Raw genomic sequence first — 69,621 nt, forward strand, 5'->3', positions numbered from 1 at the left:
TCTGCTCAGCACCCAAAAGCCAGTGATAGAAGAGAGCAAGCCAAAGGTTAAGATGTTGTTCTCCAAAATGTTAGGGAGGTGCTTAGATGCCACAGAGGGGTTGAAAAGTAGGTAGGAGCCTCTCAGACTTTCTCCCCGCAGTCTACAGCCCAGATATCAGACAGAATCCTGCAAGCCAAGGCTTTAACACCTTGAGAAACTACAGAAACAGCCAGTGGAAAAAAGAAAAAAATCAAGAGCTAAAGCAGCCCCAAGATTATTCCACCTAGAGATAGCAATAGTGAAGCACAGCTCTCCATAGCAGCACACAGGTTAAAACCACCTGAAACCATTTTTCACCACAGCTCTTGATACAGGAATTAAGTTTCTGTGGTGATCTCACAGCAGGGCTGCCTACAGATCTGCAAGCTTTTCTTCACTCATAAGCCTTTTGCTTGGAGAAGTCTCCCCCTTACTAAGATAAAGCAACCCTAGGTGGGTTTGAGTAGAAAAGCAGCTTGCAGATAAATGAACTGATATAGATACGAAGCTGTTTCTGGAGAAGGAGACAAATCAGGGTTTCCTCTGCCATTCAGGCAGTACGATCACTAGCACTTCCTCAATCCATTGCACAGAAGAACAGAGAAGCAGAAAAGAGCTTAGCACTGCATTCAAAACAAGTTTTCCTGTTTCTAAGATCCAGAAATCTCTACAGGCTTCACAACGCTAGCTTAAATAAAGTATCCTACTCATAACTGAGCCCTACACCAGCAACTCTTTCAAAGGATCCTCCCGCATCAGAAAAGAGCAAAGGTTTAAGGGGAGACAGTTGTATTTAGTGTGTGCCTGGATCATTGGCTAAGGAGCATGGGGCAGCTGAGAGTGATCTGTCTGAAAAGACATAAAGGGGCCATGGGCTGGGGTTTGTGTGTTGTATATAGGGGGGGAGGGGGGGGTGTTGGAGCAGCATTGTTTGTTAGCGTTGGATTTATGTCTTGAGGGTTTTTTCTTTTATTGTAATATAAATCTCCTAATGTAGGTCTTTGGCTGTTGAAGTGAGAGTTGTGATCTGGCTTTAGTAGTTTATTGAGCACACTGGATGTTATTGTAATAGATCCTTTTAAATCTCTTACGTGCTGGGTTTGGGGAGAGCTCTGTTGCTGGTTTCTCTCTAGCACAGCAACCTGTTCACAACTCCTATTGCTTCAGAAGCAGTTTGCAAACCTTAATATGTGGCTCTTTTCTATTCAAATCTTCTAGAAAATCAGAGCATCCTAGAAGCTGTCTGAGTTAACAACAGGCTTTGGAGGGTTTTTGTTGGTTTTTTTTTTTCCTGTGGTGATGATGTGCTAAAAAAGGTGGGGGTTTTGGGACAGGGTTAATATACTTTGAAAGATGCTTGTTGGTTTTGCTAGCTTTGGGAGAAATGGCAAAAGGTGGCTGAGAATAGCTTTTGAGGAAAGCCTCTTCATGTGTTTATGCAATTCTTTTAAATTCCTAATCACTCTAGCAGATGTGGGAGCTTCTTAACTGTGGGATTGGAGAAGCTCTCCTGTCTGAGAAAAGTGACATCAAGCTCTTCAAAGCAAAGAGCATCAGCTAGATGGTCGTAGAGCACCATCCTGTGGCAGTGCAGGTGCTGAGCTGGAGGAATGTGTTCCCTCCTGACTCACCACCCCTCGTTCCCGGTAGAGCTGCAGGTGCTTGCTGTAATTAGCTGATGTGTAAACAGAACTCGGCTGATCCCCAGCCCAGATACTGCTGTGGATGCAAACTGGTGAGGAGTGAGACAGGCAGATGAGGTATTTGCACAACACTTGTGGAAGGTCTGGTGTTCTCCAGGCACATCTGTAGGGCTCAGCCCCTGACTTGTGCTGGGAAAAAAGGCGATGTTTCACCTGCAGCTTTGTCGGGCTTTGTTCTTTGCTTTGAAGGGGGAATCCGAGGTGGTGTGTAGGGTGATTTTGGCAGTTAAAGAATGAACGTGGGTGTGGGAAGACAAAGCAGCACAGGAATGGCGTGCTGTGCTGTTGAAATTGCAAGTTGCTGCACTGATGACACACTTTGGGCTGTAAAGTCAGTGATAAAGTGATGCAACACAGGCCAGCAGTGGGGATCTAGAAGAACAGGTATATGATGCTAGAGACTCCTGTGTGGTGGTACTGGCTTGCCCATGACTAAGTGAAGTGGTGCAGAAATGGGCCAGCTTTGAAAGGAAGGAAGAGGTAAACCTGACAAATGTTAATATCACATTACTGTGAGAAACAAAGGGTTTCAGCTGCAAAGGCCAAATTCTAAATCTTCCTTGGCTGTGGAGGTCACAGACCTCACAAGATCCCTGGTGCAAACGTGCCAACTCCTTTCCACTCCTGAGGGACTTGCTATTTGACTCGAGTTTCTGGGAGTTTATATGTGGCTGTCCACACCATCAGCTCCTGCATGGGCCCATCATATCATGGCCCTGCTCGTATCCTGTGGGGATGCTACAAGCAGCTGGAGGCTTTGAAGGGAGAAAATCTGGTTCCATTGCTGCCCTTGGTTGTGTATAGCAAGTCTTTTCACTGCAGGAAGAAACAAGGTTTACTGCAGTCTGAAGAGGCTGCCTTTCTCCCTTCCACCCCAAGTCCCTTCAGCTTTCTCTGGGTGGTGCTGATGGGATGAGGGTGCAGGGGACTGACCTGCATTGCCATACAGCTGTGCTGTACATGTAACTCTAGGAGGAAAATCTGGGGGGACTCTTCCCCCTGGAATGTGTGTCATAGAGACCTTCTTCAGGTGTCCCTGCCCCATGCAGAACATAGTGTTTCTGATGTGCCCTACTCTGTCCTATAAAACAGATCTTGGTTTTGCTGTCCTCGACTGGCATCCCCATGTAAGTAACTAGGAATCCACTGTTGAAGGGGAATTTCCTAATTATACTTAAAAACCATGATGCCCTGGAGCCATGAGGCTTCCCCCTGCTCCGAAGTTATCAACTTAAAACCAGTGTTGGTTCTGGTGGACCCTGTGGCCTAATTCAAGGTAGCTATGTGGTGCCATGAGCTGGGGTCATTGGAAGGGGTCCCCTGTGTTGGTGGCATTTCTTACTCCAGCTGTCCTCACGTTACTCTCGGGCAAGCTGATCCTGATTTAGTCTAGAAGCCTCTCTTGTGAAGCCTATGGGGAGTTCCCAGGCAAATAAATTAACTGTCGGATATGACCACTGATGATAATGAATGGAGCAATTATGACTTTCCATTTGAGGACTGTAATTTTAATGGGCTGGTGCAAACCAGCTGAATAATATGGGAAGGAAGCTGCATCAGTGTCATAGGTAAAAACTGGGCAGATGACCCACTAAACAGCTGGGTGGATCATAAAAATAGGAAGCTATGCAGTTAAACTTGCCAGGTGATGAGCAGCTCCGTCTTCCCAAGGAGTGTGTCCTGCACACAGCCATTGTCACCATGGATCCATAGTGGACAGTAAAATGAGGTTGGACATGACTCATTTTGAGTGCTGCTGATGCTCAGGTGACAAATGAAGTGTTCTTCAAGCAAGCTCTCCTGGCATCCCAGAAATGCTCCTAATCCCTATCGGAGAGGGGAGAATGAAAAAATGCCTGCTGCTGAGGAGATTCTCCTAGGGAATGAGGTGCTAAGGCAGTGGCCATCACCTCATCACCACTCCAATCTCCTCTGTAACCCAGTCCCATGGGGTATTGTGCATGGGCTCTGCAAAACTCCTGCATGTGAAGATAAAATGCTTGGTGCAAAGCAGGATAAAATAGACTTACCCCAATATTTAGTGCTGCAGGTGGTGAAATAAGACAGCCGTGTAGGTTTATTGCCCCCCTTTGCCATGAATGCTGTTCTCTTTTGGAAGAGCTTGAAATCCTGAGTTAGGGAGGGCATGACCTGCCTGCTTGGGCTTACTGGGAGACAGCAGAACTGCCTTCCCTGAGGAGAGCCTGCTGCATAAATAAGCTGTGAATTTATTTATATATATATATATATATATATAAAAAAAAAAAAAAATGAAAGGCCTGGCTCTTCTCATGCTGCTGTAACCCCGGAACAGCTTCATCAAAGCCAAAGGACTTTAAAATATTCCTTGCACCTGATGCCAGTGGGTTGGACAGTGGGCAGATGCCAGATGCTTCCCATGAGCATCCTGTCACATGTCCCATTTCCAAAAACATGGATGTGTCTCAGCCACAGCCCTGAGCTGAACGCATCAGTAATCTTCAGCCTGAACACCCCATAGCTGGCTGGCAAACAACATTTTCCTTTATCAGGGCAGGAAGTCTGGCTCAGGAGGTGATGCGTCTTTGTTCAGCCACCCTGCAGGACCCTGGGGTGGGTGCGGTGCTGGTGGTCCCTTCTGTATCTCTTCCCCATCTGAGAATGAAATGCCCTTTTGCCACCTAATGAGGTGGCCATGGTCGTGGAGCTTGCTCTCTGGTCACCATCTAAGATGTGGGAAATCTAATACCAGAGGTAATGGGCTTATTTGATTGGAACTGGAATTACATAAACAATATGGACCAAAGATTTACTTTTGAAGGAAGGTAGTAGCTTATTACTGTGGGATTTGCATTGCTTTATGCCTGGGCTTTTCTGGGTGCTCTGTGTGTGCAAGAAAACCAGGAAGGAGCTTTCAGAAACCAGCCACTTCCCGTGATGTGGCTCTCGCACAGGATGCGCTGTTGCTTTCCTCATCACACTCATGATGCTCGTGCCTGGGTCTGTCTGGCCCCATGGCTGCCAACACCAGAGCTGTGGAGGGGAAGGGCAACTGTGGTGTCGGAGGGCACCATGCCTGCAGCACCGCGGTGCCTTTCATCATGTTACCCTTCGTGCTTCAGTCTTTGCTGTCATTACAAAATGTCTCAGCGATGAGACTGTGGGTGTGATAAGAGATCTGCATATCTAATGTAGCGGGGCTATTGCTCAATTTTGACTTATCTTCCTTTTTGCTTTATCTGCCTGTTACTATCTTACTTGGTAAGGCTTGTCTCTAGGTTGAGGTATGCCAGAGGAAACAGTAAAGACCCACGTATAATTTTTTTCGTAATATTCTACTTTTTTCAGTAGACATTTCAGTTATTTAATAGTAATCATTTCTGTTTGCCAGCGCTGCTGTCTCTTATCACATTCAGCAAACATTGGTTGAAAAAAGTGAAATAACAGGAAAAATAATTGCCTTCTGTTGTTTGGTAGAACATTTATGTAATGATCTAAGTCTGATATCAGCAAAGTATATCACTTCCACACATAACCTAGTGAGCTAAAAACCATTTGAGGTGACCAGCTCTTTGGTATCTAGCAGACTCCAGGTGCGGTATAGCATCCAAGCACACCCGCCACCAAATTTTGTCAGATATTGAGCAGAGCAGTTGGAAACCCTTTGATCTCAAGGACGTTTCTTTGATGTTGCCTCTGTGATTTAAAGCCAGACAAACTTGTGTTAGTGTGAGCTTTGCTTCATGCCATGGCAAAGCTGAAGTACTGGACAAGTGTTACCTCCACCAATAGGATGGGCCCAAGTCATCCTGTTTCATATCTCCCAACTTTCCATCGTAACACGGATAATCTCCCAATGAGCTTCGGAAGAATGAGGAACTAAGATGGGGGAAAGAAGAAAACCAAAAACAGGGTGTGCCCATGGCTTTAATCTATGTGGTAAACTGCAGGGACCAGATAAAAGTGAAACCACGAAAGGAAGCCACAGCCGGACAACTGACTGTTCAACTGCCAAAGCCACGGTCTAGTAATAATCAGGGAAAGTTGGTCCTCTTGGGGTACACAAACCTTGTCATCACCATGTCCATGTTCCTTGGCAGAGAGATACAAATCATGTTGAAATTAGGAGAAATACTCACAGAAAGCACCCTACCCAAGACCACAGATGGTTAAGTATTGCAATAAGGGCCAAAGGGCAATTTCTCAATGGGCAGACCTGGGGGGAAGAGCTGGTACTGAGGAGGGGGAAGGATTGAAAGCTTCAATCCCAAAAATAGAAGCAGAACCCAAGGGGTGGAGGCAGAAACAGTTCCAGATTAGAAATAATCCTTCCTGCACCCATCTGACACCAAGGATTAAGTGGGCAGGGAGGCAGGCTGTGCCTCGTCTGAAGAGATGGGAAGTGAGGGGACAGGTGTGAAGAAGAAGTGATGCTGTGGGGAGGAGAAAAGCTATTCCTGCTCAGTTGAGGTGGATCCACGTCCGCAGGACAAGGGTGCTGACTGCAACAGGGCAGGGGCTACCACCACAAACAAAGAATGGCATCAATCCTGGCCAGGGACTGTCAGCCATTGCCAACACATGTTGCACCTGCTGTCTGGGTGCCTGGTGTACCCAGCAGCGAGTCTTGCATCACCGAGTTGTCTGGCAGTAAGGGCAGGCTGCCTGTCGGGTGAGAGTGGGTAGGTCTTGCTTTGGTGGCAGTGAGCTGATGAAGAGATAAAGCTGTTCTGAATATTCTTCATGAACAACTGCCTTTTGTGAGGACCACTGAGCCCAGTCCCTAAAGGCTCAGAGCAGATTGGGGTGCAAGGGAGACATCACGCTCCAGTTGCCCAATGTGTGCCCTGTGTCCACCTCGCTGGCGCAAGTGTCCCACAGTGCCCCAATGTGCATCATATGGAGATGCTGAACATCGCAGGTATTTGGTGCATTAGGCCATTTTATTAAATGTTTTGCCATATTCGTCTACTGAGGGAGAAACTGGAATCTTAGGGAGAGATGGTTTACATCAAGGAACAGAAGAGAATCCTCCATCCCACCACCACATTGTCTTTGCCTCCCCATCCTTACCCACCAGCCTGTGATGTGCAAAAAGCTGGAATAAAGAATTCAGCAGAAAATAATCTAAGGGCTTCAGAAACTGGAGTTTATGAAACTTCAGACCTCCAGTGTGCCTTGGTCACCCCAACATCCATCCCAGCTGCTACTCGTCATCCGGCAGAAGCGTGGCCCTCTCTTGCAGTCTGGACGGATGTGAGGATCATACCTCTTTCATAACCCACGCAGAGGATATAATCAGGAGGTATCGAGCAAACGCATCATGAGAACACGTATGCCTCTGTGGCAATTATACTCCACCCTCCAAGCTGTGCTTCGTAGTGCACAAAAATATTCAGTGCACACAGTGTTCTTTGGGGGTCTCTGCATCAAGCCACTTAAAGAGAGCTCTGCCCCCCAGATGCTGGGGAGTTCTGCCTCTGCAATGTGATTTTCCTTCAATTAAGGAGGGTTTTATCTGGAGATGAGGCATTATACTGGGAATTTAAAGTTCTGGTTAAAGCCCCAGCCTTGAGACTTTCCCAAATCATGCTCCCCTGTGTGTAAAACAGGGACATAATTCTGCTTTCTCTGATTTCTAGTCTTTGGTACTGAAACTCCCATTTATATACCTAGGAAAAGGGGCCTTCAGTAGTGAGGAGCGGCTGGTTGGAAGCAAAGCACTTTTATAATTAACAGATGAATGACCTCAGTTAGCTCAGCCAGGACTGAGACTAGCTGTAAAGCTGATATCAGTTAAGGTGAGCATTCAAATTTGCTGTTGAAATGCAGGAATATGGTCTCAGATTCTGATTTTCTTTCTGTCTCTTAACAGTGTGGAAATACTACTGTTTTGCTGCTTGCAATGAGTCCTTTTAACAAAATGCCAGCACCTCTGTGCTGCTCTGACCTGCCCAACCAAGCTAACAAGCCTCATTTAGAGCAACCAAGTCAAGCTTTGTTATGCCCCACTCCCCAGCACACGTACCTAAAATCCCAGGACTCATCTTTTATGTGCCAGAACATGCTAAACCTCTTACCACTGCATCCTGACTGCCCTTGATCTTAAGAGCAGAGATAAACAAGCTGTTCTAGATATGCTAAGTATATGCTACAACCACAGCCCTTAATTTGGTTTTCAGACAAACAATGATTCCCTTAACATCTATCTTCCCTGCCCTACTTACCTCCTCAGTCCTGGCGCATCACAGAGGGGCTTTGTTATTACCTGTGATTGTGTCTCCATCATGTTAAGAGCTGTATAGTCTCAGCTGGGTGTTTCTAGATATAAAAATAGCAGTTGTATTGTAGAAAGTACTGTACTAAACCTTAGGGAAAGACAAGGTGGTAAGGGGAAGTGATTTTTATTTTATTTATTTGGCTCTACCTGCCTGCATACTCATCCACATACTCTCAAGAAGCTGGAGGTGTATGAGAACCTGGTGTCGCATCACTTGCAAGCCACACAAGGATCACCAGGTACTGCATCTGCTGGGTTCCTCTTAACTGGCAGCAATGAACTGTGTTTTGTGGCAAGCCTTTCATAAAAATCAGTAATTATAGTGGAATATTTTGCCCCAGTCACTCTCCTTAGTTCCTGGGCGAGGTTGCAGCCTGCTGTCCAATTTCATTATTTTACACATTATACAGTTACCATCTGTCTCCTTGCTGGCATAAAAGAAAACCCACTAGTGGTATGAATATTTTTCTACCCAGAATATGGCTTTGCATGTTTTTACAGGTGTTTGAAAACTGAGGGTGGCTGATAGACTTCCAAAGGTTTTTCTAACAGACAATGGAAATATATTCTGGGGCCTCTTACAGGTAAAACCCTGCAGCTGTCCCACAAAACCCCTTTCAGGCGAGAGCCTTCAGCAGAGCACTGTTCTTGAGAGAGGGTCTCTTGTCCTCTGCCACCAATGGTGATACCTATTTCCTCCCAGGAGGGTGGCCATGTGGTGGTGGTGGTGGTGGGGGGGGGGGCGGTCAACAAAGCTGTCAGGCACCGCTGACAGAGCAAAGCATCATCGGAGAGTGCAAAGATGAGATAAGGCTGAGCAGGTTTCATGCTCCAGGGCAGGAAACGCACACGGGCAAAGCAAGGAAGGAGGCACCAGCAGAGACTACAGGTGGCACAGCCTAGGGCTCTCTGTCACAAAGCGTGGCTCTGAAATAATAAAGCAAGCTACGGCTGCCTCAGTCAGCTCCATCTGAGTGAAAGATCCTTCCAGCACTGCCACTTAAGAGCTTGCCTGCAGCTGGAGGGTTTTATTGGAGGAACTTGCTGCTGCTGTTGGTAATAATTCCAGTTTGGCAGAAGAAAAGACATAAAAAGTGTGAGTAAACTGTATATCCAGACTAAATCCCCCTGCGGCCCTTACAGTTAAGGGATGAGGTGCTACAAGAGGAGAATGACAAAGATGACCCTTTTTATCTCTTAACCCATGAGTAAATGTACCAAAATACTGTGTGCAGCCTGCAATAAACAATACTCTTTCAGCAAGAGGGCCTTTCACTATTCTTATATCCTCCTGGGAGGTTTAAAAAGAGCTTGTTATATATTTATCTGCCCACTGGATATAAAACTCCCAGTATTGTCCTGATTATTTTTTTTCAAAACTGCTCCTTTTCTGTTATGTTCACTCTGCTTATGACAACGTAGTCAATGCCCAGAGCATCCGAGAATTTCTCACTGCTATTGTGTATATAACTACCAGTGAATGTGTCAATGAAATAGCTTTTGGACTTTCTTTAAAGCTCAAATTATGTAAACTGGCCATGTCCCCTGGCTATGTCAGGCACAGTTTAAGCAAAAACACCAGGAAGTACCAATGAAGCTATGAGTCCACCACCCTGAGGGCAAAGACACCTCTTCCAGTGCCTGCGCGGCTATAGGTGACTCCCATGATGGGAAGGGATGTGGTCACCATGCTCTCCATGCTCTTGCAGTGCCACTAGCTCGCTGCCATTACTATTAGAGAGGACAACCGTCCCCTCTGTTCTTGTGCTGAGGTCTCTGCAGGCTAGCAGGGGTAAAACCAAAACGGTCAGAGTCCTAAACCAGCTGCTCTTACACCACTGCAAGTCTACGTGAAGACCACTTCACTGCTTCTTTGGCTGTTTGGGCTTCCTTCCTCCATTTTTCTGTAGGTCAAATCTTCCAAGGCTATAAATCACCTGGAGCCTCCCAGATTTGCATCACTTCAGGCTCTGGCTGTATAGGCATGTGTTGTCTTTGGGGAAACTTAAACTCATTGGACCAATGTGTGTCCCTACAGCCCCTGGCAATAACGTGGGTGTCATTAGAAACATATAATACACTCCTACCGGTCTGCCAGTTGCAACACAATATAATGACATGCCAGAGCCATGTCTGGGTGTTCAGAAACATTTTCTAGAATGAGAGATAAATTATCTATGTCTATAAAGACAAAAGTTTCTCTTTGTCACCTCCTGTTTCCTTTCTGGAAGGTTGGACCCCTCTGTGTAGGGCAGATGTGAAAATAAACCACTTGTTTTTCTGAAAATCCAAGAGCATGTCTGCTTTCCTCCATTTCTTCACTTTACTTGTAGTAGGTGGAGCCATCCAATAACTTTAATATAGGCGAAAACAAAAGAGGTGGTGGAAGGAAGATACCAATCAGAAATGACAAGCCCAAGATTATGCCAAGTAAGTGGGTAGTTGTGGTTGGGTTTGGCTGGTAAATAAATCAATCATTGTTTCTTTCCAAGAGGAGGACTAGATACTATATAAAAGTTCTCACACACCAGGTTTGTTCACTCCATTTGACTTCTTTCCACTGGTTCGTGCCGTGGGACACGGTAAGATATCTCATGCTACTGATGAAAACTAACTTGGCTGATTAGCCTTGGAATGCTAAACTGGAAAAGGTGGGAGTAAATATGGGGTTTGGGTCTTTAGTCAAAAAATTCTTCCTTATTTACAGTCAGGTTTTTACTTCCTAATGATTCAGTCTGTGGAATTACTTAATCCCACAAAAAAGGGGGAGAGCTGGGACATAGAGAACATGGTCTTTGGAGCCCCTCTGATTTCATTGGGCCCAACACCATGTGGCAGCTCCTAAATACTCTTGAAATATAAATCTTAAAAAGGGCAGGAAAAAGTCTTTTTGCAGGTACTTCACAAGGAGTGGGAAACAAAGGAACTGAAATACAAAATGGAAATCTATTCTCATTTTCCAGCCTTTTATCTAAACGGGAAAGCATTCTCTTTTGACTACCATTTTTCTTGGAGGAACCACTTTCTCCCCTGGCACGTTTGGACACTTCAACCTGCTGACCTGTAGATCATTTTCATTAGTAGAGCTGTCACTTACCTGATAGAGGAGTATAAAGTACTACTGCCTGCAGACAAGGATGTGGGCTGTGGTGGGGTTCAGTGCCGAAGAAGTGCTCAAACTTCACAGCATCCCTGTAGGTTTCAGCCTTGGGCACAGGCACCCATCAAGCCTTCGCAAGTGGTGACCCAGAGCATGCTGATGAAGCTTTGTGCAGCTGTGTCGGGTTTTTTTTTTTTTTGCATTGCTGACATCTTTCCCACTGACTGTTCCTTTTTATTCTATTTTTAAAGAAGAAATAAAGCAGTCACTGTACTCTTTTGAAAGCAAGATTGAAGCATTTCAAAGTGCAATGAAGTTATTGTTATGCAAATGACGACCTGTGTTCTTTGTTTCTTGTATGACATGGAATATTAATACCTATCCCCAAGCATTACAATCCTTTCACAATTCCCAGACCACATTTGGATAAGGGTAATTCTGGTGCACCACAGCCTTGTGTACCTCTTTCAGTGGCACACCACTCTTGCCAGCTTGCTACAAGAAGGAATTATTAAGGAATGATTACGGTTGCACCTGTCCTAGGAAATAAAAAGACCAGTTATATACGGATAGAGGAGGTCTTGTAGAAGACCTGATCAAGGGATATGGAATGAGCTGGAAACTTCCTAGATCTTTCATGGTAATCATTTTAAATCATAAATTCCCGAGGTTGACAATACCCTTTTGCATTAGCTATCAGAGGTGGATGGGGGGTGCAAAAAAGGGAGCAGAAGACATTTTCATATATTGGCCTGTCTTTGGAAGGGGATGGGGAGGCACAGTAACACAAATTTTACTCCCCCTGGGTTTGCTAAGGGTTTTTTTTCTTTCTCTTGGAGGACTTCTCGACACCTGGAACGATGGGCTCCCACCAGCAGAAGGGTGACGGTCAAGGGATGTCTGAGCAGTCTGGTGGATGCCATGGCAGTGGTGGTGGAGGAGGTTCATGCCACGGGGGTGGTGGAGGAGGATCTTGCCACAGTAGTGGTGAAGGAGGATCTATAGGATACCAGACCCAAGGATCATCCTGCCACGGAGGAGGAGGCGGCAGCAGCTGGGGCGGTGGTGGTGGTGCTATTTATCAGACTCACATATCATCATCATCCTCCTTTGGAGGAGGAGGAGGAGGTTCAGGCCATCAGAGCCAAGGATCCATCAGCGGCAGCGGTGGAGGTGGAGGAGGTGGTGGTGGGTCAGGCCACCAGGGACAAGGACCCATCTGCATTATTGGAGGAGGAGGAGGTGGTGGTGGCGGAGGCAGTGGTGATTCAGGCCACCAAAGTCAAGGCCCCATCTGCATTGGAGGTGGTAGCATGGGAGGAGGAGGAGGAGGAGGAGGAGGAGGAGGTGGTGGTTCCAGCCACCAGGGCCAAGGCCCCATCTGCATTGGGGGTGGTAGCATGGGAGGAGGAGGAGGAGGTGGAGGAGGAGGTGGTGGTTCAGGCCACCAGGGACAAGGCCCCATCTGCATTGGGGGTGGTAGCATGGGAGGAGGAGGAGGAGGTGGAGGAGGAGGTGGTGGTTCCAGCCACCAGGGCCAAGGCCCCATCTGCATTGGGGGTGGCAGCATGGGGGGAGGAGGAGGAGGAGGAGGTGGCTCCAGCCACCAAAGCAAAATGCCCATCTGCATCATTGGTGGTGGTGGTGGAGGAGGAGGAGGTGGTGGTGGTTCAGGTCATCAAAGCCAAGGCTCTATCTGCATTGGAGGAGGAAGCGGTGGTGGAGGTGGTTCCAGCCACCAGGGCCAAGGCCCCATCTGCATTGGTGGTGGTGGTGGTAGTGGAGGAGGAGGTGGTGGTTCAGGTCACCAAAGCCAAGGCCCCATCTGCATTGGTGGAGGAAGCGGTGGTGGTGGTGGTGGTGGAGGTGGAGGTGGTTCCAGCCACCAGGGACAAGGTCCTATCTGCATTGGTGGTGGTGGTGGTGGTGGTGGTAGTGGAGGAGGTGGTGGTGGTTCAGGTCATCAGAGTCAAGGCCCCATCTGCATTGGTGGAGGAAGCGGTGGTGGTGGTGGTGGTGGTGGAGGTGGTTCCAGCCACCAGGGACAAGGCCCCATCTGCATTGGTAGTGGTGGTGGTGGTGGTGGTGGTGGTGGTGGTGGAGGAGGTCATCAGAGTCAAGGCCCCATCTGCATTGGTGGAGGAAGCGGTGGTGGTGGTGGTGGTGGTGGAGGAGGTCATCAAAGTCAAGGCCCCATCTGCATTGGAGGTGGCAGCATGGGAGGAGGAGGAGGAGGTGGTTCCAGCCACCAGGGCCAAGGCCCGATTTGTATTGGTGGTGGTGGTGGAGGAGGAGGTGGTTCAGGCCACCAGGGACAAGGACCCATCTGTATTGGAGGCGGCAGCATGGGAGGAGGAGGAGGAGGTGGTTCCAGCCACCAGGGCCAAGGCCCCATCTGCATCATTGGTGGAGGTGGTGGTGGAGGAGGAGGTGGTTCAGGCCACCAGGGCCAAGGCCCCATCTGCATTGGGGGTGGCAGCATGGGAGGAGGAGGGGGAGGAGGAGGAGGTGGCTCCAGCCACCAGAGCCAAGGCCCCATCTGCATTGGGGGTGGCAGCATGGGAGGAGGAGGTGGTGGTGGTTCAGGCCACCAGGGCCAAGGCCCCATCTGCATTGGAGGTGGCAGCATGGGAGGAGGAGGGGGAGGTGGCGGTGGTTCAGGCCACCAGGGTCAAGGATCCATCTGCATCATTGGAGGAGGTGGCAGTGGAGGTGGTTCGTCCAGTTCTGGAGGTCTATCCATTCAACAGCAGACCCAGCCAATCTCCTGGCCACCGCAGACTAAACACAAGTAGTGTCTGCAGAAGGGACTGTCAGATCAAGAAATCCCAAGATTCAAACACGCCTCACATTTCTTTCTCTTTTAAATTTAAAAATATTTGCATCATTCCTTTCTCTTCTTCCTTGGGATTTTTCTGTCCAGCTCCCCAGCTGACCAGAACCTCTGGTGTTGTGTATCAATAACTTCCAGCCAGGGTTGTTTCATATGTCTGTTATCTGCCTCAATTTTCTAGTGCTTGCCTAAGCAATAAAACTTGCAGTTCTAGAGAGCTTCAGTGTCTGAGTTGTTCGATTTTGCTTTATACCACGGCATTTGCATTATTTCCTTCATTATGGTTTTATTCCAAACTAATGCTGTTGCAATAAGCTCCAGAGCACAAGTGCATTGAAAACCCACCTGCAGGGGAGATGCTGGATTCACTAAACACTCTTAGGTCATCTTCTAACGTCTGTTGCTACTTGTGATCCTGACTTTTGCCCATCAGATAAGGTACCACAAACTTAAATGTTGCAGTCTCTCTACCTCACCAAAATGTCATGCAATGCCCAAGGAAGTTTTAAATGGGTCGGGAGAGAAAAGATGCAAAATAACTCTAGTATAAAAGATTACAAGGTACTAGTAGGGGTGTGAAGGTGAAGCCCTTGCACGTGCGTGGTGGTGCAGGAGCTCTCGATGCTCCAGCTGCACCAGGCAGCTGTGGAAGAGAAATGAAGGGTCTCTGCAACCCTGGCTCCAGCTGTGAACTCCTAGGCAGGGACAGGACTTCAGAAAACCCCTGCCAAGGGCTGAGATGCAAAGCCTAGAGTAACTAGGGATCTCCTCGTTCCCACATGAATAAAACACAGCTCCAGGTATGAGTCTTCAGAGGGAGTTTCCCTATGGGAAGTGATTTCTTTGATGTGGTGTACTTTGGCAATTAGCAGGGAAAGGAAAATAAACCTTCTCTGCTTGCACTGTTCTACATGAGGCAGGTGACAGACGGCTGGAAGTGTCCCAGAGGAGAAAGGGTGACCCGCACCTAGAGTGGGTAAAAGCTTCACATTTACATATCCCTCTACCCTCTGTCCTCTCCTCCTTGGGGACCCCAGGGACACGAGCATTCTCAGCACATGTCCAGACGAGCTGGTCCAGCCCATGCAGCCACTGGAACAGCTGAGTTACCTAAGACCGTATTATGGAAAGTCATAGGGTGCTAAAATACCAGTGACTGGGAGCTGCGCAAACACTGCCATTGCCTGCACGGTGCTGAAAAAAAGCCTGGGGTCCTACTTCGAGGAGGTGGGAGTGTTGCTGTTGAACGTCCCTACACTCAGAAATGTCCCAGGACCAAGAAACCCAGGAGCCCAGTTTCAGAGGTTCTCCAGGTGACAGCAGGAACACAGCGCATCCTCAGATCTTGTTCCTTCTTCAGAAACACTAGGGCCACCTCCCAAACTCGGATGAAATCATCCCTCTGGTTGATAGCCATCAAGATGCTGATACTGGATGGATGTTGGATCGGGTATCCTTTACCTGCAGCACTTTAACTCCTTTCTAAAACAGGCAACACCACTCCTCTCAGAGCCAGTGTAAAGCCTGCCTGACCTCTGAACTGTCCATAGAGGGGCGGTCAAACAAAAATCTTGATCAAAGCTTCACTGGTGTAGTGGAGAAGAACAGGCATGTGAGATTCCTTTGCTGCCCCAGCAACAGCAATCCTATGCAGTGCAGCCTTCTCCGTTCCCCTGGGCGTCTCCATAGTCTGTAAAGCACAATAAACATGGGCGTCCACAGTCCCCTCCACTGACCGTCACCACCCGATCAGCACCTCCCAGCTCAAGCCAAGGGTGCTAGCTGGAGTCCTGCAATCCCACCTTGAAAGTCAGCTGCGGGAGCTGAGCTCACACGTGACACCTGCAGCCAAACTGCAGGCAGCCTAGGAAGTGATGCACTAGAGAGGCATTGATCTGATTGAGTGAGTCAGGACAAGTGGGCTGAAGGAGGACAGTTAAGTTAGTAAATAAACCGATCACCATTCCTTTTGATGGCTCACTTCCCAATTGGGGAAAGGAGAAAGGGTATAAAAGTTGTTGGATCCCACGGTGCTGCATACGCTCAGCTTTGCTCTGTGGGACACGTCGTCACAGCTGAGAAGGGTGAGTCCATTTCTGCTGGAGGGAGCAGTTCTTCTCTTACCTTCAGGTTTGCAAAAGATAAAAGTCTTGGTAAAGTGATGTCTGATGGGGAGTGGCTTGAAGGGCTGGAAGGTTGCGCTGATGAGTTTAATCCTGTGGATATCAGCAGAAGCAGGATCAACCCACACTGCTGAGAGTCATGTTTCATCAGTATAGAGCTGGAGGTGGAAGAGCTGTGGGATAAAAGACTTTAAGTGGTGAGTTCATTAACCTGAGCAATCTAGGAATCTGTTAGCAAAAGGCTCTGTGTGTGGCTGGGATCTATGGAGCACAAAGTACAGAGAAGGAAGGGAGTTCTTCAGTTCTGGACATGGTCTGCCAAGGTCATCAGGCTGAACACAGGTCCTTCTGGATGGCAGAAACCCCGTGACAACACTGGCTGCTCACGAGTAAAAATCATGCTGTTCCTTGCAGGGTCACTGCTCAAAGATGTGCTCCAGACAGACCTCCGGAGGCTGCCATGAATCGTCATCCCAGTCCAGCGGATGCCACAGCGGGGGCTCCGGCTGCCACGGGGGCAGCTCCTCCAGCTACCAGGCACAGGGCTCCTCCTGCTGTGGGGGCTCAGGATCGGGCAGCTACGGCGGGGGCAGCGGGGGCTCTGGCAAGATCATAGTCAGCTCAGGCGGTGGAGGAGGTGGATCCTGCTGCAGTGGGGGCTCCTCAGGCTATGGCATGGGAGGGGGGTCCAGCGGTGGCAGTGGGGGATCTGCCCAGAAGATCATCATTAGCTCAGGTGGTGGAGGAGGTGGCTCATCAGGCTGCTGCGGTGGGGGATCCAGTGGTGGGTCTTCAGGAGGCAAGATCATCATTGGAGGTGGAGGCAGTGGCGGGTCCTCTGGATGCTGCAGTGGAGGATCTAGCTGGGGTGGCATGGGAGGAGGATCCAGTGGTGGGTCTTCAGGATCAAAGAGCATCATTGGAGGAGGAGGTAGTGGAGGATCCTCTGGTTGCTGCAGTGGAGGATCCAGTGGTGGGTCCTCAGGAGGCAAGATCATCATTGGAGGTGGAGGCAGTGGTGGGTCGTCTGGCTGCTGCAGTGGAGGATCCAGCTGGGGTGGCATGGGAGGAGGATCCAGTGGTGGGTCTTCAGGATCAAAGAGCATCATTGGAGGTGGAGGCAGTGGAGGATCCTCTGGATGGTGCAGTGGAGGATCCAGTGGTGGGTCCTCAGGGGGCAAGATCATCATTGGAGGTGGAAGCAGTGGTGGGTCGTCTGGCTGCTGCAGTGGAGGATCCAGCTGGGGTGGCATGGGAGGAGGATCCAGTGGTGGGTCTTCAGGATCAAAGAGCATCATTGGAGGTGGAAGCATTGGAGGATCCTCTGGATGGTGCAGTGGGGGATCCAGTGGTGGGTCTTCAGGAGGCAAGATCATCATTGGAGGTGGAGGCAGTGGCGGGTCCTCTGGTTGCTGCGGTGGAGGATCCGGCTGGGGTGGTATGGGAGGAGGATCCAGTGGTGGGTCTTCAGGATCAAAGAGCATCATTGGAGGTGGAGGTAGCAGCAGATCCTCTGGATGGTGCAGTGGGGGTTCCAGTGGTGGGTCTTCAGGAGGCAAGATCATCATTGGAGGTGGAGGCAGTGGTGGATCCTCTGGTTGCTGCAGTGGAGGATCCAGCTGGGGTGGCATGGGAGGAGGATCCAGTGGTGGGTCTTCAGGATCAAAGAGCATCATTGGAGGTGGAGGCAGTGGAGGATCCTCTGGATGGTGCAGTGGAGGATCCAGTGGTGGGTCCTCAGGGGGCAAGATCATCATTGGAGGTGGAAGCAGTGGTGGGTCGTCTGGCTGCTGCAGTGGAGGATCCAGCTGGGGTGGCATGGGAGGAGGATCCAGCGGTGGCAGCGGAGGATCTGCCCAGAAGATCATCATTAGCTCAGGCGGTGGAGGTGGTGGCTCATCAGGCTGCTACAGTGGGGGATCCAGTGGTGGGTCCTCAGGAGGCAAGATCATCATTGGAGGTGGAGGCAGTGGCGGGTCCTCTGGATGCTGCAGTGGAGGATCCAGTGGCAGCAGTGGCGGCTCCTCAGGCCATACAATCATCATCAGCTCCGGAGGGGGCAGCGGTGGGTCCTGCCAGTCCATGCAGCAGAAACGCCCTATTGTCATCCCCAGCATCCAGTCCCACCAGACCAAGCAGGCCTGCCACTGGCCCCCCAGCCAGCAGAAGTAACAGCCACCCGTGGTCTTGGCACTCAGCAAGAACAGCCCTGCCTCTGCCATGTCACCTTTTTCCCTCCAGACCTGGATCTCTGGGCCTGTTTCTCCCCAGCGTGTCCTCTTCCCTTGTCTTCCCTTGACACTGCATCCCCGTGTTGAGAACTCCCAAATGGCTCTTCTCACCCACCAATATGAAGGGAAATAAAGATTGCTGTGTACAGAAAGAACTGCTTTTACAAGGTTGTTGTTATCTTTTGTCAGTCCCCTTTTTGCTTTCAAAAAGTGAATAATACATCAAATGCCTTCAGCTGTGATATGTTCTTCAGCCTGCAATGCTGGAACAGATGGTTATTAATACATCTTGCTTGAGAGAAACCTTGTGGCTTAAACAGATCATCATTGTCCCTCTGGCAAATAACGTCCACCTTCTTGCAAATAATGTCCACCCAGGCTGCAGTTTTAATCCAGGAAATAGCCCCACCTCAGTTTCCCCTTCCCAGAGGAGTAAGCAGACCACAAAATCTGAGTTTCATTTCAGGGTTTTGCCAAGCAGACAGCAGCATTATTTGGAAATACGGTTGGGTTTTTATGTGCTTCATTTCTCTAGATTTATCGCAAGAAACACATTCATTACGGTATGAAACATTCAGTAGCATTTGTGCTGAAGTCAGCAGCAAGTCCTCTTCAGGACAGGTGTGATCACAGTCTTGCATTCACCACATTTTAAGCCAAGAGGGGGTTTTGTCCATCTTGCACACCCATCTGGTAGGCAGGAAACAAAATTAGGAATAAACAGATCATTGGCCGTGCAAACGCTTCTGCCTTTTGCAAAAAAATTGGAGAGTTCTTCTCTCACCAGCAGTATCTTCATCACATCCCATGCTCTGAACATTAGCATTACTGTGCATGAAAGAAGCTGCTGGGAAAAGGGGTTGTAGGATCTGGCCAAGGTTTTTCTCTCTCTCCTAGCCATGCACACCAAGGCAGCATCCACTGAGGTGTCTGCAGTGAGGAGACAGCATGAGCTCCCAGCCCATCCAGAGGGTGACTGGACTGCAGGGCAGCAAAGGGCCCAGATGGGGCATCAGAAAACAGGCGGCGTGGCCCAAATCTGGGGCAGCTCCACTGTGAAGCCTTTTGCATCCACCCTTGCCTTTGTCCCACATAGCTATTAAAGCTGCTCTTTAACCTGGGGGGAGTTGTGGCAATGCCGGTCCCTCCCACAGCTGTGGTTCCAGCCACCCTCTTCCTCTACGTATGGCAAGTGCCACACATGTGTGTGTCCTGCAGGTTCAGCGTTTCCAGTCCCTGCAGGGTCCAGCCTTGAGGTCTCCACACACTAGGGTTTGCAGAAGCACCTCTCACCACCCCTGCTGAGAGCTTCCACAGCCTTCCCTCACACCCTGGGTGATGAAGAGCTACAGATCCTAGGTGCCCCTTTGTGCAAGTCCTTACAGGTTAAATGCAGAGAAGGGATCAAGGTGTTACGATGCTCGGTAGCGCAACGCCTACACCTCACATGCGAGAGTCAGAATTGCAGTAAGACTCAGATTCCACTTTGGTGATGGGAGTGGAGCTTAGGCCACTGGAGGGAGTTCAAAGAAAAATTAAGGAAGCCCCCTGCATCCACGTTCCTGGTGCTGATGGTCCTGTCCCCATACCAATGGAGTTGCGTGCATGCTCAACCTTGTGTTCATTGTGACAGGGCTTGGCAGCCTGCTGCCACTGTCATGCATCCTCTCAGCTCAAACCCCCCAATTACACTTTCCTCTACTCAACCTCCCGTGAGGGTGGATGCTGTTGTCAGCCTCCAAGCATGCGTGACGCAGTGACAGGATGAAGCTGCTGCAAAACATAGCAGCCAACGCTGTGATAACTGTGCTGACAAACTGTCATTCTGCAACAAGCAAAATGTGCAGGTGCCTTTCCAGCCTCAGGTGTGGGTGGCCTGGCCAGTGAAGCAGGACCCTTATAAAACGGGTCCTGCTGAGACAGAGGAAATGTTTAATGTCCTAGAGTTCAAGGGCAGGGTCTTGAAGGTTTTCAAATGCACCTTTGCAAACAGAAAGTTTTCAAGACTTCCCCCACGACAGCCCGGTGATTGGGCCCCTGGGAAGCTGGAGCTGAGCACAGACCTCTCTGCTCAATCCACCCTCATCGTCCACCCTGGGCTCCCAAAAGGATAAGGAGAAATGGCCCCCACGTCCCTGCCATCCTCATGGGGCCCTCTGAAATGAATCTAGGCTGAGGAGCTCCAAAGCGATGCGCTGCCCCACCAGAGGTGATACATCTGGCCTGTTGAGCACATGGTTGCCTTTCCTAGCAGGCTGGACATGCTGCTGCTCCCCATCCAGATTCCCATCTTCCCAGTCCTTGAGGAAACCCTCTTTCCCAAAAATTTCCTGGGACTCCACTCTAGCAATCTTCCACCCTTGTCCTTCCATCATGCTCTGGCCCTAACTCCCTCCAGCCTCCATCCCTCAGCACCTGCTCTGTCTCCACTCTCTGCTGAGCACCCAAGAAGATGCAGCCAAGCAGAAATGCATTGGGGAGCCCCCAGGGTAGACCCCCAGAAGCCATTTCCCCACAACATCTCCAAGCAAGACTCACGGAAATGAATCATTAGGTAGAACTAGCAACTGCAACGTTGAACGTCATTGCCGCATCTCCTTCGTATCACCTATCTGCTGCAAGTGAGTCAAAGAAGGAGGTAGCTAAAGCCAGGCTCAGTAAATAAATCTATCAGCATTCCTTAGGGTGTCTCACTTCCCTTAGGAGCACAGTGCATACGATATAAAAGCTCACCTATCCCAAGGCTCCTCATACACCTGCCACCAAGCCTTGAACGCATTTCCAGTTGCACTGAAGGTAAGCCCATTGATATGGAAACTTTTTGAACCCCTATGCAGAGAGCTTGCTCCACCAGTTGGTCTCCGAGCATGCTTTGAGTGAAGGAACCGTGCCGGCTTGACACTGGATGGGGTTGACTGAAAACCAGTTGGTGTGCCACCAGAACCGCCTTGCTTAGAGAAAGGCAGCTGGTACTCCAAGGGCGCACAAATGTGGCTGAGTTTTCAGCTGCTGTGAGCTTTAGCAGACTATACATCCAGAAGGGCATATAGTGGGACTAAGTTTTATAGACTACTGGCTCTGAGCATGTCAGAGTATGTGTGCAGATCTCTGGACGTACTCTCAACCTTCCTGCACACAGAGTTTTTTGGTAACTGCTGTGACCTGCAAAGTGGTCCCTGGGTGATTTCCATCACAGGTCCTTCCTGCAGTCCAGCACGGGTGAGGGAGTTGATGAAGCCGCCATTCCTATAGCACTGCTGAAGATGGGGCAAACAGGATATTTCATAGATACCCCTCCATGTCTGGGTTACTGTGAAGGTTCAGTAGCACATCCAGGACGCTCCTTTCTGACAACACCGTTCCTTGCAGGGTCACTGCTCAAAGATGTGCTCCAGACAGACCTCCGGAGGCTGCCATGAATCGTCATCCCAGTCCAGCGGATGCCACAGCGGGGGCTCCGGCTGCCACGGGGGCAGCTCCTCCAGCTACCAGGCACAGGGCTCCTCCTGCTGTGGGGGCTCAGGATCGGGCAGCTACGGCGGGGGCAGCGGGGGCTCTGGCAAGATCATAGTCAGCTCAGGCGGTGGAGGAGGTGGATCCTGCTGCAGTGGGGGCTCCTCAGGCTATGGCATGGGAGGGGGGTCCAGCGGTGGCAGTGGGGGATCTGCCCAGAAGATCATCATTAGCTCAGGTGGTGGAGGAGGTGGCTCATCAGGCTGCTGCAGTGGAGGATCCAGTGGTGGGTCTTCAGGAGGCAAGATCATCATTGGAGGTGGAGGCAGTGGCGGGTCCTCTGGCTGCTGCAGTGGAGGATCCAGCTGGGGTGGCATGGGAGGAGGATCCAGTGGTGGGTCTTCAGGATCAAAGAGCATCATTGGAGGAGGAGGCAGTGGAGGATCCTCTGGTTGCTGCAGTGGAGGATCCAGTGGTGGGTCCTCAGGGGGCAAGATCATCATTGGAGGTGGAAGCAGTGGTGGGTCGTCTGGCTGCTGCAGTGGAGGATCCAGCTGGGGTGGCATGGGAGGAGGATCCAGTGGTGGGTCTTCAGGATCAAAGAGCATCATTGGAGGTGGAAGCAGTGGAGGATCCTCTGGTTGCTGCAGTGGGGGATCCAGCTGGGGTGGCATGGGAGGAGGATCCAGTGGTGGGTCTTCAGGATCAAAGAGCATCATTGGAGGTGGAGGCAGTGGAGGATCCTCTGGATGGTGCAGTGGAGGATCCAGTGGTGGGTCCTCAGGGGGCAAGATCATCATTGGAGGTGGAAGCAGTGGTGGGTCGTCTGGCTGCTGCAGTGGAGGATCCAGCTGGGGTGGCATGGGAGGAGGATCCAGTGGTGGGTCTTCAGGATCAAAGAGCATCATTGGAGGTGGAGGCAGTGGAGGATCCTCTGGATGGTGCAGTGGGGGATCCAGTGGTGGGTCTTCAGGATCAAAGAGCATCATTGGAGGAGGAGGTAGTGGAGGATCCTCTGGATGGTGCAGTGGGGGATCCAGTGGCGGATCTTCAGGATCAAAGAGCATCATTGGAGGTGGAGGCAGTGGCGGGTCTTCTGGCTGCTGCAGTGGAGGATCCAGCTGGGGTGGCATGGGAGGAGGATCCAGTGGTGGGTCTTCAGGATCAAAGAGCATCATTGGAGGTGGAAGCAGTGGAGGATCCTCTGGATGGTGCAGTGAGGGATCCAGTGGTGGGTCCTCAGGAGGCAAGATCATCATTGGAGGTGGAAGCAGTGGAGGATCCTCTGGCTGCTGCAGTGGAGGATCCAGCTGGGGTGGCATGGGAGGAGGATCCAGCGGTGGCAGCGGAGGATCTGCCCAGAAGATCATCATTAGCTCAGGCGGTGGAGGTGGTGGCTCATCAGGCTGCTACAGTGGGGGATCCAGTGGTGGGTCCTCAGGAGGCAAGATCATCATTGGAGGTGGAGGCAGTGGCGGGTCCTCTGGATGCTGCAGTGGAGGATCCAGTGGCGGCAGTGGCGGCTCCTCAGGCCATACAATCATCATCAGCTCCGGAGGGGGCAGCGGTGGGTCCTGCCAGTCCATGCAGCAGAAACGCCCTATTGTCATCCCCAGCATCCAGTCCCACCAGACCAAGCAGGCCTGCCACTGGCCCCCCAGCCAGCAGAAGTAACAGCCGCCCGTGGCCTTGGCACTCAGCAAGAACAGCCCTGCCTCTGCCATGTCACCTTTTTCCCTCCAGACCTGGATCTCTGGGCCTGTTTCTCCCCAGCATGTCCTCTTCCCTTGTCTTCCCTTGACACTGCATCCCCGTGCTGAGAACTCCAGGATTAACTGCCGTGTCTCCGGCTGTTGGTGTTGGGATGCCTTTGGCAAGGCTCTGCTGCTTTTCCAAAGAGCATTTTAAATATCCAATAAATGTAATAATATCTCAAAGCTGCCTTTTTGGGGAGTTTTATTTTTTCTGTGTTCTCAACCAGCATCTTATGGTCTTGGAAGTGGAAGTCTATCTGATGAGTCATTTCACTCCTATTTTAATGAAGATGAGGGGTTTCAGTAGTGCATTGGTGTAAATGCAGCTCTGAATCCACCCAGGTTATAGCCCCAGAGAGTCTGTACCTTTGTTTTCCCCCAGACTCAGTGACAGAGTAACAGCACAGCCTAAGATGTGAAGTAACCACAGCACCCAACATGCTACTGGCTCCCATGGATGGTGCAGCCATCCCAGCTCATGGCTCTAAGTCCTCTGAGGTACCAGCACCCAATGACCATGTCTGTGGAGCAATGAATTGCTGCTGGGAGACATGACCACCAAGCTCAGTCCTGATCAGCAGGGATAGGGCCAAGTCTCAACAGCAGCTGTTGCTGCCCAGGCTGGCCAACAACAGCATGCCATTGTCCACGTCCCTGCCATCCTCCCCCTTCCCTCCCAGATTTGCAAACCTCAGAACATCTCTACCCAGAGGGTAAGCCTCACACACTGAGTCAGCCAAGTCAGCCCTGGGCCAGGCAGAAGGAAATAAGCCCAGTAGCAAGTCCCTCAGGCGACGGCACACACTCCAAATCATGCCTCCAGGCTTTAAAGCTCTCCTTAGCCAAGATTTTGAAATCTGCTTTGGAATGCTAAGGGCAGCACCACCTCCCCTGTGCACTGCTTTCTGCCCAGTAGACTTTTGCCAATTCTGGCACTCACTGTCCCCACGGCAAAATGTCTCAGAGCTGAACAGATCGAGTCCAGCCCAGGAGACACGTGCTGCGGGGCTGAGCTGGAGCATCGTGTCAAGCAGCACCACCAGCATGGCCATGACACATCTCCCCTGCATCCCTCCACATCAGTCTCCCTGGAGTCCTTGGTGCTCTTTCCAGAAGGACACCGCATATGAAAGTGCAGAAGGAAGGCACTTGGAAGCATAATCCTTCATTAGAGGAATAATCCAGCCACAGTGGGCTTAGCTGTTAGGACATTCACACCTCTGCAAGTCTCTCTAAGCTTTCTCAGAGCATCTCTAGCACCCTTGCAAAATATCTGAGCCAGGCCCTTCACTTTTGACAAGCTTCTGGTTTGGAGGCAAATGTCTTCCTCAGAAAATCTCCCACTGGAGCCACCAGTGAGATGCCAGAGGGATCAATATGCTGTGCGGCCACCAGACGCTTTCTGAGCATTTGCCTTCCCCTCTCCCAGGTAGCCACGGATCACATCCACCCTTGCAGCGATGTTCTGAGCCACAAGCACTGCCACACTGCTGAACCACAGCCTTCTTGAACCTTCCCTGAGCAGGACCTGGTCACCACCACCCTCTGCCCCACACTTGTTAACCCTCTTGCTTAGCATTTCCCTACACCCATGCTCCCACCCACCTTCCCCAGTCTCCCCCTGTGTTGCCACCTCGCTGGGGGCTGAAGCAGTCCTCGGTAGCTCAGGGCAGGAGCACAGGAATAGGATCATTAAGCAGAAGTAGCAATTACTGCCACATGCAACTCAACAAGCAGCGTGAAGGAAAGATATTGATCAGATGTCATGAGTCAAAGCAAACACTGAAATCAGAGTTTGGTAAATAAATCCTTGCCATTCCTTAGGGTGTCTCACTTCCCGTAGATGTTGGACGCCGTATAAAAGTTCCTGTCTGTTAAAGCTCCTCGTTCAGTCGACTTTTATCTTCTAAATGTGTTTCCGATGGCTGAGGAGGGTAAGTCTGCTCTTTTCTGGGACTTTATTATTCCATATTCATGGGAAATATCTTCATTTGAGATCTTGACATGTGCTTGCAGCAGTACCCACGCTGCCTGAGCATCCACAGCAAAGTTCTCAGGACCTGTAGGGTTTCTTGCTGTGGCACAGATCAGATCACTAGGAAGCAAGGTGAAGTCAGGTCACTGGACTGGGACCCACAGGGCTCAGCAGGCTGAAAACCCAGATGAGCCTCTAGTGAGACTAGTATGTGGTGACTGCACAGTCTTTTCAGTTTTGAACACATTTGCAACGTGCAGGACACATTTTTTATATTATTTAATTGCAAGCCTATGGTGTACTTCGTAATGGTTACATACCTCTATAGCTGTGCCGATTATTTTATGCATAGACCTTTTTGGGGCACTACGCAATGATGGCAATAACCCAGATGGCAACGTCATCTTGCATGGAAATTTTGATCTGCCACTCTTGCAACAGTTTGAAAACAGGAACAAGGACAATCCTTGCTGTTTTTACAGCTCTGTGATTACAGTCATGAAGACGAGTGGGGAAAACCATGGCAGTTACTAGATGCTAAAAGATTATACTTCCGATTTTAATTCGCTAGAAATATATCTTGGAGATAAGAAAGAGAAAAGCTCTCCCAGTAAGAGTCAAAATACTCTTGCATTTGAAGACGAGCTAGGCAGTACCTGGTTTTGACCACATCACCTGAAACCTGCCCACCTGCCATGGTGCCAAAAGTAAGCAAGACAGTGCAGGTTTGATTGTTGAGGTTTTTTTCCTCTTTCAGATTTATCACTATCTCCGAGGGAGATGTGGCCGGCGGAATAGGGGCTACAGCAACGAGATCTCCTTGCACCACAGAGGACACTGCACGGGCAGTGGGAGGATCTCAGGCATCCGGGGACATGGCTCTTTGTCCTGGGATGGGGAAGGTTCGGTCATCTATAGCCGGAGACCTTCATCTTGCCAGCCCAGGCCAACATCATCCCCCTACAGTGCTGAAGGGGGGTACAGATGTGACAGTGGTGGATCTATTGTAATAACCAGTGATGACAGCTGGGGGACATGTAGCTGGGGCGCTGCAGGGAGGACAGTCCCAATCTATGGCACCAGTGGGGGAACGGGGTGCAGCAGTGAGGACTCAGGCCATAACATCATTGGCACCGCGGGCGGGGGTGGAGGATCCAGCTGCCACAGTGGGTACTTGGGCATCACTGCGGGAGGAGACTCTGGGTATGGATACAACGCATCACCACGAGAAAACATCTTAACAACAGGGGGTGGCAGTGGTGGGTCCGGGTACTATAGTGGAGGATTGGGCTATGGCATCGGGGGATGCTCAGGCCCAGAGCTCAGCTCTGGAGGTGGTGGATCCCCCCAGGCCACGCAGCAGAAATGTCCCGTGGTGGTTCCCGACGTCGAGGCCCACCAGAGCAAGAAGAGCAGTCACTGGCCCCCCAGCCAGAAGAAGTGACTGACACAGTAGCCCCCCCTGCTCAGGCAAAAGTGCCTTGGATATGCCCCAATGTGGCTTTTCCCCATCCGTGTCATTCCGGTCGGGGAGCTTTGCATTCCTCACGTGGGGCTGTGCTAGCAACATTGCTGCAAGCACTGCTGGGAAAAGTGATTTGTGCTTTGGTGACGGGGAAAGATTCTTCTCTCCATCTCCTTTTGCTCGTGGGTTGGAAAATAAAACTTCATCATCTGTGGGAAATTCCATTATTGGAATTATTTCTTTAACTTCTGGCTCCTTCACTCAAAATACAGCCAGACACTCAAGGAGCCTCCTTCACAACACAAGATTTACCTTCAACTTTTTGGATATATATTTTCCAACCACCTTCAAATGTAATATTAATTTTACTTTTAATAGAATTAAAATACATCATTTTCCACAGCAAGAGAAGGTTCTTGATTTGGCTCTTGCTGAGGCCAGAGCTTCCCCCGTGCTGTCCCCATCAAATGGAAACACCGTGCCCTGTCGACAGCCTCTGCACGGGTACGTAGGCCAGGCTCTGAGCTACGTTAAGGAGATATGAAAAGCTCCCAGGTGATTTCCAACTGATTATTATTTACAGCGTGACCTTGGGAGTGCAAGGTTGTTTACTTGGAAACAATTACACGCCAGGCTCCTGGCCCAGAGAGATTGCAGGGGATGTTGTAAGCCGGAGCACGTAAACCTTAACACTTGCACCAGTTGCATGAGGCAACTCGACCAAGCTCGTTTGCTTCTTGGCAGTAACCTGTTTCATGACATTTTTTGATAGGATCAATCCCTAAATTAGGCACGGGAAGAAGATGGTTCCTCTGTGCTGTGCTGGTGGGATAGCACGGTGGAGGCTTGAACATCCAGTGCCAGTTGTTAACACGGTATTTGCCAATCATTCAGTGTTTTGGGACTGATCCTTGGGGTTTTTTGACTCGGTAATGAAGGAAAAAACACCCACAGATCTGTGCCCATTTAAAAGGGAGACAAAAAAGCAAAAATCACATTTAAAAAATATTTTTTACCATTGCTGCTTTCACTGACCTGCAGGGATTTTGAACCTTTTAGCTCAACAAAAATCCAGAAAACTTTGCCCCAGTGATTGTAAAACACCACAACTTACAAAAAGCAAAATTTTCTGAGATCTATCCCCATGTTTGGTGCCACAACAGTTATCTTTCACACTGTAAAATGTTGTAAGACTGTGGTGCAGGGAACATTACACAAGGTTTTGTCATCAGCCATATTAAATTCCATTCTAAAATTAGACAGTGTTATCATTAATTTGCATCTACTTATATTTTTTAAATCTACCACTTTGTTATTGATTTCTGTTATTTTCCCTGCTTCACCTGATAGAGCATCAAAGGTAGCAAAAGAATTCAGAAACCTCAAACAACTTCCAAGAGACTTCCAGAAAACTGATTAGAGTTTGGAGTATTTAAAATCTTCTTATCTATTCAACTCACTGACCAAAAACCATCTCAAAATTTCATTTAAAAAAAAAAAAAAAAGCAACAACAACAAAAAAAAAAAACACCAGAAAATACAAGACACTTTGAAAGTATATTTCTTATTCACTGTCCCACCTGGCCGATTCATGAGGCTTGTATCAAAAAAGCACTCCACAAGCTGAGGTGTTAACTGAGCTAGATGATGGAAGAGCGTAATAAAGTCAGGGGAGAAGGAGGATGCTCTTGCATCCAGAGCTTGAACAAGGAGCTGGGGCTGCATCCCACTGCCTTTCTCTGCAGGCTGGAGCGGCTGCAGCTCACCTCCAGCATGAGGCTGGGAGCTGGTGGAGGCTGGATTTTACACACAGGCATACACATGAGCCCTGGGAGATGCAGATTTCCTCCCCACTCATTGCGCAACAGGGGAGGAACGAGTCATCCATCCTTCATGGCTGGTGAGCTGTGGTACTGCAGGACTCTCATCCATGAGCGTGTGGGTGCTTGCAAAAGCCGTGGCCCCTCTGCTTCGGCTGTTTGTAAACAGGCAGGCTGAATGGTAAACATGAATCTGGCTTCTTGATGAAAGTCACTAACTGGCGCCTCTGGATAGAAGCTGAAGAAATTGTTTTAGAGATAGCAAGCGGGAGCCACCCCTCTGGTTCAGATGGTCGGTCGATCTCTGCCCAACAAATCCTTGCTGACTCCCATGTTTGCAGAGGGAGTTAAGATGCAAAACGAGTAAAAACACAGAGTGAGCCCTGCTGAAATTGCACAGTCAAGCTGCTAATGGGAGGGAAAAGGAGAAACCGGGGCTGTTGCAAAGCCGTGGTTGCACAGATGATTGCACCAGGGCCTGGCGAGAACTCCAGGCTTGCAGCAGTCTGCTGCTTTGCACCCAGGGTGCACCCATCCTGCCCCAGGGAACAGCTGGCTGAGCTCAAGGTGCGTGGTGAGCTTGGGTACCTGGTCTCTGAGCTAGCACTTTACTCACATCTTACTCATGAATGCAACGTTTGCCCAAGTGGCTTCTGTAGGCACACATTTCCCATCACGAACACTGGCTGCTTCAGGGGCAGGCAAATAAAAAAATGCAAAATGTTATAAAACCCAGAAATTTTAAAAGAGCTATTCGCTTTGGGGCCTTTTGGTATTGGCCAGGAAAAATGTCAGCGATGGAAATTAGTGATAACTACGTCAGTATCGGTGAAACGGCTATAAAATCAGACATGAAGTAGATGGACACAGGTAGAGAAACTGCCCCACATTTTTGCGGTATTCACAGGTATAAGCCAAGACTTCCAAAAGTGGGCTGGACCACTACCTGGCTTTGACAGGTCTCTTTCCAGTCGTAGCTCTTGGAGCCTGCCACAGTGGCCACAGGCTTCATTATCCTGGTCTTACTGTTCTGGGAAATGACACAGTCAGAGAGCGGAGATCACGAAAGGACCTTCAGCTGCCAAGCTTCTGGCACCTGCAGATGTCTTACAGGGTGAGGACAACTTTAAAGATGCTTTCAGAGTATGTGTGATGATGACTTTCTAAAAACTCAGCATTTTTTATGGCGAGGACCTGAAAGTGGTGGCTCTTGTCCACTGCAAAAGACCCCAGTCCTGCCAAGAGCTGTTGAAGGTGACCAGGCATTGTGACCTCTCCTCCCTGCCAGACTTTGGGCAAGAGGTTTCAGGAGGACAGAAACCCAAAAAAAGCACCACCTTTGCCATCCATTTTGCAATATAAAACTCATCCAGGCATGACGGTGAGACAGTCGAGCCACCCACACAGTTTTCACTCTTGGTGCATTACAACCTGCATGGGGCAGGGTGGCAATTAAAGCTGTGTAACACAAGGAAGACAATCTACTCTATGACAAGTCAATCAAAGAAACCGGGTTGAATAAGCTTTTGAAGGTGGTGGATAATTAGAGGTGTGGCTGTTTTGTAAATACATTGGTCATTTTTCCCCAGGGGTTTATTGCATTTTCAGGAAGAGAGTTAGGAACCGTATAAAAGTTCTCGGAAGGGAGAGCAGCTCATTCACTCAGCTCCCCTCCTTCTTCAGAGCCTTCACAGCCTTCAAGGTAAGTTGCTACTACACGGCTAACATTTCATCCCTATGAAAATTTGCTGAACTGAGCTGAGCTATGCTCTAACAAAGATGAGCCTCTGCAGGCGCTGGGATTATGGGGAGCCAAGTTCTTGCCTGGGTGGCTGGGACAATTTTGTGCTATCAAAATTGGTCTCAAGGCTGCCTATGCTAAGAAGCAAAATTTATTATTCTTCTGTATTTGGTCTACTTCGGTACTTGGCATTCCTAGTTTCCAAAGGGCAAAGTGGAAATAAAAAAGTAAAGAATGGGATTTGGGAATGAGTGGGAGACAGCAGGCTGATCCTTTGTAAGAAACCTTGCGTTAAGCTGGGAATTTTAATTGCACTTGGGAGGTAGACTTCTTTACTAAGCTCCTTTGGAAAATGTCAGTCTTCAGGAGTTGAAAGTATTAAGCTACCCTTGAAGAAATGTAGGAAAGAACTCAGAAGGCAGATTTAAACTATGAGAAGAAGAAGTAGCATGAACAGCCTTTGGCTCATCTGGCTGCATGCTGGGTGCCTTCTGCCTCCTTGAAATCTCAGCTCCCCTCAAAAGGGGATTTAGATGTGCACGTGCAATTTTCCTCATGCCTCAGGAAAATGGGCACTGGTCAGCCAAGGGTCCGCAGGGCATGGAGGGAGCAGAGGACGCAAGGCAGAAGGAAAGCACAGGAGTCTCTTCATTCTGAGCACCTGCCTTTGAAAGTGTGTTTTCCCAAGGCTCTAATACCACCCGTCCTGGCTGTAAATTCACTGGTTGTGCGAGGACCCCTCGGGGCTGTGAGTTTTTCAGACCCTTGCCTCTTGCTGGTGCAGCATAAACTGGCAGCCCACAGCGCATCTGCTGCTCCGTTACACAGCTCAGAGGTAACCCCAGGGTGTCCTGCACGAGTGCTCGTGGGATGCAGCAAGGGAGAGCAGGGAAAAGGCCCCCAGAGTCCAGCAGAAATGGGGAGATCAGGGCTGCTGGGGGTCTCATAAGAGTGCTCAGGTGGTGTAGGCTGATCCGGCACTGCAGAAGTAAAGCCCCAAGTCAGGGAAAATGGACAGGCAGACAGGCAAATCCTGCCGAGCCCCAGCAGGCGTGTAAACACATGAAGGAAATCTGAACCCAAAGCAGAGCAGGGGAAGCACTCTGCCCTTCAAGCATCTAACGACAAAGGTCTCTCCTTCCCAGGGACTGCCACACCAACTGAAAAATGTGCTCCCGTGGAGACAGAGGCTGCCACAGCACTGAGAGCTCCTCCTGCCACAGTGGAGGTTCCTCCTGCCACGACAGCGAAAGGTCCTGCCACGGCTCTGAAGAGGTCATCTGCCACGAAGTGAACGCCGTGCAAGATGTGACGCCAGTGGTGGTCCTCTCTCCCCAGTGCCCTGCGGCCACCGTGCCTGGGCAGGTGTCGGTAGCCCCTGCTCCCTGCCAGCAGCAGCAGCAGATCAAGCAGCCAGTGCAGTGGCCCCCGCAGCAGCAGCAGAAGTGAAGGGGCAAGGATGAGCCGACAGTCAGCACATACCATGGGGCTGCACGTCTCCCCTCTCCCCTGCAAGATGCAGCCCTGAAGCTTGGGCAGGTCCTGCCCCTTCCCTCCAGCACGTATTACCTCTCCCTGCTCCTGATAACGCAAAGTGGCATTAGCATGGCAGAAATGTGATTTGCCTTGGCGCGCACGAGAATTTAAATCCATTAATTTCCTGCTTCTGTCTCCAGTAGCAAAGATGTGATATTAAAACCTAAAGCTCACAAAACATGCTGGCGTCCTAGTGTTTTTCCACCATCACCCTCCCTCCTTATCTTTAGCATCATCCCCAAGCCTACCTTGATTAACAAAAGCTGCTTTTCACAACTTCCCCCACTTCCCATTGCACTTCAACAGTGGTGATGTGTCAGAGCTCAGCTCCCCAATCCCCACACCTTGTGCATCTGCCAGACAATTCCAGATGCTGGGTTTGGAAAAGCCGTCTGGGGTTGAAAGTGCAGATCAGCATCTCTCATCAATCCCAGCCCTTGGCTCTGCGACAACTGGCCCTGAGCCTCAGACCCTCACAGGCACATTTTGAAAGAGCCAAAGCTTTGGCTTCAAGATGCATATAGACAGCTGGTGAGCACAAAGGCAGATCCATCTAGGAAGTCTGAAAATCACTAATGGCCATAAACAAGAAGGTATAAGCAAAGTAAGGGTTATGTCACACTTTATCGTCCTTCTGACCTGTTCTAAATAGAGAATATGGGGTTAGACAGATATTTTGTGCAAGGTAACTCTACCTTCTTTGAAAATCCCAGCAAAGTGTCCTTACTGCCTAGATGAAATACTGGCTGATGCAAAATAAAAGGGGGTTTAAGTCAGGCCATGCATTGCAGCATTGACTCCCAATGTGAACTCCAGTCCTGTAAACACCGTGCATACCTCGAAATCAAGAGCAAGATTGCCAAAGACAAAAATGTTCCCAGTTCCTACCAAGATTTAAGCTAACTTTTCTCTGCAGAAACCATAAAAGTTCTGAGCTTTCCTTGTAGATGTAGAGAAAAGGAATACCAAATGGACAGATGGCCAGAAAAATTAGCAGCTGTATTTCCCACCACACTAGATTCACCCACAGGGTCTCCTTCAGCATCCACCAGCACGGAGGCGGATTGCTGCAGGAATCCGTGCCTCTGTGGGATGAGAGAAGTGTTGTGTGTAATGCGCTACATCTTTAATTAGCAAAGGGTTTGCACTGAATCTTTGAAAGGAACAAGAAACTTATTATTAGCACTTGTTTTATTATTACTGTTAATTAAAATAACGAGGAACATCATTCCCATGTGCAAGGTACATGACTGCAGGTGCAAGGAATGAACATCAGGTCAGAGACGTGCAGCTCTGACTGTGCACGGAGGCGCTGCATGGTGCCACCAACGGTCCCTGTCCCCCCAGACCCCCAGGTACCCCTCTGCCAGTGCCAAACCCATCCCGTGCCAAACGGGAGGTTGAAACAAAGCCAGACTGGAGGCTCCAGGCTGAGTTTGAGTCTGCCTGAAAGCGTTTTGGGGGAAGGGGAGATAAAATCTCCTATCTTAATTCTTTCTAAGCAGTCCAAGTTCTCACCTACGCTCTTGGCTAAGCTGAAGCGCTGCAGGTTGTGTCATTCCTTCAAGGAGACTTAGGAAGAACTTGAGGAATAGAGACAGCAAATCTCTCCTGAGCTGGAGTTTTGTTATCTCAGCAGACACATCTGGGAAGTGAAGCAGGAAAGCGGATTGCACAAATTCAGCAGTAAATTGTCCCCACCTTCCCCCTGCCACGAAGGCCACAGCAGCAGCAACGCCTGTGCTGAGGGAAACCTCTGCAGAGGACATTTTCCGGATGGTGCCTCCATCAAGTCAGCAGGAGAGGAGTGGGCGAGAAACAGACTGCAAAAAGCATGATAAACCCAAGGCAAATACTAGAAAAGTAAGATGCGGGGGGGGGGGGGGGGTGGGGTGGGGGGTGGGGAGCAACAAGCACTGGGGTCCTACACAACCCTTCTGGCTGTGTCGTGGATGCATACGGCGGTGCTGCGATGTGAGACTCTGCAAGCATGCCAATGTGAGGGTCCTGCACACCCTGGTCTCCCATCAGTTGTAGCATCCCCCGTAGCACCTCTCAGAGCATACCTCACAGCTCCGGCATGCCCCACACACCTCACAGCTGCTCACCAGCTCCCTGGCAGAGCAAGAAGACCTGCTTCCCCTGCACGGTGCTGGCTCAGAGCAGACTGAGCGGCGGTAGCTGTAGTGCCGAAAGTCGTGGCCACCCTGGCATGAGTCTGTGCCACTGGCGCAGCCGGGGCCATAGGCATAGCGGAGGGGGGTGCGCCGGGTGTCCAGCCAGGAGCCTGCCGGGTCATACCAGGTTGAGTTCAAGTTGAAGAAGGATTCCCTCCCAGAAGAGCATGCCATTTTGGGTGGTGGAGTACACTTAAAGGAAAGGAAGCTCGGTGTTGGAAGCAAGACAATGTCATCTTATGCATTTTTTTTATGTACTTAGTGCACTTCAAGATAAGCAGAGCCAACCAGAAATAGAGGATTTACCTACAGCAAATTTGGATTTCTTTTTCCCACCTGTTTCATCATTGTCTATAAGGTATTTGCTGGATGACATACTAGATACTGTAATATTTTTCCAGCAAGTGAGATATTTATTCCAAAAACCTAATTTTAATTGTTACTTTCAATAATTAGATATCATTTATCAATGAAAGAAAATAAATATTCCATAGAAAGTATCTCTCTCTTGCACTATTTACAATAAACAAGCCGTTTGCTTTTAGGTAGAGCCAAGTCAAGTGGGTAAACACAGAGCCACAGTCTACAAATAAGTTTCCATAAATGTTCCAGATCATCAGTTAACTCACATACCTCAGCCAACAACAGGGAAGCAGTAAGAGAAGTAAAGTCAAACTGAAGGGAATGGCCTGAAACAGGGGAACTTTATAGAGCAGGAGGCTTCAGCAGTGAGGCATTCCTGCAGAATGGGGGCTTTGCCCTCCCCTGACCACTGCCACTTTTATTTGCTGCCCTTGATTCCTGATATTTACATCTGTCACACTTTTTTTATCATATTCTCTGTTTATGTAACAGCAGATTTACTCCCATACTTAATCAAAGATTTCTAAGGGCACTGCCTAACTACAGCCTAAATAAAACTTTGCAGCAATGTATTTATAGGCTTATCCTATACATTGTGATACTGAAGTACAGATGTGAATGGACCTGTTTGAGGGATCCCAGTGACTCAGTAGAGCATCACCCAAAATCAATTGTGCCTGATGTCTAATCCACAATTCCATCCCAGTGTTGACACATTCTTGCCTTTTATGGGACAAGAAAATGTAATTGATAGGTTGGATGGGCATGACCTGTATGTAGACACGGAAAGACTGAAGTTCATCCATGATTCACAGGAGAATCCAGGCTCAGAAGCATCCACCTCTACTGTATTACACTGGTTTATTTTTTCTTGAGCTACAGCCATGTCTAATGCATATTTCCGTGAGAGCTGCAGCGATGCCACGGATGAGTATTGAAAGCAGCAGTATTAGCACTCTGTCCCAGCTAATAGTCCAACTATCATCTTCAACATCATTGTCAAATTAAAGATATTAAACCTTGAACTGGGGGCAGCACATGGCCCACCTCACAACCTCAACTACTAAAAATTTCCAGAAAGTAAACTAAAGACAGGTTTTATTTAAAATGTTGGGGAAAAAAATTAGAAGTACATAAAAGAAGGAGAGAGGAAAATAGGAACAGGAGATTAAACCTCTAGGAATGTGAGCAGGACTTAGGCTGGTGGGTTCACCTCAAAGCACTCTGCTCCAGGATTTGGTACCGCTGCCATCGACACCATATTGCAGAATCAGAATAAAACAACATCTATAAAAGATATATCGGGTTTGCATGGCAAGGTTTTGTAGCAGGGGGGCTACAGGGGTGCCTTATGTGAGCCCCCACGTCTGACAGAGCCGATGCCAGCCAGCTCCAAGATGGACCTGATGGTGGCCAAAGCTGAGTCCATCAGTGATGGCTGGTAATGCCTCTGGGATAACATATTTAACAAGGGGCTAAAAAAAACCCAACTGTGCAACTGCAGTTGGAGAAAGGAGTGAGAGTGTGAGAGCAACAACTTTTCAGACACCCAGGTCAGGGCAGGAGGAAGCAGGGGGAGATCCAGGCACCAGAGCAGAGATTCCCCAGCAGCCCGTGGTGAAGGCTATGGTGAGGCAGGCTGTCCCCCCACAGTCCACGGAGATCCACGGTGGAGCAGATGCCCACCTGCAGGCCAGGACACATCATGCAGACAGGTTGAAACTGTCAGTGCAGGACATCTTTAGGGTAATGCTAAATCTCTCATTAAAATATCCGGTACTATTGGGCAATTCAGCTGGAGTATTCTGGCCCTAAACGTAACCTGCATGACTTAACACTAGTAATCATTTTTCTTTCTCATGGAGGTGCAATCACGTTTAGCTCTTGGTCCATGTGACATCCTGGCGCAACTTGAGGATTTGGTACTTCTGAATGACAAACATCTCTTCCGCTTGATACTTGTTGTCCGTGACCAGATCCATTAGTTTCTTCAGTATTGGCGTCACTTTGTGTGAAATACCTTCCAATCTCTTTCATAGGGAGGTGAAGGAATTAGAGTGCTATTAATAACCCATGGGACAATTATACTGCTAAAAGCACAGTGCATCAAAGGGAAAATGAGGGAAGCTGAACACAGCGGATAGAAATGGGCTGGGATATGTAATTAGGTTACACTTGCCAAGAGATGTCTCATGTCCCAGATAACCCTTTGGAAGAGTATAAAAGGTCTCTCATCCCAATTTCCTTCATTCGGTTCTCTGTTCCTGTACACCTACATTTGTGTTGCTGAAGGGGTAAGTCCAATTTTTCTATTTATCTTGAGTTTCTTCAGCTCATACAAGCTTTGGTAGAGTTGGAGTATAATACTCACTCCCCACCTCTGGACCTCGGTGATGCCAGAGCCCAAGTTCCTGTTACCCACAGGAGCTGTTCTATGAACACAAATGACAAGTGGGATAGATTGGAAAATACAGAGGGAGGACAGTCAGAGGACTTTATGGAAAAAAGGCTTTGAAGCTTTGGAGTAGAAGGCACTGGAAGGCCCAGGGCTGCGTACGGGCAACAGATGTTTTGAATAATTTCTCTCTGAAAAGCAAGTTGCATCTCTAAAAGGTCGTGTTTTTAGTGGGGGATATAAATCATCTCCAATACTTAATCAGCACTGAAATAATTTTCTTATCCCTGAAGAACTAGACATTAGGAAGAAAATGGGGAGTTTGAGAGCAAATTAGAGAATAGAGGTATGCTCACACACATCAGGGCTGCTGTACCAGCATGACCGTCTCTCTCTTCCCTACAGCTTTGCCAATACTCCACAAGATGTGCTCCCGCAGGTCCTGCCACAGCCACGAAACCTCCTGCCACGAATCCCACTCCCCCTGCCATGACTCGGGGCCCTCCTGCCACGACTCCCGGCCCTCCTGCCATTACACCATCCAGAGGCAGCCCGTGCAGAAGTACAACTACGTGACGCCCTGCTGCCCCCCGGTGCAGACCTATTGCCCCCCCTGTGCAGCGCTATTGCCCCCCCATGCAGAGCTATTGCCCCCCGGTGCAGCGCTATTGCCCCCCGGCCCCCTACTGCCCCCAGTACACCAAGAACATCTGCAAGCTGCCACCGACGTACCCCAAGTACTAGCAGCAGGATCCAGCCCCAGCACTTGGACCTACCGGCTCGCTTCTCCCTTGGATGCTCTTGATGCCTGAAGCTTGAACCATGGGTTCTCATTTCCCATTCTAGGCTTGTGTGAATCCTAGAATACTTCATCTTTTCTTCAAAATATAAATCAGATCTGTTTTAATTTATTTAGCATGCAAGACCCAGCTTATGTTCTTTTCCAAAAGACTGGGAATTATTTATCTTGGCAATGGCTTGCATACAATGTGTCAACCTCCAAAACACGCAAATGAGACAATAAAATTTCATTTCCAAAAATAGAAAAAGTTTACAGTTTTTTTTATTCTTTGACCTCTTTACTTGAGAATTATCTTTACTTCTGACTTCTTAGACATTGCTTCTCATTCTTTTCTTTCCAAACTTATCACAAAATACCCACATCCCGAATTTTCAAAGTGAATGAAAGCCAGTCATTCCAGATGCATTTCTACAGCAGCGGAACACATTTATGCGCAACATACAGAGAGCTCAGCTATACCCTGTTTAGCCTAGGACTGTCTTCCTCAGTCCCCTGCTTCAGCAGCACCTCATACTTTATGTGTCACTCTGACTCAGAATTACAAACTTTTTGAGGTGTCCCATAAATGCAAATAGGTGCCCAGAGGTCTTCTCTAACCCGCCTTTTTTAACTGAACTGCAAATTACTGCTCTCAATGAAAACTGCACACACTTAAAAATAAATGCTAAATCTCTGTCTACTTTTTTACAACCTAAGATTATCCTTATCTTCCCAGTCACCAGCCCATCTAGCTGAGACATCTGTTCTAAAACAGGATCGCTCACTTCCTTCTGCCAGTGCCTGTTTCCCTGCATCACAAAGAGCTCAACAACTTAAAGCTTCACCTTAAGTTGCTAACTTTGAGTATCTAAAAAAGGGTGAGGTGAATGCACCCTGCGTGATAGGGAACTGACACAAGGGCCTTCCCCAAAAATACCATTTTAAAAACCTAGATGGACAATTTCTACATTATTTATAACTCTCAGCACTTTTCAGAAGACTGCAGGTGAGACTTTCCTAAACAAGGGCTAGCTCTGAAAGATTTTTTTAAAAACTTCTTTTTGTTGCTGAATCACAGCCTTGAAAAATAAATAAAAAGAACTTTAACCAGGACATGAAACCATGCTTTCCCAGGACGTATTTTCAAGTTCAGAATGAATTAGCATCTCGCAAAATTGTTGTCAGAGTAGCAACGTAGCAATACTTTTTTTCCCCCCAAATTGGACATGAAAATAAACCCTGAAAGATATGAAGACCATCCCAATAGAGATAGCTGCTCCCTTCTGAACTCGGTGAGCAACTTTCAAGACCCACTTGTTCTAGTTGCATGAGGACAGACCCATGGGATGCTCCTGAGGAGTTCCTGCAGCACCCACCGGGATCAAAGTCACAGGAAAGGAACAATTACCCATTTCATTGTCCTAAATTAAAGCCTGGGGCCACTGTGAGAGAAACTTGGTAGTAAATAGTAAAACGCTGCAATGTGCAAAAACTACAAAACTGCTTAAGATGGGAGCCTGAAGCAATTTGGGATCTGAAAACAGGATGCCAATAGTTAATAGCTTCCCAGCACAAATCCTTCCTGCTTAGGATCTGAAATCCCCTTCTTCTAGGAGGAGTGTAAACAGGATAATATCGTGGCACAATGGAATAACAGCTGATGGGTGATGGACTCACAAACAGAATGAAAAAAACTGGAATTGGGAACATTCTTCTGGTGTCATCTCCGGTGTTGAGGCATTAGGTGCATTTGAGCTAGTCAAGAGGACTTCCCTCTAAGTGGAGTACATGTGAGTTGTGGCTGTTAATTACAGTCCCTTGTGTCACAAAAAAACATATCAATCAAAACGTGAGTCTGCCATGCAGACCAAGGGGCAGCATGCGGGGTAGAGTCAACACTTTTGAATTGTACGTTGATGCAATACTGGTTGCCCAACAACAAATCACTTAATAACTCTGGGGTTAGGCTCATTTTTAATATGTAAATATGCAACTGCCTTCAAAATTCCCTTATAAAGCAGATTGGGAAATTCACTGCCTATTAACAAGTTAAAGAAAAAGTCATAATTGTTCTTCCTGACTCTGTCAAATCGGAAATGCTAAAAACTAGACACAGAAGATGAATGTGACTACTTAATTGTCAGCATTGCCAAGAGATGCATAATTTCTTGGACAACCCTTTGGAAGATATAAAAGTCCGCCATCCCCTGTTCCTCCTTCATTCAGTGTCAGCTCTCAGTGCTCTTCCTTTTGCCTTCTCAAAAAAAAAAAAAAAAAGGTAAGTTGGATTATTTGATATATCTACTATTGAGCAGCAGGAGCTCACATAGGAATTCTAGCTGACTAGTTCTGCATTTAGACCTTGCCTTTGTCTTAGAAATTTATTAATTTCAGTGACTGAGTGCCTGAACCTGTAAGCTACACGAAGGGTGCTCATGGTCTGCTCACAGCAGATGGGATGACCAAAAAATAGGAGTAATTGAAAGACCACGTCTGCAAAGACACAGAGTCTTTGGGATCCAGCAAAGAATGAATTCCCAGACTAGCTGGTGATGGAGGGAAAGACACCTCAGACAAGTCAGTGCAGTTTTAGAAGTAAATTTTACCTTAAAAAGCCAACAGTAGCATCTTGGTAGGGAAATTCCCATCAGAGCTGGGCCATCGTAGAGTATCCCCCAAAAGACAAGGCAATATCACTTTCAGGGTCAAGATACCCCATATATTACAAAACAAAGGAAAACAAAACTTCCCATACCACTACAAAAAAAGATCCAAGGGAAAGGCAGAAGGTTACAGTGGGGCAGCCGTGACAGCTTGATGGTCTCTCTCTTCCCTACAGCTTTGCCGATACTCCAGAAAGATGTGCTCCCGTGGGTCTTGCCATAGCCATGAAACCTCCTGCCACGGATCTCGGTCTTCCTGCCACGGATCCCACTCCTCCTGCCATGACTCGGGGCTCTCCTGCCATTACACCATGCAGAGGCAGCCTGTGGAGTACACCTACGTGATGCCCTACTGCCCCCCCATGCAGCGCTATTGCCCCCCTGTGCAGCGCTATTGCCCCCCGGCCCCCTACTGCCCCCAGTACACCAAGACCATCTGCAAGCTGCCACCTACATGCCCCAAGTACTAGCAGCAGGATTCGGCCCCAGCACCTGGACCCACCGGCTCGCTCCTCCCTTGGACACTGTGGCCACGGATCACCTCATCCTTACTGAAATCCCTGTGTCTCTGCCATGTGCCTCACTGCTGGTCTGGATGAAGTGTTCCCCTAATTATCATTTAAGGTGTCATTCTTTCTAATTATTCAGGAAATGTTCTTTCTAATTATTTGGTGCATAATTACTGTTGGGAATCTTTCTGTGCCATGCACTTCTCTTTCAGACTCATCTAGGTGAGGGAAACAATAAATCTTGTAATTCATGAGACCCGCATTGTCTTTCTTTATTCGCTTTTTCCTTTAGACTTTTTTATTTTTTATTAAACTTCCGTTAAGTTTCCTCATATTCTCAAAGTGCCACGATAGTTAGTAGCCAATAACAACAATTTCCACCTTCATTTGGGAAAAACGGGACACATTAGTAAAGGAAAAAATTCTCAGCTACCATAAACCTACATCAGCCTAAAGGGCTGAACAGAACAAAGTTTCCCCTGCTTACACCAGACTATGAGCTGGTCTACACAGATTTTTGTCCCATCATTTTGAAAAAAGAGCAAAGACAATTTAATTCAGGCTCTTTTGTTCTGGAGACAAGCACAGCTCATTAAATGAAAGAGGAATAATTAGTTCATAAGCTGCTAATAATCCTACTCAGTACATGCAATAATTTCCTTCAAGCTCAACTTTGGAACTTGGGCAAATAAATGTTTTCAAATATCTTCAGACCTCTGAGCCTCTGAAAACAGAAGTCACAAACTTCTTCATATTCTAGTGTTGTTTGTCACCAATATGTATTTTGGAGCAGAGAAATGGGTTAGACCTCAGAAGGTCCATCTCATGTAAGACTCCTGTGCACTCACGTAGACCAGATCTGAGCACCACAATATGTTATTATGGAGAGCTCATAAACCAAACCTTGCTGAATGTAACTGAGCAAGTACCAGTCACCACATTGCTCTAAAAATGACGCTTCATCACTGGAGGTTGGTCTTCCCTTACATACACCCATAAAAGAACCACAAGCAATGGGTGGTAACTCTTTAGAGATCATGTTTTCCTTAGCAGGATCTGAATTTAAAAGATTCAGAAACATTTTTTGAGGGGGTGTGTAACAACACCCCAGTTTTGGAAGGCTTTTGAGGAGGTAGAAAGATTTCAGATGAACATCAGTGTGCAACTGCAGGCCAAAGCACGGAGGGAAGGAGACACAGCATCGGCTTTGCTGACTGGGCAGCTGCAGCCTCTCCTGGTGTTGGACCCACAACTGAGTCACAAAATGTCCCTGAGGAATCCGTGCAATCCTCCCTTCCCACACAGAACTCACCACAAGCAACTGTATCGCCTCTAGCCTGAAGAAAAGCTGTAGGACACCCGTACTTTAGAGAGAGCTTCTTGTTAGCAGTCAGCGAATTACTCTAATGGGTAACATTTTCCAAAGTTGATGAGTTATGGGCTTCATTTTCTTGTGCTTCAAAGACCAAGTCAAACAGGATTATAAATCCAGCTTTAGTGCCCATAATTTCCCCACTAATGACAGAACCCAATATTTGCTCACGCTTCAGCTCAGATGCTCCCTTTTGCTGAATCCTCTGCTTTCCAGACATCTCTGCAGGTAAGATTGGGTGAAAAAAAGTACAAGAAATCAGCGAAGGGAAAGAGAAACCAAGGAACAGAAAAACTGAACATACTCATACCCTGTACGGAGCTCATCACCATTCTTCTCTGATCTTAAGTACTAAATAAGCTTTGATACAAGTGGAACATCCTGATGTGGTCAGCCAAGTCATCAGGCAAGTCAAGGAACGTGTGAAGAATCAGAAATAGTTTCTTTTTTGCCATACCTGGGGACCGAAGAGATTGTGCCAGCCTTCCCAGCATCGTGCCATCCCCATGAGTTGCAGCTGGCAATCCCATTTCCTCTTGGCATTCAGCAACGTGTAAATTAAAATCCTGAGCTGTCACCTGCACAAAACGGTAGGCCTACCCCAGGAGTCAGCATTTCTGAGACTTAAAGACCTTTCTGTCACTGATGCAATCCCAGTTGCCCATTGGCAAGCTAATTAACACCTATGAGATTAGTGTCCGTCTCCAGGAAATGGGAAAGAAATGCCTCCCAAAATCCTTATGTGCATTAGGAATTACATATGGGATGAAATACAATGTGACAAAGAGGAAATGCTAAAAATAGAATAGCGCAAACATCCGCGGGATTGAGTGTGGAAATAATTAAATTGTCATTGTGAAGAGGTGTCTCATATCCGAGATAAACTTCTGGAGCTGTATAAAAGATCACTCAGCCCAGTCCTCCTCAGACCTTCGCTTCCAGACACTTCTCCCTGTAGCTGAAGAAGGTAAGACTGATTTTACTATTTCTGATCGTGCTCTGTGAAGAAACCTCCAGTAGAGGTTTTTATGGACCTCCTGGGAGCTGGGACTTAACTAAAGGCTTTCCGCTTGCAGCCTCACGGTGCTCTGAGTGCCATGGTGCATGGCACATGGAGGGAGGAGGACCACCGGGGAAGGTGCAGCAAAGGCACACGCAGGGACCCTCGGGCGACACAAGCTCCGTGCCCTTCCACAGGGGAGATGGAGTTTGGGAGTGGCTCGTGGGGCTCGTTGCATCAGCTCGCAGGGACCTGGCTTCACGCAGGAATTGTCAGAGCAAGCCCTGCGGATAAGGCAGGACGGAGGGTGCATTCAGTTTGAGTTAGGCAGGCAAAAAGAAAGGGAGAAACAGTTTGCTGGGCATCTCAAGATAAATATTTTTTTAAAAAAGGGGAGGGAATAAGAAATGAATGTGGACCTCCTCTTACTCTGTTCATCTTTTGCTCCTGACAGCTTTGCCGATACTCCACAAGATGTGCTCCCGCAGGTCCTGCCACAGCCACGAAACCTCCTGCCACGAATCCCGCTCCTCCTGCCATGACTCAGGGCTCTCCTGCCATGACTCCCGGCCCTCCTGCCATGACTCCAGGCCCTCCTGCCATGACTCCCGGCCCTCCTGCCATTACACCATCCAGAGGCAGCCCGTGCAGAAGTACAACTATGTGACGCCCTGCTGCCCCCCGGTGCAGACCTATTGCCCCCCTGTGCAGCGCTATTGCCCCCCCCTGCAGAGCTATTGCCCCCCGGTGCAGCGCTATTGCCCCCCGGCCCCCTACTGCCCCCAGTACACCAAGAACATCTGCAAGCTGCCACCGACGTACCCCAAGTACTAGCAGCAGGATCCAGCCCCAGCACTTGGACCCGCCGGCTCACTCCTCACCCAAAGCCTCAAGCCCATCTCCTTGCTCACTGCTCGCCAGCCGTGCTGCTTCTCTGCAAACAAGCACTTTTAAAACAGTTGGAAGGTAGCGCGATATTAGGATGATGAAGTCTCTCAGTTTAATGAACTTTGGAGCTGTTATCTTCTTTCTGCCAATGCAAAGCTCACTGTCCACTGGGAATGGTTTTTTTCTTGCTTTGCTGCTTCACTCTCCAGCAAGACAATAAAAATTTTATCTCAAGCCTACCTAACAGTTCTGGATGTTTTCATCCGCTCCATCATATCTGCTTGCCTGGTGGCATCAGTTTTATCTCATGGGTTTAGAGCCATGCTTTAATCACTGGTGAAAATAGATAAAGCAGGAGGAACATCAAGGAAACATGAAAGTCAAGGAAAATGTCCGTGGCACCTACCAGTGATGCCAGGAGCGCTGCAGCACATGCAGAAGGCTAGGAGGAACACGTCGGGTTAATTCCTGATAAAACCAAATATTTGCCCTGAGCTCGGCAGACATAATGGGGGTTTCAGAGTCACAGCCGGGGGGCTTGGTCTGCACATTCCTGGTTTTACTGCAGATGCAATCTTTAAAAGCCGCCGCTATATTTGGAAACAAAACAAAGCAAATCCTGCAGGGTTTGGAACCTGCCTTGGAATACCCTCAATTAAACAATTCCTACAGTGTAAAATGAGAGAAGCTTTCCCCAGCATGATTCATCCATCCCAGGGCAGGCATGGGAAATAGGCTGGATGAACTGGACATTGCAAGGACCTGCTAAATGGCCGGTTGGTATAGAACTAATTGGAATTAGTTATTTGCAGGTTATGGAGAAAATCGTTATTACAGAGGAACAGCCTGCTAAAAAGTAAAAGTTGCAAACAGGATGCAGAGGGCAGTTAATGACTCCCCTACACTCCAGCTGTTGCCATGGCTGAGAGATGAGTCATTTTCATACGACCCTTGGCAGCTACTTTAAAAACTCCTTTCCTTACTCACTCTTCACCTCTCCGCCGTTGAGTATTGAGTCAGTAAGGCTTTCTGTCCATAGGAGCGTGTTTGCCTTCAAGTATATACATCCACTTCCCCTTGCTGCCCCAGGCCTCCAACTTTCTATTCTGTGATTAATCATGGCGCTTTTTATTTCCTCTTCCTTTCCCAAGTCCCACAAAGAGCACGAAGCCTCTGAGCTGGTTACGCTTCCTGCTGTGCTCAAGCTTGAAGTTCCTGTTAACTTGAGGATGAGAAATGGCCGCAATTACAGGGAAACAAGACAAAGGTGGTTTTGTTTCTATTCTATTCTAAGCTTCTGTCAGCCCTGGAGAGGTTTGACACCTGGAACATCAAGGAACAAGCCTTAATGAATGCTTTAGCTTGTTAGAATACCTTCTTTTTTAATTCAGAGGCCATGGACATTTGGCAAGAGAAGTCCTCTATACCTAATGCTCTAGATAGCTTAGAGGAACATTTCTGCTCTGATGAGTATGTGCTAAATAACCTAACAGTGGATTTCCACAACAAGGATAAATTGTGAGCAAACCCCGGAGGATTAACAAGGAGGAATTCACCTTAGCTGTTTCACGGTGAGGCTTGCTTCACTGCATCCATAATTCTCAAATCAGAGTGGTGTTACTCTGGGCACCTTACAGAGCCTGCTAAGTTCATTCACTCAAGATTAACTTTAATTGGGTTGGGGTTTTTTTTACCTAATTTGAATATTATTTTTTTTTAACTTCTCTTGTAACATCAGCTATGGGTCTCCCAGCTTCCTGTGGATCTGTCTTACATGGCTTTAGACACCTCTGATGTTCATATCCAGTTCTAACAGTAGTGGTGGGTTTTATGACTCAAGGGACACTGGATGAAGCAATGCACCAGATTCGTACAAAGTCAAGCAGAAAACTGCCTCACTTTGACTAATATCGCTTACTTTACCTCGCTGCTCAGGATCCAACTTGTCTGTCTTTTCTCTGCACGCTCAGAAGTCCCCTCCTGGCCACCTCCCAGGTTGCCATGAGCCAGCTTTATTGTTAGGCGAGATGCAGGTACTCAGCTTGTGTAAATCTCTATCGTTAATTAGATTGTAATGTGTGGCAGTGACCTGGTCTAACCCGTCGTTAGCATGAAGCGAAACTCAATAGGGAATGAAGCCTGTGTTTTAGTGGGCAGGAACATCAACCTTGGAAAGAGCTTGCCAGGAGAAGTGGTGACTTCATGGTGCTTTGAATTCTTCAGAGCAAGACTGGGTAGCATTTTAAAAGCTGGGATGTAGCCAGATAAAATCATTAACTACTCAACAGAAACCCATGCTGTATGTCACCAGAAGTCAAACTGAAGATTCGCGGTGACCCATCTTGTCCTCAGCATCTGTGATCTGGATTGCACCGTCTTTCTGTATAAACAGAAACAGCCTGAATCTTCTCTCCTCCACCTCAGCAGAAATCAGGGCATCTCCAGTGAAGCTGTACCCTGTAGAGGATGGTGGTCAAGGGTCTTTCGGTGCTCTGCTCCCACAGCAGCCCTGCTCCCCGGCATGATCTCAGAAATGAAATATTTAATCACGTCAGTCATGATCGCAGGTCCCGTGAATTTCCTCTGACCGGAGAGAGATAATTTTTTTAGAAGACGTAGTTTAATTTGAAATCCTAAAGATGCTCAGGGCATCACATGAGGCCTTCAGGCTTTCATGCAAAATAAATATTAACGTCATTAATGAATAATTGCAACATGATCATTAACATCAGAACTAATGAATGTCAATGGGTGACTGAGAACTGAGCATAGAGTTATTCAAAAAATAACATCCGTAGGTGGATCTTTCATTACTCAAGGGCATACTAGGACTTAAAAAAATGGAACTGGAATTTTGCAGATCAAGTTATGCTAAGTGGAAACAGGATGTAAAACTTCCAGAAAAGTTTTGTGTTTTGCTTTTATTTAAAGATGTCCAAAAGGAACTGGAAAAATATGGACTCCAATTTGACCCAAACTCTATTCCAAATTTCCATAAGGAATTTTCACAGTACTTTGCACTTAAAATTTCTGATATTGGCAAGGCCAATGGCATGTGTTTTCCCATGCATGGATGGAATGAGGCAGCAAGGGATGAGATGTCAAGAACTTTCTGTTACATATTTGCCCTTCTGATGATCAGAAACCCTGAAGACAGACATTGGGCTTCACCATTTCTGCATCCAGAACCAAAACATGGGGCCTTGGAATTACACTTCCTGGAATTCTATTTTTAAAAATCATATTGAGGAGTGACTGACATCCAGAAGGCCTCTGCATGCCTCTGAAATCAGCTGCTCCTCAATCTTAATTATGATTTTTATGTTAATTGAGTACTCACTAGCACTGAACAAGCCACCTAGCATCTCAATATAACAGCATTACCATATGCAAAATGAGCAGAAACATACCTCCACCAGCATCACACAAGAATTAACTTGACATTAAAAAATTGTAAAAAATTTACAGAACAGATTGATAATGACACAAAATTGAGGGGCTGGTCAAAAACCACGAGGCAAAGACTAAATAGATGAAGGGACATTCAACAAGTAAGTATAGGCTTAGTGCGTAAATCACAAATTGCTGTGGGGTACCTCATTTCCGGCAGGACAATTTTGAGCTAAATAAAAGGTCTCCCCATCCCTTTGCTCCTCACTCAACTGCACTGCTCAGCTAGCACGGTAAGTGTTAGCTATTAGCAGTGTTCCTTGATAGCAACGGTTCTCATTTGGGTTTGGTCAAGCAATGAATTGAAATGTCTCTTTGTATCCGGTCTTTGTGGGGTGTTGGGTGAGATGACCTTTAAAGGTCTCGTCCAACCTAAGCTAATCTATGATCTGCAGCTGTCTCTGAAAACCAGATTTTCCTAGCCTGTTGGTCTGTTGCGTATTGCAAAAGACAGTTGGCAGAGAGAGCCCAGCGGAAAACAAGCTTCTTGGGATGGAAATCCATGGAGTGATCATCATGGATGAGCACAGGAGAATGAGTTTCCAGGACAGTTCAAAAGATGCAGAGATATCGCTGGGATGGTGACAGGTGGCTTGGTTTCTGTAAGGATCTTTTTTTGCAGCTCAGGAGAAATAAATGGAAAGTGGTGTGTGATATGGCTGTTGCCCATAGGCCTAGGTGGTGGCATTGGTATTGGACACAAGACACATCTGTGTCCTAGGAAAGATGGGTTGTGTCTGAAAGTACATTGTGTTTCAGGTCCTCGCCCCTTCCAGCCTTGACTACGCTGCAACATGTGCTCTACTGGATGTTGCTCCACCGGGTGCTGCTCCATTGTGAAGAGCAAAACAGTGTGCTGCAGCCAGCCGTGCCAGAAGACCGTCTGCTGCGAGCCGTGCCAGAAGACCATCTGCTGCGAGCCATGCCAGACAAGCGTCTGCTGCAGCCCATGCCAGCAGTCCTGCTGCTGCGACCCGTGCCAGAAGCCCTGCTGTGACCCGTGCCAGAAGCCCTGCTGTGACCCGTGCCAGACAACTGTCTGCTGTGACCCGTGCCAGAAGCCCTGCTGCGACCCATGCCAGAAGCCCTGCTGTGACCCATGCCAGCAGTCTGTCTGCTGCGACCCGTGCCAGAAGCCCTGCTGTGACCCGTGCCAGAAGCCCTGCTGTGACCCGTGCCAGACAACTGTCTGCTGCGACCCGTGCCAGAAGCCCTGCTGCGACCCATGCCAGAAGCCCTGCTGCGACCCATGCCAGACAACTGTCTGCTGCGACCCGTGCCAGAAGCCCTGCTGCGACCCATGCCAGAAGCCCTGCTGCGACCCGTGCCAGACAACTGTCTGCTGCGACCCGTGCCAGAAGCCCTGCTGCGACCCATGCCAGAAGCCCTGCTGTGACCCGTGCCAGACAACTGTCTGCTGTGACCCGTGCCAGAAGCCCTGCTGTGACCCGTGCCAGACAACTGTCTGCTGCGACCCGTGCCAGAAGCCCTGCTGTGACCCGTGCCAGCAGTCTGTCTGCTGCGACCCGTGCCAGAAGCCCTGCTGTGACCCATGCCAGCAGTCCTGCTGTGACCCATGCCAGAAGCCCTGCTGTGACCCATGCCAGCAGTCTGTCTGCTGTGACCCGTGCCAGCAGTCCTGCTGTGACCCGTGCCAGCAGCCCGTCTGCTGTACCAAGGTGTGCCAGCCATCCGTCTGCTGCTGTGGCCAGCGACCCTGCTGCTGCTGTGGCTGCCGTCCCTGCTGCTGCTCTGGATGTCAGTCTTGCTGCTCCTACGTGGTGAAGAAGAAGCCCGTCATGGTGTGCTGCAGCCCCGTGCAGTGCTGCTCTCCCATGAGGAAGTATTGCATCCCCATCCAGCAGTGCTGCGCCGCAATCAAGAAGCGCTGCTGAGCCAGCTCTGGGTAACAAAAGCAGCTCTGCCAGCTCCCATCTCTGGTTTGCAACAAGAACAGGCACAAGGAGATGAGAACCTGCTCATTTGCTTCCAGTTCACATGATGATGGAGTAAACGCCTCGCTATTCTCTTCTTGTTTTCAAATTTAAGCTGTCTTCTTTCTGCCCTTTGATTATTGAACATCTACTCGAATGTATCACCCACTGCACATGGGAAAGAGCTGTTAGATGTTAGTGGCGCTGTTAATTCTCTTCTTGGTGTACAGGATGTGGGGTACCTTTGCTGTCACTGTGATCGTTCTTCATTTTCTGTCTTGACTTGTAGGCAATAAAACTTAGCATTAAGCAAAACGCAAAATCTTGTCTTTTGGTTATTCTTACATTTCTTTGCATGGAATGTGCCTCATTCTGTGCCATTTCCTATACGGGCAGCCTTCCTGATGGCTACAGGTGTTCCTCCATGGCACAGCAGAACACTGGGGAAACAAAAAGCCACTCAGCCATGATTCCCATTGGCATAAATTAGGTCACAGCTGAAGACAGCAAGCAAAGTAGTATGATCCCTTCTTGCATCTACTGATCATCTGCCTCAGTTAGCTCAGTTTTTTACTATAAAACTAAAGGGTTAAGGTAAATAAAACTTAAAGGGGACAGGCTGAAGGAAACATGTGTAACTCCACCATCTGAAAACATACCACCCTATAAGATGTATAGGAACTCATCCCTGATACTGGAATAGGTACTTCAACAGGCACTGAGAGGAATTCACTACTCACTGATCAGCAGGCATCACCTTCTTCTACTACCATCTTCAAAAACAAAATTTCAGAAAACACTTTACATCGGTGAATTATTTTTATGTGAGCAGAGTTTTTCATATGCAGCATTCCTGGATTACAGGCAGTGGAATGAAACTCGGGTGTTAGCATACAACTTAAAAGCTTCATTCCTAAAATAGCACACACATGAGTCAACAATACCTTTTCTACCTGGCTGGGACTTCCTTTACTATTAAAATTCAGGACTCAGCTCTGAATTGCATGTCTCAGGAAAATGCCTTGAGCACTGTCTTGATTATTTCCCTCAACAAAATCTCCAGAGCATATACAAAGTCTACATTAGAATAATCTTCTCTACCACGTTAGACTCTTCTGAAAACATTATTCAGGTCTTTAGGAGTTTTTTATTAATAGGTAAATCAGGTACAATATACTGGCAGAAGGATATCCTATATCGTACCATAGCATACTATACAAGAAGTGCATTCTGTTAAAGGAAATCTTGTGAGCATTAATTTCATCACGTGTTGGAAAAGCTGCCATGGCAGATTCCTCCCCACTCACAGAGGTACTGCAGCACTCAAATTTACATAACCACCATGGAAGTTTACAAAGACATCATGGCACGGCATGACATGGCATGTAATAGGAATTTAGTGTAGATGATGTTATTTCTGACCCAACTATGCATTAAATGTCAGCATCTCTCCAATATCTGTGATCTGCATAAGACCCTGATTAGCAACAGCCTTGCAGGGTTCACATCCATTTCTAAGAAAGACATGGACCTGTTGGAGTGAGTCCAGAGGAAGGCCACAAAAATGATCCAAGGGCTGCAGCCCCTCTCCTACGAGGAAGGGTTGAGAGAGTTGACATTGCTCAGCCTGGAGAAGAGAAGGTTCCAGGGACACCTTATTGCAGCTTGCAATATTTAAAGGAAGCTTGTAAGAAAGATGCAGACAGACATTTTGGCAGGGCCTGTAGCAATAGGACAAGGGGGAATGGTTTTAAACTAAAGGAGGGGAGGTTCAGACTAGACAGAAGGAAGAAATTTGCTATGCTGAGGGTGGTGAGACCCCAGCATAGGCTGCCCAGAGAAGCTATGGATGTCCCATCCCTGGAGGCATTCAAGGCCAGGTTTGATGGGGCTCTGAGCAACTTCGTCTAGTGAAAGGTGTCCCTGCCCATGGCAGGGGATTTGACTAGATGGCCTTTAAAGGTGCCTTCCCACCCAAACCATTCTATGATTCTAGCACAGGGATCATCTTGGCCAATATGGCAACAATAAAGCCTGATAAAAAGGCGATGAGTGACTTATTTGGTGGACGACATGTTTGAGGGTTTACACAAAGAGGACATTACTTCCTTCAGGCAGGTGTCTGGCTATTATCGCGTGACCAGGACAATGCTCCCCTAGGGACAACTCCAGATGAGACATCCAATGTCATAGGAGGTCACGTTCCCATCTTGGGAAGATACTACGTGTCCCAGCCACCAGGGATCACCTGCCACCACTCCAGCCTCACATTCCAAGTCTGCTGAACATGATACCAGCCTTTATTTGCCATTAATAGATGCTGCCTCCGCATCTTAGAACTCTCATCTTGCATTGCTGTCACATCTCATCAGACGAAAACTCCATCAACACCTTCTTCTTCTCACATGGCATTGTGCTGGCTCTGCACATGGCCACAATTCCTCCCCATATCCCCAAGCCCATTTCATAATATCTGCCTTAATTCCAGCCATCTTATCCATTCCCTCCCGGCTGTTCCATCAAGCTTTGCACGTATAACAGCCTTGGCCTTAGCATACCGCAGCCCAAACAACTATAAGCAATTGCTGGAAAAGTCCTGTTGGGTGCCTGAACTCAAAGCATCTGTAAGATACAAAGGCATGGAGCGATGCACTCAGGATTGGATTGCCAGTCCTGAGCCTCATGCTTGCCTACAGTGGCACAGAATCAAGTTGTTAGTGTGAAACACTCAAATGTGACCATCACAAATACTATTAAATGCAAGCTGTCTCGGTCTCGCGGGCATTAGGAATAATCTCAGGAAATGGAGTGTACAGAAACAACACAGAAAAAAAGCTAACATGTGTGAACTACTGCTTTGAAAGCTGCTTAATTTAAACTTAACCCATCCCTTCCATGGATGAAAAAAAAAAAGTAATACTTTAGCTGAAATAAAAAGCAGGGGGGGTGAGGACCAAGCACCACAGCGGGAGACCCAAGAACAAAACTGAGAAAGCAGAAACTCTTCAGTCTTAACTTTGACCACACAGCCACCCCTCAGAAGCAGGAAAAAAGGATTCACATTGACCAATAGTTTCCACTGGTCCCCCAAAATCCCAGCCAAGCACAGAAGGGACACATGAGCGGTGACATTTCCAAGTTCCAGGCATGGTTCTCCCACTCCTTCAGCACCCGCCTCCCCCAGGCACATTGTAAGTGTCTCTGTGTCTCAAGGTCATTCCTCGGGAAGCGGATAGGAATGCCTTCCAGCTACCTCCGGCTCCCATTAATGCAAATTCATTAGAAAATTTGTGCCTGTTGTTTAGCTGTAACAACTAATTCCAATGCAGAATTGAGGTGGTGAGCAAACAGAAAGAGGTAAAGATTAAATACCAGAAGACACGTGAGTGGCGTATACTGGGTGATACACAGCAAAGTCAGAATTGCCGAAGAATGCTTCATTTCCAGGGGGATGGCTTTGAAGCATATAAAAGTCCTCCCATCCTGGTGGTCTTCATTCGCTCACCTTGACTTCTCCTCTCTTGTCCTCACTGGTCAACAGGGTAAGTCAGAGCTTACTGCTTGCCTTTTCTTCTGCATTCTACCGTACTACTGTGTGCTTTTGCAGGAAGCCATCGAGGATTTCTTGTACTGTCTAGTTTGGGAACAGTTCTGAGGTTGGTTTTGGGGTCCACCTGGGTGGCTTCTTTCTGGTGGAACCAGTGTTGGACAATATGCCAAATGCATGGGTGTCCGATGCAAAAATCTGGAGATCTCTTGGACAGGCTGTTATGGGATTCTAGACAGCTGGGAATTCCCCAGTCAGTTTGGGATGGACTTTGGGATAAGCATGTTGCAAGATGCCTAAACAACTGGGACATTCAGGCAGAGAAAAAGAGAGTCTCTCTGTTCCTTCCAGCTTTGCCTACACTACTACCAACAACATGCCCAACGGAGGTTGTGGATGCTGCAGTGGAAGTAACTACTCTGTGTGCTGCTACAGCACCAAGAAGCCGTGCTGCAAGACGCCAATGTGCTGCTCGCCCATGCAGTCCTGCTGCCCCACCACCTGCTGCATGCCCATGCAGACCTGCTGCATGCCCATGCAGACCTGCTGCTACACCATGAACAATGGAGGCTGCTGCGGTGGCAGTGGCGGCGGCTGCTGCGGTGGCAACTAAACCCCCTCAGTGAAGGGCAGGCAGGGCTGCACTGCCTGCTGCTTCCCTGCTGGCTCATTCGGTGTTAGACATGGATACGGATACTGCCCTAAATGCTCTTCCTCCTTTGCTTAGAGACTGTAGATCTTCTCTTCTTTGTCTACCTTTAATCTCCAAATGCTTGTAATGTGCTTTGAAACTGCTGCCCACTGATCAGCACGATTTTCCTCTGTAAGCACTAGTCCTGCTGTTAATTTTCCTCTTCGTGTTGGGATGTTTAATTCTTTTCATCACTGTTTTGCTTCAGTCTCTCTGAAAACCAATAAAATCTGTAGTTCATGACACTGCAAAACTCCTGGTGGTTTTCTGTTTGCTAGCTGGTGAAGGCAGGGTGCATCACCTCACCTATTACCTTTTCTTTGCATTTTTTTCCAGCGTTGGGATGTTCCTGCCTAAAAGGTGCCAGCTAGGGGGGGGGGTTGCCTACACAAGAAAAATCAGTGCATCCCTGATGCAGTCCTGAGCTTCTGCATGGCTCTATTCAACCATGAACTGAGTGTCTGTCATCTCTCCAAGCAGTATTTACCCTCTCACTATAAAACTAGAAAGAAAATAATACATAAACTTGCAAAGGAGCTGAAACAGTTTGACACATGCACATCCCAACTAGGAAAGCTCCGTGTATTTCGAGCAACGAGAGGTTTGCTTCAGAACCTGCAGACAGTCCCTGTAAATGGTTTAACATTTATGAGGTGGAGGTCTTGCCTCTGCTAAAATGTCTGGGTTACCAGATATCAAGTTAAAATATTAGAACAAATGGTGAGAAACCTCCACCATCTTCAAGGAGCGATTGGGTCAGTAAGAGTTGTACCAAAATATAGCATGCAAGATCTGCATCACAGTCTTCATCCTGTGTTTAATGCCCTTTACTGCCTCTGTTTCCACGGAGGAATGCTCCAGTCCCTTCTTTGCATTAAGCCCACTCAACAAAGGCCATTCGGTTACGTGGGTTACACGGATGGCTGACACAATGACCATCGGTGGGAAATGCCCACCTAGATCATCACTCCTTGCAGCTGCAGGATTTGCCAATGAGAAATCTCCCTCTGGAGGCACAAGTGAAGTGTGCCCCTTTGCCTCATTATTTCTTTGTAAATTAATCAGTTCTTATGGGCAGGCAAACAATAGATATGACTTCTTATACTGTACTGAGAGCTTTTGTGGAAATTAGCTGAAATTTACAGCTAGCAGCTTAAACATTAATAATAGCTAAAGCAGACAAAGCTAGGAGCTTAAACTTTAGTAGTTAGAGTAGACAAAGCTTATAGATTGTGGTATATGAACTGTAGCAACCATATTACAACGTTTGGCTGAAACTGACCAAAAAGGATGTGATACTGTGTGAGAAGATGACCATTTAGCAACTGCTTAGTAACAAAACAGCAAACCAACCAAGCCAATAAAAAGGAAGAAGAACCCAGACCTTAGTTTTACTATTGGTCTGAACTATGAGGGGTGGGAACTTAGATTGCCCAGAGACTTTTTTTGTCCAGGATCCCTTTTTGGAGGCACCTAGCTTGATCTGTAGCACTATTAATAAAAAGTACTTTCATAAAGAATCTATATTTCAGCTTATGTGGAAACTTGGAGTCAAACTCGGTTATGGTGGCTGGCATGTGTAATTTCCGTAACAGAGCTGCTCCGAGGGGACCAGCTGGGAAGGTAATGCCATGCATGTTCTTCTACTCTGTCTGGAGAAGTTGCAAATACATGTGCTGCTTCTCCAGCATTTCACTCAATGAATTACTCTCATTCCAGGAAAGCAGGGAAAGGAGCTGGCTGCATTTACTGCAGAGGTGAAGCAGGACTAAAATCACAATCCGCTCCCCCTCGCACCATGCAGAAAGCAAACCGAGGCCCCTGCTAGCATTCTCGGGGTTGGTAGCAGCTCATCTAGGAGTACCCCTCTTTGGAGCACTGCAGGGATCCCGAAGGATGTCAGGCAGCAGGCAGGGAACTCGCCAGGCAGGCTCCACCATCCTCTCATTAGGCAGCACTCCCCTCAGGATAATGCGGCGAGGTCTTCAAATGACAGCTGCAATTTTAAGCCGTGGAAAAAATTCCTCCCAAATACCCTGTGTTCTTGCCAGCATTCAGCCCCACAGCAAAGCGCATTGGAGGCAGTGGCTGGCGTTAAACAAGCATTCATCCACCCTGGCTCAGTTGCCCAAGGCTCTGCCTTACCTTGACCTTTCCCCCATCCTCTCTCCCTCCCAGAAAATGGTTCCACCTCAGCAATGTCTCTTCCTGCATCACTTCTGCGTCCCTGCTTCCCACTTAGCTCCATGACGCCAGTTAGGACCAGTTTTCTGTGTTTGTCACAACTCTTCCACCTTCATCTTCTTCTCCACCTCTCGGTCCATGTTGGGCAACTTCATTTACAACTTCAAACACCCACAGAGTCCTGTACAACCTCCAACTCTAAACATCCCTCCTTGCCTGCTGAGGAGCCGGGCAGGTGGACTTGCTTGGTGCCAGGGCTCCGGCACACAAGGGGGATCCAGCTGGATGCAAGGGAAGGTTGCGCAGCGACATGTTGACTTGCAGTGCACCATGCCCAGTCCCAGAGCCATGGCTCCTTGCCTTGCCATTTGCAAAGGCAGTGCTGCCCCTGGACCTTTTAATTAAAATGAAAAATATTCCAAAGCGAAAATTCAATTCAGAGTTTTCAAAAATGTTTCTAGGAAAGCAGCCCCAGCAAAGCAGAGCAGGGACTGAAGCGCTCTTGTGCTAGTAATGCCCACGTGCAAACCCAAACCCCCCCAGACTGGAGGATTTACACAAGTTTAGGCAAGCAAAAACACAAAGATGGCTTTGGCATCTCAAAGATGCTCTTAGCATGCATGAGGACACAATGATCTTGCATGGAGTCACATGCAGGTGACTGAGACCCCAGAGCCAGCATGACTCCCAACACATGCCAAACACATGGTCTTCTTGCTCCCTCTTCACATGCATGTCCTATGACCAGGAACAAACATACCTATTTTCATGAAATTTTCCAAATGTTTGTTTCAAACACCAGTCCGATGAAGCAACCTATCATGTGCCTGAAAGACACAACCCAGGGGTTCAGTTTTGGCTCTCATACTGACTCAGCACCAGCCCCTGCTGAGTAAGTCCCTTAGCATCTTTGGCCGTCACTGTTTGCATTCGTCAAACAGATACAAGGATGCATTTTTTGGCTCCCTTGCAAAGCTGCAGAGAGGATAAATTCATTAGTATTCATAGAAGCCCTTTGATTATCTGCAGGCTAAACAATTATGAGGCAAAACAAAGGTAGTTATCACAAATAATAAGGCAAAGAGTAAATACCAGAAGACACGTATAACTAAAAAGTATGGGTTTGGGTTAGTAAACAGGGAAGTTCAAATGGTCAATGGCTGTCTCACTTCCAGGAGGTAGGTGCTGAGGACTATAAAAGGTCTCCTGGCCCAGCTCACTTCATTCGCTCGTCTTCTCTTCCCTTCACCTCTCCTCACTCTTCAACAGGGTAAGTGAGAACATCTAAAACTTCCTTCCTTTTCAAAAAAGAAAAATGCGATGGATGTCTTATAACAGGATCCAGATACAACTGGGTAGCTGGGCTGGGATTTGAAGCTGGGCTTCTATGAGCTGTGTACTAGGAATCACGGGGATGAGCTAGAAGCATTGAAGGATGGAGAGGCTACAGGAGTGTCAGCAGGGCCATGCAGACCGAGGGGACGGAGGGCGGCTCAGGACGGCTCAGAACAAGGGCTGTGTGCGCTGTGCTGTGTGATTCTTGCTAAGACATTCGGAACAGCCTGGTACGAATAGGTGGGCATCCACATTGCAGGAAGAAGACAGAGTTATGAGCAAGATTTGCTACAAACAAGACAGCACTCAGTTTCAGCTCCTTGAATCTCAGAATTTAGCATAAACCGAGCTTTGAATTAATTCTGTATTTCCAAATATCCTGCTCCCAGTCACAGACTCTCTCTGTTCCTTCCAGCTTTGCCTACACTACTACCAACAACATGCCCAACGGAGGCTGTGGATGCTGCGGTGGAAGTAACTACTCCATGTGCTGCTACAGCAGCCCTAAGTGCTGCAAGACACCGATGTGCTGCTCGCCCATGCAGTGCTGCTGCCCCACCACCTGCTGCATGCCCATGCAGACCTGCTGCTACGTCATGAGGAATAACAATGGAGGCTGCTGCGGTGGCAGTGGCGGCGGCTGCTGCGGTGGCAACTAAACCCCCTCAGTGAAGGGCAGGCAGGGCTGCACTGCCTGCTGCTTCCCTGCTGGCTCATTCGGTGTTGGACATGGATACGGATACTGCCCTAAATGCTCTTCCTCCTTTGCTTAGAGACTGTAGATCTCTTCTTTATCTGTCTTTAATCACCAAATGTTTGTAACGTGCTTTGAAATTGCTACCCACTGATCAGTGCAATTTTCCTCTGTAAACACTAGTCCTGCTGTTAATTTTCTTCTTGGGGTGTGGGATGTTTAATGCTGCTGATGTATCATACTCCCTTTTCTTGCTTTAATCTCCAATTAGTCACAAAAGACAATAAAATGGATAAGTTATGACACTGCAAACTTCTGGTATATATTTATTCATTTATCTTTTGAACTATAGCTCTGGTCTGGGACTTTTTTAGCAGTTGCTTAGTTTCTGAATATAATTATATTTTCAACTGTTTCTCATGCTCCTGATGACAGCAGCACAGCATACGCAGTAAACTTCTTGGATTAGTCTCTCATCTGGGGAAAAATAGCATTTGCTAGTGACAGTTCGTTACCTAAGCTACACGAGTATCCTCCTGGCCATGCAGTTTCATGCTGTCTTTCCTCTGCTTTATGACCATGAAGATACACAGTCTGCAATCAAAGCATCTGTATGGTCCTAAAGCCAGAGCTACAGGTTGTCTTTGTTAAGGGAAATCTTTCCAGCAAATTTGCTGAGCTTTAAAGCAAGCTTCTTAAAAGGCTGGGTATCTTGTCTATAAGGTTAAATAGACCAGCAAGCATGGTCTGCATGGTGCAGGGAGAGAGGGAGTCATTGAAAGATGTGGATATGTAAGTCTAGCCTGAAGGTTTCAGAAATAGTCTAATTTCACCTGGAACTCTAGTAAAATGTGGCAAATTTTAAGAGAGGAGATTCAGAAATTAAGTATTTGCACTTCATGATTTGTAATATCCTGGGGAAGGGAACTGACTCCAAAACATCTCTTCTAAGATGAAAAAAATCCAAAACCAGCATAATCCTGAGACTGGGGTAAAGGGCTATAAATCTAAAATCCCTGTTGGCCCTTAACAGATACCAAGGGTTTTTCCATCCTTACATGCAAGCCCTGTGGCTTCCTGCAAGGCAATTTGCATTTTTCCTGTAGCTGAAGAACAAATTATCTCAGCAGTAGCAAAACTGTCAGGTCCAAGCATGCGCCCTGGAGTCACACCCCTGAATTCTGCACATGCTTTTCCCTGTGATTCAAACCTGAACACCACCGGACAAACCTCTGAGCATCTCTTAGAGACAATCTACTGTGGAGCGAGCACAAGGAAATACCTTTTGCACTGGACAGCCCCGGGGCTGCTGGCAGAGATACTTTGCTGGTACTTAAAAAAATGCCTTGATCGTCCACAGAAATGCAAAGTGGAGCAGCTGCATGGAAAATGAGTCAAAGCAGAGATGTCAGAAAGGTCGATATGGTGCTTGACAAAGCTTGACATTGTTGGTTTCTGAGGTCAGCATCCCTTTGTAGTGTCCTTGTTCCAGATGTGCAGCGCATAAAAGGGCTTTCGGTGTTGTAGCCACTCACTTGACCAAGATGCGCCTCACTTGGAAGAGAGTTAATTCATTTAAATAGGGGAATATACATCCCATCCACAGCCTGACGTGGTCCAGCCCAGCGTGCTGTGTCCATAGGGAGCCTGTATTCAGAGCTCATGCCTTCCAGTCATCCATGCCACACACAGGGCAACAACATCTGCCATTCATCATAATCCTGATGTCACCCTTGCTTCCCTCACCATCTCTCCAGCTGGCAGGTTTCTCTGTGCTCTGGCAGGTGATGAGCATCATGTCTGGGTATCACAGACCTTCCCTGACAAACAAGGTCCAACCTGCAGCCCCATCCGCAAAGCCAGCTGGAAAACTTCCCGTATTTTTCAACAAGGCAGTAAAATCATCTCACGTCAGCTGAGCATCAGGCTGGATTTCCAGCTGTGGGTAAAATGCCCAGAAAGCAGTTTGGGGAAAAACCTCAACTCCATGGAGCACACCACGAACATGATTCCTGGTTTAGGGTTGGTCAGGGTGGTGTTAAGCTGAAACAGAGTTGAAAAATCAATCACTTCTCATTGAAAATGGAATTTCACTGTTTTTCCAATTTTTTTCCTTTTTTTTTTTTTTTAAATTGCTCTTTATTCTGGCAGGAACCTTGCTTGTTTTCAGTGATAGATTTTTCTCTGTTTTCTTTCAGGTCCGTGAAAAATCAATATGTCTGCACCAACACCCTGTTTCAAGGCATGAGCCATTGGGCACCTGAAGATGGGGACCGGGCACCAGTACCTGTGGCCTTTTTTGAGGTTTTCCCACTACCACGAAAGACTCCTTTTGGGCACATCACTCAGCATTACGGTATTCCAGGTATCCTTATCCCAGGATCCCATCTGACTAACATTAGGTAACAGCGTATTTGAACACGACCTATGGGAGAACTAATTAGATAATGGCCACTGCATATGCAAAGAGCTAAGCCGACGTTACATCAAGGCAGATGCTAATTGCAGCTGATTAATCCAATAGCAAGTGCCAGAAAAAAATATACATACAGAAGTGGCACTCACGGCTCAGCTATTAATTCCCATGGCATGCCTCATTTCCAAGAGAGCTCGGCCATGTATAAAAGCTTTCAGCCCCAGCTCTGTCCTCAGGATTCACGCTCCCTGCTCAGCCTGTCTGTCACAGATCACAGGGTGAGTTGGATTCTCTCAGCTGTCTTCGATTCCTCTTTTTTTTTTCATAGAAACAGCAGAAAAGAAAGAAGTCGGTGGGTGTTTTTTCTTTTTCCCAGACTGCTTATCCCCAAGCGCTTGGCCATCTCTGCCACAGGATGCACTACCATAAAGGCAACAGCTATCAGGATTTGTGCTACGACAGCTCGGTCTGTGGCGAGAAGGGCTGGACATGGCACGGTTCCACAGGGTGCTGCCACGAAAGTCCCGTGGGCACCACAGATGTGCCCCCATGCCATGACCCCGGCAGCCTCAGCCGCGACATTGAGGGGTCCTGCCAGAGCCAACCGCAAGGCTGCCAGCCCATGGAGCCATGCCCACCCCAGAGCTGCTGCCCACCACAGCAAAGCTGTAATTTCGGGAAGCCCCGGCGGCGGGTGGAGGTGAGCCACGTGCAGCCCGTCTGCCCCCCACCCATGAAAATCCATCGCCGGCCGCTGCAGCAGTACCGCCCACCCCTGCACTGCGAGGAGCCGGAGTGCTGCAGCAAGCCCCGGCGGCGAGTGGAGCAGTGCCCCGTGGAGGATGCTTGTCCCCCCGTGATAGTGCATCCCCGGCCGCTGCAGCATCGCTGTCCCTGCATCCAGCACTGCCGTCCGCCCATCCAGCACTGCCACCCACCCATCCAGCACTGCTGCCCGCCCATCCAGCACTGCCGCCCAGCCGCCGTGCCCCTGCATCCCAGCCAGCACCAGCAAAAACAGGTTCCTCTCTTGCCACCCTGTCTGCAGAAGAAATGAGCACGGGGCCCAGCGAGGCTCTAGGACACCTCCCCAGCACGTGCCCACACACCGCATGAGGGATGCTTCGTTCCTTGCCCAAACTGCTGATGCTTTTACCTCCGCTTTCGGCGCGATGCGATGCCACCGCGGCTGATGGCTCATTGCTGCTCTTTGCACACTGGATTCAGGGTCCACAGCCCCCTGCTCCCCCCCAGCACTGACACTTTAAATTCCCAAGGTCCTCTCCCACCAGGGAATAAGCTTTAATCATCCAGACCCCACTTCGCTCTTCCTCAGGGTAGAGCAGATGTTTCTTCACTCTTCTGAGAAGGTGAGCAGCCTGGGGATGGAGAAATCGAATGGAAGGAGCCTGAGCGAGGACGGGGAAGCAGCCTGTCACAGAGTCACCTTCTCCAATTTTAGCAGACTGATTTCAAGGTCGTTTGAAAACAGAGACAGGACTGTACTGGGTAAAAAAGTACACACTGCGACTGCAGGAGCATCAAGGACTCCAGCAATTTTATTTTCTCCCCGTGTATTCAAGAATAAAGTTGAAAAAATTTAGCTGACACTCGCTTCTCTTTTTTTACCCCCAAAAATATTACCAGCTCTATAATGAGAGGCTGTTAAAAAGTCATGGAAATTCTCACAAGGAAACTTGTAAATCTAAAATCGAAATTCCAAGTTCACACATGAAGATTTCAGCTCCGGCTGCAGCAGTTCCATCTGGCTGAACTCCATCTGCACGCTGTAAAATCCTCCCCACTGTGGTCACCCTCCACAGAACTGATGGATGGACTTCACTATGGTCCAGATCTAGGTACAAACAGTTTGCTCTGTATTGCGTGCCATCACCTTCATTAGCTAGATCATAACACTGCACCGGGGAGGCCATCCATCATATAAATGTTAATCATGATAATAAGCATGTGCCCCAGCACGTGAGCTGTGTCTGTGCATGCCAGGAATGCCTTTTCACTCCCTGCAGGAGGATGCAAGCCAGGCTCTACCTCTGCATCTCCCCGCTGCCCGGCTCTTGCAGGCATGCTGGTAATGTGTTGTATCTCTCTCACTTTGCCAGAAAAGCCTTCCACTAGGTGCATTAAAATATATATTTTTGTTTCTTTGTACTGCCTAAGCACAGCCCCCGTGTGTCTGCACAGCCACTAGCAACCACCAAAGAAAACAAGAAAGAAAAATGAAATTCATTCTTGTTTTCTTAATGCAGAAAACCACAATTCATTTTTCTCACCTCTAATTTTAACCAAATGAAAAACCACTTGCATAGGAACTTTAACTTCCGAAATCTCTTATTTTATTAGCTATTTTCTTCCCAGCCTCTTCTCACTGAAGCCAGTTCCCAGGCACCGTCCCAGTGCGGTGCCCAAAAAGCTGGCTCAGACCCCACAGACCAAGGGCCAGCTAGCCCTCACAGCAGTGCCTGCTGATCAGCTTTGGTCCACCTTTCCTGCCAAGCTGCTTTTCACCAGCTGCCCCGGCCCTGCCATCCCAGTTAGTCTATTCCAGCTGCAGGAGCAGTTTCCAGCCTGCCCGCATCCCATCCTACAGCAATTTCATAGAACCATAGGATTGTAGAAAGGTTTAGGTTGGAAGGGGCCTTAAAGATGATCCAGTTCCACCCCCCTGCCACAGGCAGGGACACCTTCCACCAACCCAGGTTGCTCCAAGCCCCATCCAAACTGGCCTGGGACACTTCCAGGGATGGAGCACCCACAGCTGCTCTGGGCAACATGCGCCTCCCTCACAGGGAAGTATTTCTTCCTAATATCTAATATAAGTCTCCCCTATTTCAGTGTAAAGCCATTCCCCCTTGTTCTATCACCCCATGCCTTTGTACAAAGCCCCTCTCCAGCTTTCTTGTCAGCCCCATTAAGTACTGGAAGCTGCTGTAATGTCTCCCTGGAGCCTTCTCTTCTCCAGGCTGAACAACCCCAGCTCTTTCAGCCTGTCTCCACAGCAGAGGTGCTCCAGCCCTTGGATCATCTTCCTGGCCTCCTCTGGACTCACTCCAACAGCTCCATGTTCTTCTTATGTTGGAGGCCCCAGAACTGGATGCAGTGTTGCAGGTGGGGTCTCACCAGAGTGAAGCAGAGGGGGAGAATCCCCTTCCTCGACCCACTGGTCATGCTGCTGGTGATACAGCCCAGGGTTCGGTTGGCTTTTGGGCTGCCAGTGTACATTGTCGGGCCATGTTGAACTTCTCATCCATCAACATCCCCAAGCCTTTCTCCTCAGGGCTGCTGTCAATCTGTTCCCTGCCTAGCCTGTATTTGTCCTTGGATTGCCCCAGCTTGCATGCAGGACCTTGCACTTGGTCTTGCTCAAATTCATGAGGTTCGCACAGGCCCACCTCTCAAGCCTGTCAAGGTCCCTCTGGATGGCATCCCATCCCTTCAGCATGTCAACCACAGCACACAGCTTGGTGTCACCAGCAAATCTGCTGAAGGTGCACTCGGTCCCACTGTCCATATCACCAACAAAGGTGCTGAACAGCACCAGTCCCAGTACAGACCCCTGAGGAACGCCGCTCACCATCAGTCTCCACACTCACCCCAATTCAGTGCCACCTGTAGATTTGCCAAGTCCACCCCATTATTCAGGACATTAATGAAGATGTTAAACAGCACCAGCAGGATGAAAAACAGCCAGTTTTTCACCCACCAGGTAGTTTACCCACCCAGTCCATACCTCCACTAGCTGCCAAAAGCCTTGCAGAGGTTGAAGTAGTACCATCCATCACACTCCACTGTCCACAGAGCCAGCGTCTTCATCACCGAAACCCGTCAGCACAATTTCGTGACTCTGAGCTGGCTCTTTCCAGTCACCTGATGGTGTTTCAGGCACCTGGGAACGCTCCTCATGGATAGCAGAAGGGGAAGGCCAGGACATTAGCACTGTGCACATCATGGCTCCTGACTCACAGGTCACCCTGTAAGTGTCTCGGTCCTGTGGAGATGGTGAATAAGTACATTATTACCTGCCTCACATAGCCGATGTGTGGCTTAAATGATGGTAGTCCTTTATGTGCACCTCTTGGTAACTACATTATAATTAAGAGATGCTTATCAGGAATCATGAGTCAAGCAGAACATGCCAAGCACTGGGAACAGCATCCAAATGGAGGAGATGTTTTGCCAATAAACAATTTTAGTCCTCATTCCTGCAGCGTGTTTCATTTACAAGGGGAAGACTTGGGACCATATAAAAGGCCTCCGTCCCCTGGCCTCTCACAATCTGCTCCCCTGGTCAGCGTCTGCCTTCCCCTGTGAATTGGGTAAGACACATCCCGGAGCAGACGGGTTCATTTCTGTATGGGTGTCTGGATTCAGGATGTCACAGACCTGGCATGCTTGCACTTTCCTTCAGACCACACAAGGGCTAGAGGGCAATGGGATAAGCCAAGAAAGAAGCTGACTGGGGGAATTGGGGTGGGATTTACAGCCATGCCACTATATGTTGCAGTGCCTTGTGGTTGCTTCTGAGGTTGGAGGAAAAAAAAATCAAGGTTAAGGTCAGAAAGACAGTTTGGACATAATCCGACCATTATTGGGCAACTGCAAGGACTTCCTTTAGTTCCAGGCTTTCAGGATAAGCGAGGTTGACCTGTGTGTGGGTCACTAAAGCAACTTTATGAGAAATTAAATGAAAAAGAGGAGATGGAAATGCAAGCCTGTCTGGCCATGTGTTTTTCAGGTTTTTCCCTACAGCCTAAACATGATATACTCTTCTGGAAGAGAATCATACTTCAACTTGAACTCAACCTGGTATGACCCCTCGGGGTCCTGGCTGGACACCCGGCGCACACCCTTCCGCTACGGCTACAACACCTGCTCCTCGGGGTGCGACGGTGAAGGCATTGAAGGCATGAGAGGGCACAACTACCGTCATTATGGCTATCGACAGCCAGTCTGCTCCGAGAGATGCCACGGCTATGCTGCAGCTGATTCGTGCCACGGAGGAGGGGGGTCGAGCTGTGCCAGGAGGCCCACGTACAGCTATGGGTCATCGGGGGGATGCCACAGCTACGGGAGGTCAGTTTGCTCTGAGAGGTGCCATGGGTCCTCGGGTTCGTGCCACGGAGGTGGTTCGAGCTGCGTCAGGAGACCCACATACAGCTACGGGTCATCAGGGGGGTGCCACAGCTACGGGAGGTCGGTCTGCTCCGAGAGGTGCCATGGATCAGGGTGCCAGGGGGGGAAGCCCTGCTACAGCAAGCCCGCACAGTGCATCCCCCAGTGCTGCCCAGTGCAGACCTGTCCCCCACCGGTGCAGCAGGGCTGCGTGCCTGTGGCAAAGTGCATCCCAAGCCAGCAGCAAAAGCAGGTCTGCAAAGTGCCAGCTCAGAAGATAAAATAGAGGACATGAGGAGTGGGGATGAATGGGGGAAACTTCTCACTCTTGCAACACTGTCCTGATGGGCAGCATGTCCCATGTTGCTCAGGGATCCCTACTTTTCCTGTCATTTTGCTTGTAACATGCTTTGAAGGTGTAACCCACTGTCTGTGAAATATTAAGCGCTGTTCACCTCCTTATTTCACAGCAGACATGGAGGCAATAAAAAGCTACAGTTCATAACCCCCTTGCATCAGCGGTTTCTGCTTCATCCCTTTGAATTGTTTCTGTTCCTCCTTGTTGGCAAAGCTGGTGCCTGCAGCACCCCCGTTCACCCTCACATCAAGGTTCCTGGTTGATTCAACCTGATTTATTCCTACTCTAGACAAGTTCCTTGTGGAGAAGTAACTAACAGTTTTCATCACAGACTATTTATGCAACCCAGCAATTAAATACTAATTTACTAACGTAAAAAGAAAATCCACACATTTCATCAGAGAGGTAAAAATGAGTGGGTCTGCTTGGCGCGTCATTTCATTCACTGATGAGGCAATGGGTACAGTTCGACTCGTATCATGAGCCTCCAGAAAAATCCCCAAGAAAAAAAGTCAGGAGGAGGGTTCAGGAATGGGAATGGCATGGCTAGTGCAGAGCAAGAGGAGATGCTGAAGCTGGTAGAAGAGAAATGCTTTGGCCCATGGTCCATGAGACCTTCAGAGAACACAGGCATGACAGAACTTGTCTCACCCCAAGGGAGGCAGCTCCTGCAGGACCTACGTGTCTTCAGCAGCTGATAGTGATGCTCAGTGCTGTGCTGGTGGCTGAGAGATAAAGATGTTGAGAAAGACCAAGGAGGGGTGAGATCTCTCAGCCTGAAGGCTTTGACCCAGGGAGAAATGGGGATCATCTGGCCAGGAATGCATGTCAAATGGAAATTAGGAATGGGTTTGTAGATGTCAGGTGGGCACTTGGCTGGACCTACTGTCTCTAACAGGGTAAAAGGCCCCCAACTCCTCGTGAATTATGGCCTGGTAGGGTTAGAAGAGGGTTCACCTGGGCGGACTGTTGCAGCAAAGCAGGGATCTGGATCCAGTGACTCACAGCATCGTGTTCCCAGTGGCTCCTCGCACCTCACCCAGCCCAGGTGAGGTCCTCCATCGTCTCCATCTCCTGGTGTCCTGCCTGGCCCAGCCTGCAGGATGTGACACATCGCAGAATCAGCTGCTTCACAGCATTAATGGTGGAGATTGCTCCTGCAGCACCGTTTGGATAAGGAAAAAAAGTAAGAACAGGCACAGGGTGTACCTTCCTGGGATGGAATTTTTATAAGTGGACACACGGGAGCTGCTGACATGCTCTGCCCTGACACCGCAGCGAGCCTTCCTTGCCAACCTCTTCCTCACACGTGTGCAGAGGCTAATGCCAGCGTGCACTGCAGAGCACACGGTCCCCATCCCAGGCATGGCTTGGTGGGGTGGCCCAGCCTGGGGGCAGCCCAAATGCCCACCCCATTGCAATGGCACAGCTGCCCCAGTGCATGCAACACCACTTGTGCAAGCCTCGGGGACCTCCGTGGAAAGGAAAGTGCCGGCAAACTATGACAGCTAAGGATGGGGAGTGGGCAAAGGCATCCAAATCCACCTTCAGATACTTCTGGAGCTTGCTGGGCTGTGGAAAACAGGGATGGAGTAGACCTCAAGAGGGCAGCTCCTGCTTCCCACGCACCAGGGCAGAAGTTGTTTTGCTTAAGCTGTTTTGAAGTAGATTTGTCTAACCTCTATTGAGAGGGATTTCACATGATCAATCCCTGTCTGAAACAAAAGAGAAATCTTTGTGTTTCAACCACTTTTCAAGGATTTGGAGGTTTGAACTTGTACCTGGGGTGTCCCTCAGATCCTTCTAAGATCTTGGCTTTCTTCTGTGCTTCATTTATCCCCTTTGTAAACAGAAAACCAATAACTGAGATATGGAAGAATCATGACCATGTATAAGCCACCCCAAATCCATGATACAAACTGGGGAACAAACCATCTCCTGAGATTTGTATTAGGACAACTGCAAAAATTCCTTCCATAAAACCAATAAATTACCCGAAGAGGAAAATAACCACCCACTCAGAACAGGATCAAGGGGTACAAGGAAGCCTCTCCCAAAGGCAAGGAGCTTTGCAGGAGATACATGGAGCTCAGAGACCAGATGTAGGGTCAGTACAGTCCGGTCTTATACATGGGTCCAGGTCTCCGACGTGCATGAGCATCCTCCCCACCAGACCATGCTCAGGTGAACGTCTCTATCACTGAGAGAAATTATAAACATGTTTGTCACCATCCACGTGATCTGGGGTGTGATTAGTGTATCGTGAATAATAGTTTCACAAGAATTTTCATTCTTCATTCACGTTTGTGAAATAACCCCAGACACATTCTGATTTCCTCACATATCAATTCGTTCAAGTGATTCAGCTCCATTGGTTAGCAAAGAATTTATTTGACTCTATTTTATTTTAATTCGATCTGTGCTATTATTAATATTACAGTGGCCTCTAGAGTCCTGGATGAGATCAGGCCTGGTGTGCTCAGTAGGCGGAAAGACACTTTTCTCCCCAAAGCACAGCATTAAATCAATGGAGACACAGGCCCTGATGCCGTCCTCAGCGTGCAGGTGAGGATGGAAGGACAGAGGGAGGAAAGCTCTAAGAGCCACAACACTTTCCCCCCTACTTTTTTCTGCAATCATAGTGTAATAAAGATAACAGCAGATATTTGGAACAGATATCGTGGGAATGGGACACTGCTGGAGACCTTTTCTCCTTCTGAGGCTCCTACCTGGATTCTCTCTGTCTCCTCTAGGGTTTAAAATTCCTTCTGTTTGGCTTAAAAGTCTCTCTTTGAGCAAAGAAAGGGCTGACTTGAAATACTGCAACACTCCTCTTAGTGTTGTTTTACTCAGAAATAGGTTTCTCTTTGATGTTACACCCCAGCCATGTCCCACCACCTGCGTTTGCCTGCTCCTGTCGTCCCAACTGGACACATCCAGCAGGATTTTGCTTCAAAGTCTCATATCACCATCTCCCACCTCTAAATCTCAAACCCAAAACTCAGTGACAGCTTTAGAGCCTGGAGGCAACTCAATTCTTTTCGTAACCCACCATGGCCAAGCCCCATCATCCCAGCAGGGGTGTGTGGCCAGTGCTGGCCCCCAGGGCTCAGCGGAGGATGATCACACTCCTTGTTTTTAGGGCACCCCCCACATAGACCAGCCCTGGTCTCTGTGCTCACCTTCTGCCGCCCCATCATGTGCTCATACCTGCATCCTTAATTCCCTTTGCCTCCTTCGCCCACTCATAACCTAGATTTTTTTCCCAAGCTGCCCAAACACACTCATTTTCCTACACACCACCATGGTCTTATTTGTTCTCTTTCAAGACCTTTTTATTTTCTGGATCCCTTTGGAATCCAGTCATCAGCCCCCCTCCCTATCCCACCTTCCCATCCGCTACCATTTTTGCATTGCCTACTTGGGCTCACAGCTGCTTTGCATTAGACACAAGAAGCAGGGAAATGCTTTTGTCAAAGGCAGTAAGACCATCCAGAAACCTCCCCCTCCCTGCATGTGAACCACACCAGGCGTGGTGGGCAATTAACATTTTTATGGAGTAACGAGAGGAATGGTGATCCCAAAGGTGGGATATTGATCTGCTCAGAATACCATGAGTCAAAACAGCAGTGTAAAAACTCTCCAATTAGCAAAGTGCTCGGGGTGGTGAACAAGCAAGTCCCTCCGGTAGGAACTCGTCTTGTTTCCGGAGGAAAAACA

At 48.4% G+C, this 69,621-nt stretch overlaps 7 protein-coding genes across 7 annotated transcripts; all 7 read left to right on the forward strand.

The window, feature by feature from the left end:
- The first annotated feature begins 16,468 nt into the window (after positions 1 to 16,468).
- LOC129782824 (uncharacterized) lies at positions 16,469 to 18,211 on the forward strand. Its single transcript, XM_055791765.1, has 4 exons — positions 16,469 to 16,595; positions 16,677 to 17,205; positions 17,269 to 17,720; positions 17,802 to 18,211. Exons 1-4 carry the CDS (start codon positions 16,469 to 16,471, stop codon positions 18,209 to 18,211), a joined length of 1,518 nt encoding a protein of 505 aa, XP_055647740.1.
- A 3,443-nt stretch (positions 18,212 to 21,654) lies between these two features.
- On the forward strand, positions 21,655 to 23,397 carry LOC129782825 (loricrin-like). Its single transcript, XM_055791766.1, has 4 exons — positions 21,655 to 21,781; positions 21,863 to 22,688; positions 22,764 to 22,906; positions 22,988 to 23,397. The coding sequence occupies exons 1-4, from the start codon at positions 21,655 to 21,657 to the stop codon at positions 23,395 to 23,397; spliced, it is 1,506 nt and encodes a 501-aa protein (XP_055647741.1).
- Positions 23,398 to 37,374: 13,977 nt separating this feature from the next.
- Positions 37,375 to 37,693, forward strand: LOC129782845 (putative small proline-rich protein 5). Its single transcript, XM_055791820.1, is given in 2 exon segments — positions 37,375 to 37,557; positions 37,559 to 37,693. Coding segments are annotated over 2 exon segments (318 nt in total).
- A 6,055-nt stretch (positions 37,694 to 43,748) lies between these two features.
- Positions 43,749 to 44,108, forward strand: LOC114011816 (putative small proline-rich protein 5). Its single transcript, XM_027784916.2, has one exon. It carries the CDS (start codon positions 43,749 to 43,751, stop codon positions 44,106 to 44,108), a length of 360 nt encoding a protein of 119 aa, XP_027640717.2.
- Positions 44,109 to 48,406: 4,298 nt separating this feature from the next.
- On the forward strand, positions 48,407 to 49,507 carry LOC114011815 (keratin-associated protein 4-7-like). Its single transcript, XM_055791776.1, has one exon. The coding sequence runs from the start codon at positions 48,407 to 48,409 to the stop codon at positions 49,505 to 49,507; it is 1,101 nt and encodes a 366-aa protein (XP_055647751.1).
- An 11,321-nt stretch (positions 49,508 to 60,828) lies between these two features.
- Positions 60,829 to 61,470, forward strand: LOC101910528 (DBF4-type zinc finger-containing protein 2 homolog). Its single transcript, XM_013298220.1, has one exon. The coding sequence runs from the start codon at positions 60,829 to 60,831 to the stop codon at positions 61,468 to 61,470; it is 642 nt and encodes a 213-aa protein (XP_013153674.1).
- Positions 61,471 to 65,187: 3,717 nt separating this feature from the next.
- LOC106112443 (keratin-associated protein 5-1-like) lies at positions 65,188 to 65,829 on the forward strand. Its single transcript, XM_013298219.1, has one exon. The coding sequence runs from the start codon at positions 65,188 to 65,190 to the stop codon at positions 65,827 to 65,829; it is 642 nt and encodes a 213-aa protein (XP_013153673.1).
- Positions 65,830 to 69,621: the final 3,792 nt, after the last annotated feature.

This window comes from Falco peregrinus, chromosome 19 (genome assembly GCF_023634155.1).
Source record: "Falco peregrinus isolate bFalPer1 chromosome 19, bFalPer1.pri, whole genome shotgun sequence".
Lineage (NCBI taxonomy): Eukaryota > Metazoa > Chordata > Aves > Falconiformes > Falconidae > Falco > Falco peregrinus.

Bases quoted from the DNA above. Each gene is read 5' to 3' on its own strand.
- LOC129782824 (XM_055791765.1), top strand. From the start codon at position 16,469: ATGTGCTCCAGACAGACCTCCGGAGGCTGCCATGAATCGTCATCCCAG. The intron at 16,596-16,676 runs GTGGGGGCTCAG...GCGGTGGAGGAG, and splicing joins GGCACAGGGCTCCTCCTGCT to GTGGATCCTGCTGCAGTGGG. The intron at 17,206-17,268 runs GTCCTCAGGGGG...TGGCTGCTGCAG, and splicing joins AGTGGAGGATCCAGTGGTGG to TGGAGGATCCAGCTGGGGTG.
- LOC129782825 (XM_055791766.1), top strand. From the start codon at position 21,655: ATGTGCTCCAGACAGACCTCCGGAGGCTGCCATGAATCGTCATCCCAG. The intron at 22,689-22,763 runs GTCTTCAGGATC...TGGGGGATCCAG, and splicing joins AGTGGGGGATCCAGTGGTGG to TGGCGGATCTTCAGGATCAA. The intron at 22,907-22,987 runs GTGGAAGCAGTG...TCATCATTGGAG, and splicing joins ATCAAAGAGCATCATTGGAG to GTGGAAGCAGTGGAGGATCC.
- LOC114011816 (XM_027784916.2), top strand. From the start codon at position 43,749: ATGTGCTCCCGCAGGTCCTGCCACAGCCACGAAACCTCCTGCCACGAA.
- LOC114011815 (XM_055791776.1), top strand. From the start codon at position 48,407: ATGTGCTCTACTGGATGTTGCTCCACCGGGTGCTGCTCCATTGTGAAG.
- LOC101910528 (XM_013298220.1), top strand. From the start codon at position 60,829: ATGCACTACCATAAAGGCAACAGCTATCAGGATTTGTGCTACGACAGC.
- LOC106112443 (XM_013298219.1), top strand. From the start codon at position 65,188: ATGATATACTCTTCTGGAAGAGAATCATACTTCAACTTGAACTCAACC.